General features: G+C 48.9%; 1 long non-coding RNA gene across 1 annotated transcript; it reads right to left on the bottom strand.

Annotated features, from left to right (window-relative positions):
* Positions 1 to 17,819: 17,819 nt before the first annotated feature.
* LOC140429509 (uncharacterized) lies at positions 17,820 to 54,469 on the bottom strand. The gene is made up of 3 exons (XR_011949104.1): positions 54,293 to 54,469; positions 51,768 to 51,930; positions 17,820 to 18,106 (listed from the first exon to the last, which is right to left on the bottom strand). It is a non-coding gene; the product is annotated as an uncharacterized lncRNA (long non-coding RNA).
* Between the last annotated feature and the right edge of the window lie 17,620 nt (positions 54,470 to 72,089).

The raw sequence follows: 72,089 nt of genomic DNA, 5'->3' as shown, positions 1-72,089 counted from the left end.
AGGACCTTCTCCGGAAGCGGGTCATACATCACCTTGCAAATGGTTGGCAAAAAGGGTAATGTCCCCAGTTCTTTAATGTTAAGGATGACCAAACAGTCGTCGAGGGGATCCTCCTCAAGATAGATCGTATCGTTATTCCTCGCAGCCTCCAGAGCCTAGTGCTCAAACAGATCCACGAGGGACACCTCGGTGTCGAGAAATGCAGGCGCAGGGCCCGGCAGGCTGACTATTGGCCTGGAATCAACCAGGACATATCCAACATGGTCCTCAATTGTGCGATCTGCCAGCGTTTCCAGCCTGCTCAGCCCAAAGAAACACTCCAGCAACACGAGATCGTGACATCTCCGTGGTCTAAGGTGGGAATGGACCTTTTGCACGCCAATGGGCGTGACTACGTGATTATAATTGACTATTTCTCGAGTTACCCCGAAGTGGTAAAACTGTCCAACCTCACATCAAGGACTCTCATTAAGGCCTGCAAGGGGACATTTGCCAGGCATGGTATTCTGCTCACGGTCATGAGCGATAATGGTCCCTGCTCTCACCGTCATGAATGACAATGGTCCCTGCTTCCACAGCCAACAGTGGTCCAACTTCGCAAATCTGTAACAGTTCAAGCACATCACCTCGAGCCCGCACTACCCGCAATCTAATGGGAAGGTCGAAAAAGGGGTTCATATCGTGAAGCAACTGTTCTGCAAGGCTGCGGACTCAGCTTCTGACTTTAACCTTGCGCTCCTGGCGTACAGGGCAACCCCTCTCTCCACCGGTATGTCTCCGGCACAACTCCTTATGATTCGTGACCTGCGGACGACTGTTCCGGCCATTCATGTACCTGACCTGGATCACCTCCCAGTGCTGCAAAAGGTGCAGCAACTCAGGAACCGGCAAAAGCTGACATACGATGCTCATGCTACTGATCTGCCCGTGCTCTCTCCGAAGGACGCTGTTCGCATCAAGTTGCCAGATGGAGGCTGGTCAGCTCCAGCTGTTGTTGTTTGACAGGCTGCTCCCAGGCTGTTTGTGGTTCGCATGGCTGATGGATCCATTGTCAGGCGCAACAGAATGGCACTACGCAAACCTGCCTGCCCACCACCGGATCTCACGTTCCCAGCTGTCGTTATGCCTTTTCCGGACACCTCGCTCCACGAGGCTACCAATCTGGCTGCAATCCCGCCTGTCAAGGCGCCGTTGTCCCCACCTCCACCTCTCAGGCTATCGACGAGGATCCGACGCCAGCCCCAGACATTGGACTGAGAAATATTTCCTTTGTACATATTGTTCTGTATCTGCACGTTAGTCGCCTTACATGTACATAAGCATTCACTCGCCATTTGCTGTAAATAGTCCTATCTGTATTTATGTCGTACATGCTCTAAGCAACTGACAAATTTTTAAAAAAAGGGGGAATGTCATAATATGCACCCATGCACATCATGAGGTAAAGACAGGCAGTGACAGACACCCAGGTTAGCCAATCAACACACAGGACAGAACACAACCAATCACCAGACAGTTCACGAGAGGGGGGCTTCCTACTTTCAAACACACGAGGCATCAGCACTCCGCCTCTTTCCACTGGTGACAACTGTAGTAACAGTCAGGGTGTATATATCAGTCAGCACCTTCTACAGGTGGATCAGAGCTAATCTGGTCTAGTTAGTTAGAGTTAGTACACTTAGATTAGTAGAGTGTCAACCCACAGCCAGCTGTGTGCATTGTTACAGAAGTTCAATAAAACGTATTAACCAACGCCTAAGTTTGGTGTCTGCTTTACAGTCCAACTGCATCCTGTTGCAGTCCGTGTTACCCTAGGGTGAATAACACGACAATAGTGAGCATATCATTGACCCCAAATTGCATCAGTTTCCATCTCATTAGCGAGATTGAAGTTGAATGTAATGGCCTCCCAAGAATGAACTGACTCCCCACGTGAAATCACACAGGTGCCGTTTAGTACTCCATTTTAAAAATGTGAAGCTGGTGAAATGGCTGCTGAGGAGAACTGAGGAGGTAAGTAACCATTTCCATTTTCTGGCATGTAACTCAAGGGCACTGATCAAGGGTCGCCAAAGTCTGACTCTGCCTTTCTGCTGACAGCGTGCTCACACCCATCCTCTACACGGGGTCTGCATGGGGGGTGTTTGATCTTGGACCACTGTGCCTGAGGGGTGGGGTGGGGGAGAGGAGGGCACCTGCATCAGCTCTGGGATAATCTTGTCCAGATGCTCGGCATCTGACTTGCAGTCAGCTGAGTCCTGGGATCCAGCACACCTCTGACTGCTGACTCCACGGACGTTCCTGCCTCCACGTGATGTGCATCAGTAACTGTGTGGTGCTTACCACATTGTGCCCCAGAGGCCTTTCCACAATTGTCACCCACCGAAGTGTGTGACTCTATGCTGGTGGGAGGTGGGGGTGATAGCTGTGACACCTCAATGGTGGTCTCTTCGGAGCTCTCCTCTTGGTGGTCTCTTGGATAGCGGGGGTGGGGGGTGGATGGATAACTGCAGATGGCCCCGTCCCATCAGATACATACTTAGATACATAGACAATTGGACCAGGAAGAGGCCTTTTGGCCCTTGGAGCCTGTTCCGCCATTCATCACGATCATGGCTGATCATCCAACTCAATAGCCTAATCCTGCTTTCTCCCCATAGACTTTGATCCCATTCTCTCCAAGTGCTATATCCAGCCGCCTCTTGAATATATTCAAAGTTTTAGCATCAACTACTTCCTGTGGTAATGAATTCCACAGGCTCCTCGGTCAATCCTACGATCTCCAGGGTCCATTTCTCATTGGGGGTAAGGAAGCAGATCTCTGGTACACCTTTACCTGTCTTGGTCCTTTCCTGCTTATTAAGGGCTATCTTCTACTGCAGGGACAAAGAGAGGGGTTTGTGAGCTGTCCACTTGTTGGATCACGGGGGAACTTTGGCAGGTGGCATGTGTGGGCTCCGCAACTGGACATGAAGGGGTTGTGTTTGTGGGTACCAGAGGGTTCTGAAGAACAAGCATGAAGATCGGATTTAGGGAGAGTGAATTGTGTCACCCAGTGATTTGTGGGGGATGGGAGCAGGTTGGGATTTTGAGGGATAGCAGGCGGAACTGATGCCAGGAGAGAGGTGGTAACTTTCCTTACAGCTCGGTGGAGGTTGTTGGACTTCCTTCATTGTACACCAGTCCTCATTGTCATGCTCCCCACACTGACAGTGGCTGCCACTGCCTCCCAGGCGATATTGGCGACACTGCTGTTTGTCCTCTGGCCCCCTCGAGGGAACAGGATGCCTATCCTCCCACCACAGCATCCAGAAGCCTGGCCAGATCGGCATCACCAAACCGAGGTGCAGGCCTCTGCGCTGCCATGCCTGTGTGTTGACTTGAAGTGAGTCCGTGTTGGTGGATCAAGAGATTGAGCAGCATTTAATAATGGTGCCCCGATCTCTTCCTGGACTGAGCAGAGCTCCTCAGTGCAGGAAATTAAGCTAAGTGCGGCCTCAGCGGGGAAGGCCCCGCCAAGGCCTGAAAAAAATAACCGAGTTCCATTCGATAGTGGGGTCGCAACCCCGGGAAATACCCTGCTAAACCCGCCCACAATGGGACTCTTTTGCTTTTTTTTGTTAAATTGCTCCCACCGACTTCCTCAGCATTTGCATCTCCCTCTCGGCTTTAAGGACTGAATCTGGAGGTAAGGGGTGAGCTCTCTTATATGAAAGTCAGCTCGCCATGGCGCAACGTGACTCATAAAAGCCAGGACACCCCGCTCCTCAGATCTACCCAGCTCACAACGCTTCACGAGATCTAACGCAATCTCGCAAGAGTTTGCGATGTAAATCCGTCCACTGTGGGCGGGATCATTATTTGGCAATTTAGCATAATAGAGCGGGACAACTAGTCTCACTTTAATGTGCAGATTCCTGTGGCACCTGAGGCTTTGGGATCTATCTCCTTTGTCTCGGAGACCTTGGTTGAGTGCTGTTTGGTACTGGCCTCCACAAACAGAACAGCATTCATGGGGGTCCCCTAGGGGATCGGGGACCCCAAGCTGCATGCCCTTTGGGCAGAGTGGGGCCCTGGTGCTGCTGGTGCCATCTGGAATCCTGGCAGTGCCATCTGGGTGACAGCCTGGCAATGCCAAGGTGGCTGTGTGGCACTGCCAGATGGGCAGTGCCAGGTTGGCACTACCAAGCTGACATTTTGTGCATGCGCGTGATTGGGCTGGAGGTGCCCTGTCCGGGTGTTGAGGGGGTGGGGGGACCTTCTAAATGTGCTTTCTGGCTGGGGGATCAGAGGTCACTTCGGGGGTCTTGGAGATCGTGGCGCCATTTAAAAATGGAGTCCTGATCACTTGCTACACTAGGGAGTTCCGCCAAGCAGAGCTCCTCAGTGTACAAAATGGGGCTATGTGTGGCCTCGGTCACACGTTCCCCGCCAAGGCTCCTTATAGAATGCGGATTGCAGTGTATGGCCATGTGTTTCTCGGTGCTGCAAACGCTGGGAAACACGCAGCTCAACACGCTCGCTATGACACATTGTTCTCAATTATTTGAATTGCGCCTCTCATGTCTGGAGCTCACTCAGTTGCAAGGTTTACTGGAAGGTGATGTTTAAAGGGATCACCGGTTGCTTATAGGATTCTGTTCCAGTACTATTGGCGCTCCTCAGCCAGACCCACAAGGCAGTGGATACAATTTGACCCAAAGCAGGGAGCTGGTTGATGGGCATCAGGATGTGTCCATCAGCTGGTGGGTCTGCACATTACAGCTCTGGGGCCAAGGTTCTTTCTACGGCTGCAGCGTGCCTAATTAACTTTTGTTGCCACGAGGATGCACTGCAGCGGTTTTTGTGATGCAGGGGCTGTGTACTGGCAGGAGAAACATAAGCATCAGCTTCATAGTAATCAAGCAGCCAAAAGCAGTGGATGGTGCAACTACACTTGACACACAACATCACCCTGTGGCAAGCCACTGAAATACATTTTTTTAAATGTATGAAGATGCAGAAACACATTGGCATTGAAAACAGTAGTATAGAGGGGGAGAGTTGCCGAATAATAGTCTGAGTTTAGTGTAAGATTTTACTTTTACAGCTGAATTCTGAAAAACACACAGCTTGCTTGCCAAGAAGTTACATTTGGCTCCAAATTCTGTTTGGATCAGGATTACCCTTGGATCTGAATTTCCAGATGAAACATAAAAGTATCCAAGTTGCAGATCATGGTACCACACTGCCTAACAATCAGCAATCCAACGTAAATGAAAACAGGGACACTCAGAAGAATGAGTGACTGCAAACCTGTTTTGGAACAAAATAAAGACAATAAATGCCCCAAAAGACTTTAGCAACTTGTTCCAGTTGGCTTGCTGCCAAAACCAATCAATCTGAAACTACCTCGTGGCATGCATGGACCCTCGAAGGTTACTGCCCAAAGTGCAAAATAGCGCCGGATTCTGGAAACTTGAAATAAAAAGAGAAAATACTGGAATATCCTCCGAAGGTCAGGCAGCATTGTTAGTGAGCAGAATATTTCAGGTTACAGCTCCTTATGGCAGTACTTTTTAATTCTCTTTTCTCTTTGTGGTAAATTCCTGCAGGAATTATACATAAAAATCCATTGGCTGTTATTGCAGATTAAACTTATTGGTGTTCCAATCATTGCATCACCTCAAAAGGAAAACCTTACCGACATTCTAAAATTAGTCACAACTGGAAAATACATGTTCATAGTTTTTGGTCTATGTTTGTAATAAAAGCAGGCAAATTAGGCTGCCCACTAATCAAACACATGGATTACAGATTGCACACTAGTTTGTGATAGTTCGTCCACATTTTGCCTCATTATTCAGCTCCTGCTGTGACCCTGGGCTCCGCCAAATCTTTCTGAAGACCGTCACACGAAATGACAACTCTAAACTTGTCCAATTCATGCAATTTAACTGTACACAAAAACAACCGATACCTTCATAGCTCGGCACTGACTCATTCCATAGATCTCCTAGGCTCAAGGAATCCAAAATCATGCCTCACAAAACTCTTCTCCAATTAAAGGCTTTTTGACTGAGGAGGGGATATATTCGAAACAGCTGTGTGCAATTTTTCCCATGTAGAAAAGGAACAAAGTTTTGTTTGATGAGAATTGCACTACTGTATCATTGTGTGCAGCAAATACCAGGAAAGAGGATTGCCAAACTATTTTCTACGAAGGTCTTGGCCCTTTATTCCATGCTAATGTAATTATTTTAACATTAACTTATGTACCTACAAAGACATCTGGCTTATCCTTCCTCCATAATCCATTAAGAAACACTGAGACGTCTTTGTAACATTGTAACCATTTACAAAAGAGGCAGGATTTAGTGGTGTTGACGTGTGTCCCGCCCAGCAGTTGGAGAACTATTGCCTTTCTGCTGGAGGTCCAACACTTATCCAAGGTAATCAAGGCATTGACCTGGACAGCGTCAGGCCTCCCATTGAATTCAGCAGCAACACGAGGAGTAGTTGTGGTAGTATGTATTGGGGGTCATGTGGGACTGGAAGCCCTAATGTCATTGGCTGACAGATCCCGGGTCCTGGTTGGCCGTTGACCTCAAGCTCCGCCCTGAAGGCGAAGTATAAGAAGCCGGTGTCTTCCCCCGCAGGCCAGTTTACTATCGAGCTGCTGGGGAACAGACACGCTTAATAAAGCCTCATCGACTTCACTATATTCGTCTCATGGAGTCTTTGTGCGCTACAATTTATTAAGCGTGCCTAAAAAGGACTATGGAGCTCAGGATCATTCCAGAATGCCTGAGGATCAGCCCCCACGCAGTGAATGCGGCAGCAGCCTTCAAACACTGGCAGACTTGCTTCGAGGCCTACATCAGAACGACCACCGGCCGAGTCTCAGACGAACAAAAACTGCAGGTCCTGCCCTCGAGGGTGAGCACAGAGATTTTCACCCTCATTGAAGACACCGACGATTACCAGACGGCGTTCACAGCACTCAGAAGTCTCTACGTTCGCCCAGTTAACCAAATCTACGCTCCCGACAAGACGGCAAGCTCCCGGAGAATCGATGGACGTGTTCTACGCCGCGCTGCTGATTTTGGGACGAGCCTGCAGTTGCCCGTCGGTGAATGCAAACGAACACACGGACATGTTAATGCGCGACGCTTTTGTGGCAGGTATGCAATCCTCCCAAATCCGCCAAAGACTTCTCGAAAAAGAGTCGCTAGGACTCTCAGAGGCACGGGCCCTAGCAGCCTCCCTAGACGTGGCCGTGCGTAATACCCGCGCCTACGGCCCCGACCGCGCGGCAGGCCATTGGGCCCCGTACGTACCCGTCGCGGCAAACCCCCTACCCCCCCCCCCGGACACCCCACAGGCTTGCGCAGTCCAAACGCCGAGTCGCACCTGGCCGCTCTTATTTCTGCGGCCAGGCGAAACACCCCCGACAGTGCTGTCCGGCCCGCGCAGCCATCTACAAAAGCTGCGGGAAAAAGGGCCATTATGCGGTGGTGTGCCGATCCCGCGAGGTCGCCGCCGTCCCGGGGCCACAGGGAGCCCTACAAGCAGTCTAGGCGTCCCAACCCCCCCAGCACGCCATGTGCGACCCGCAGGCGCAGCCGCTCTGGATCCCGACCACCGCGGTCCCGGGAGAACTGGGAGCCCTGCACGCCGCCTACGCTCCCCAACCCCCCTCCCCGCAGCCCATGTACGACCCGGCGCCGGCGCTACCGCTTTGGGTCCTGGCCAACACTCTCCACCGAGAGGAGGGGGTTTTTCGCGTCCCTAACGCCACCCTCACCCCCGTCCCGCGCCCCACGCCTGACCCGCCGGCGCCGCCGACTTGGGCCCCGACCACCGCTGTCCCCGGTGAAGGAGCTCCGCGCGGTCCTAGCGCTCGCGGTCCTAGCGCTCGCGGTGAGGGAGCTCCGCGCGGTCCTAGCGCTCGCGGTCCTAGCGCTCCTCAGACCCCCCAGCACACCATGTGCGACCCGCAGACGCCGCCATTTTGGGTCCCGACCACCACGAGGGGAGGAGGGGCGCCGCCATCTTGGACCGCCCCAGACCTGTACGACGCATGGGGGCGGCCATTTTGTCCACCCCCGCCGCCATCTTGTGACCCCCCAGCCACGTGCGATGTATGGGAGTGGCCATTTTGTCCATCCCCGACGCCATCTTGGACGGCAACAACGGACCCCACCCCACTACTACAACCACGGCTCGCTTCGGTTACGCTCGATCAGGCTCGGCCCCGGACACTCCAGACGACGACGATAATTAACGGCCACGAGACGCCATGCCTAGTCGACTCCGGGAGCACGGAAAGCTTTATACACCCCGACACGGTAAGACGCTGTTCCTTGACCACCTATCCCAGTGCACAAAAGATTTGCCTAGCTGCAGGATCCCACTCCGTACAGATCCAGGGATTCTGCATAGTTACCCTAACGGTGCAGGGGAGGGAGTTCAAAAACTACAAACTTAACGTCCTTCCCCAACTCTGTGCCCTCACCTTGCTGGGATTAGATTTCCAATGTAATCTACAGAGCCTTACGTTTAAATTTGGCGGCCCCATACCCCCACTCACTATCTGCGGCCTTGCTACCCTCAAGGTGCAACCCCCGTCCTTGTTTGCGAACCTCACCCCGGATTGCAAACCCGTCGCCACTAGGAGCAGACGGTACAGCGCCCAGGACCGGACCTTCATTCGGTCCGAAGTCCAGCGGCTACTAAAGGAGGGCATAATCCAGGCCAGCAATAGTCCCTGGAGAGCACAGGCGGTAGTAGTGAAGACAGGGGAGAAACAAAGGATGGTCATTGACTATAGCCAGACCATCAATAAGTACACACAACTAGACGCGTACCCTCTCCCCCGCATATCCGACATGGTCAATCGGATTGCCCAGTATAAAGTCTTCTCCACCGTGGACCTCAAGTCCGCCTACCATCAGCTCCCCATCCGCCCAAGTGACCGCAAGTACACAGCCTTCGAGGCAGACGGGCGATTATACCATTTCCTACGGGTCCCTTTTGGCGTCACAAACGGGGTCTCGGTCTTCCAACGGGTGATGGACCGGATGGTTGATCAACATGGGTTACGGGCCACGTTCCCGTATCTCGACAATGTAACCATCTGTGGCCACGATCAGCAGGACCACGACGCCAACCTCCAAAAATTCCTCCAGACCGCCAAAGCCTTGAACCTCACGTACAACGAGGACAAGTGCGTTTTTAGCACCGACCGGCTAGCCATTCTGGGCTACATAGTACGCAATGGGATAATAGGCCCCGACCCCGAACATATGCGCGCACTCATGGAATTTCCCCTCCCGCACTGCCCAAAAGCCCTGAAACGCTGCCTGGGGTTCTTTTCGTACTACGCCCAGTGGGTCCCCCAGTACGCAGACAAGGCCCGCCCCCTAATACAGACCACGACCTTCCCTCTGCCGACAGAGGCTTGCCAGGCCTTCAGCCGCATCAAAGCGGACATCGCAAAGGCCACGATGCGCGCCATCGACGAGTCCCTCCCCTTCCAGGTCGAGAGCGACGCCTCCGACGTAGCTCTAGCGGCCACCCTTAACCAAGCGGGCAGACCCGTGGCCTTTTTCTCCCGAACCCTCCACGCCTCAGAAATCCGCCACTCCTCAGTGGAAAAGGAAGCCCAAGCCATAGTGGAAGCTGTGCGACATTGGAGGCATTACCTGGCCAGCAGGAGATTCACTCTCCTCACTGACCAACGGTCGGTAGCTTTCATGTTCGATAATGCACAGCGGGGCAAAATTAAAAATGACAAGATCTTAAGGTGGAGGATCGAGCTCTCCACCTTCAACTATGAGAGCTTGTACCGGCCCGGAAAGCTGAACGAGCCGTCCGATGCCCTATCCCGCGGCACATGTGCCAACGCACAAATTGACCGCCTCCAAACCCTCCACGAGGACCTCTGCCACCCGGGGGTCACTCGGTTTTACCACTTCATCAAGTCCCACAATCTCCCATACTCTTTAGAAGAGGTCCGTACAGTCACAAGGGACTGCCACATCTGCGCGGAATGCAAGCCGCATTTTTTCAGGCCAGATGGAGCGCACCTGATTAAGGCTTCCCGCCCCTTTGAACGCCTCAGTCTCGATTTCAAAGGGTCCCTCCCCTCCACCAACCGCAACGCATATTTTCTTAATGTAGTGGACGAATACTCCCGCTTCCCTTTTGCCATTCCCTGCTCCGACATGACCGCGGCCACAGTCATTAAAGCCTTGAACAGCATCTTCACACTGTTCGGTTACCCCGCATACGTCCACAGCGACAGGGGGTCCTCTTTCATGAGTGACGAGCTGCGCCAGTTCCTGCTCAGCAAGGGCATAGCCTCAAGCAGGACGACCAGCTACAACCCCCGGGGGAATGGGCAAGTAGAAAGGGAGAACGGCACGGTCTGGAAGGCCGTCCTACTGGCCCTACGGTCCAGGGATCTCCCAGTTTCACGGTGGCAGGAGGTCCTCCCGGACGCTCTCCATTCCATCCGGTCGTTATTATGTACAAGCACTAATCAAACGCCCCACGAGCGTCTCCTTGTCTTCCCTAGGAGGTCCTCCTCTGGAACGTCGCTGCCGACCTGGCTGGCGGCCCCAGGACCCATCCTGCTCCGAAAGCATGTGCGGGCACATAAGGCGGACCCGTTGGTCGAAAGGGTTCACCTCCTCCACGCAAACCCCCAGCACGCCTACGTGGAGTACCCCGACGGCCGACAGGACACGGTCTCCCTACGGGATCTGGCGCCCGCCGGCACCACGCACACCCCCCCGACACCATCAACCCAACCGCCCCCCTTCCTGCCACCGCCGCACCCCGCGACCGCCCCCTTCCCAGGAGGATCAGTCCCCCTCCCTTTTGCACTGACAGCTGAAACCGTATGGCTCCTGGAGGCGACAACACTGGTACAAGCACCACCACCACCGTCGGGGCCGAGGCGATCGACACGGACGACCAGACCGCCCGACCGACTCGTGGCGTCGATGTAAAACAAAGATGGACTTTTCAAAGAACATTTTGTTTTTTTCCTATACCCTCTGTAAATAGTTGCAACAGGACGAAACTGTCCAATACTGTACTACCATGTGAATGTTCTATCCTCCCAGGACCAGCCCTGTAAACCCTTACCACCATACGAAGCATCACCCCGCCGGGTTCATTTTTGACAAGGGGTGAATGTGGTAGTATGTATTGGGAGTCATGTGGGACTGGAAGCCCTAATGTCATTGGCTGACAGATCCTGTGTCCTGGTTGGCCGTTGACCTCAAGCTCCGCCCTGAAGGCAGAGTATAAGAAGCCGGTGTCTTCCCCCGCAGGCCAGTTTACTATCGAGCTGCTGGGGAACAGACACGCTTAATAAAGCCTCATCGACTTCACTATATTCGTCTCATGGAGTCTTTGTGCGCTACAATAGTCACTGTCTGTTTTGTGCTGGTGCTACATCGGAAGGGTGCAGGTATGGTGTGGACACCATTCGACACCAAGATGTTTCACACAATTGATATTTGGGGAGGGGGTGGGAGAGTGTGGGGTTATCTTATGAGGAAAGGTTGGACAGGCTGGGCCTGTATCCATTGGAGTTTCGAAGAATGGGAGGTTATCCAATTGAAAAAGATAAGATCCTGAGACAGCTTGGATGCTGAAACTATATTTCCCCTTGTGGGAGAGACGTGAACTAGGGGGCATGGTTTAAAAATGGAGTCTTCCAGAGAAGACTAAGATGAGAAGAAATTTATTCGCTTAGAGAGGATGGCACTTTGGAGCCTGGAGTGTGGAGGAGGTAGAGCCAATGAATATTTTTAAGGCTGATTTTGACAGATTATTGACCAACAAGGGAGTCAAAGGTTATTGGCAGTAGGCAGAATGTGGAGTTGAGGTTACGATCAGGTCATTCATGATCTCATTGAATAGTGGAGCAGGCTCAAGGGGCAGAATGGCCTACTCGTGTTTCTAATTCGTATGTACATCCAAAATGGTACCAGTACCCCGAAAATGGAAGCTTTACAGGGCCGTATTTTGTGAGGATACAATTGATTTGAGCGTAGTAAATGCTGAGGAGTTGGAAGATCCAAAGTCATGAGTAATAGTTGGGTATAATTACATCTTATGTGGAATTTTCCAGACCCCCCCCCCCCCCACCCCTCCCCCACCACTGGAATGTTTTTTGGTGGCGGAGGAAGCTCATGAAGCAAGGTTTTATAGATATTGTACAACAACCTATATTGGGAAACTGATTTTTAATTCCTATCTTCCTCCTCAAAGATCAGTTGTTCAGATGTTGTATTAATAATAATTGCAGATAATACTGTTCACCATTGAACCAAAACTCCAGGCATCCACATGTATGCATTTAGCCATGGAAACTGGAAGTTGGTGTTGCCCTGCTCTGAAGGGGTGTACTGTGATGGTCCTCGCAAATAGATTTGACGTTGAAACACGGGCAATGGCATCTACTTGGGACAATTATCCACTCAGAGCATTATGAAAATTTAGTGCTGGTGCATTGAGGAGTAAGTGAACATTTAACAGTGTGATAATTGATAATTATAGCCATGCAAATTCTCTGGCCCTGAAAATTAAAGTTTACAAATGTATATTGCATGTTTTCAGAAGTTAATTAGCATCAGATTTTTTAAAAAATCCTTTGTCTGTTGCTTGTATCTCTTTCTCTCTTAATCTAATCTCTTCCAATTCCTGGAAATGGATTGGCTCCCTTATTGGTCCGCCTCTGTTAATCCCAGAAGTTAGTGGGTTCGGGTCAAGTTTGCTAATTTTTATGTTTTAACATGACAGCCAACCCCAGCCCTCCTGTTTTTGGATTCTGTTCAATGTGTCTCAGTGAGGATCGTGCAATCACTATGCCTTGTCCTGCTTAAAGGTGTAAAGTCCATTTTATTATAGCAAACAAAAATAATAATGATGGACACAGTTTTGGTTTCGTTTTTAATGCCTCATTGACATGACAAAGGAAAGGGAAACCCTGCATTATCTATGCACTTTTTCTAATGGAGAATGTAGAATTTCATCCAAAGCGGATTCACCCTAGTTATTAGTTTTTCTTCACCTTCCTCATCTGAGGGCTGGTTTAGCACAGGGCTAAATAGCTGGCTTTTAAAGCAGACCAAGGCAGGCCAGCAGTGCGGGTTCAATTCACGTACCAGCCTCTCCGAATAGGTGCCGGAATGTGGCGACTAGAGGCTTTTCACAATAATGTCATTTGAAGCCTACTTGTGACAATAAGTGATTTTCATTGTCTTTTGGATGATAAACCACCATTATGTTATCAATCAGGATACATTATTATGCTACAGTTTTTGGACGTGCAATATATCTCGGGCTGGATTCTCCGCCTCCAGAATCCAGTTTCATGCATGAAATGGGGACTGGCGCCAGTTCCGCGATTCTCGTGCCCCCGAAAAGCGGCGTACTTGGGGAGTACGCTGCGCCGCGCTCCTATCACCTGTGGCCATTGCTTGAGGCCGCCCCACTATTCTCTGCCCCCGACCGGCCAAAGTCCCAACGGCGTATTTCTAATCTGGTCCTGCCGTTCCGGATACTCACGAGGCGGCTGCGGTCCAGGTCCGCGGTCTGAGTCTGTCCGTGGTCGCCATAGTCGGGGGCGGGCCGATCGAAAGGCAGGGGGAGGCCTCGTACAGGACTGGCCTTTATTGTGCGGGCGGTCCAGGTCGGGCGAGCAGCCGATTGGGAGCACTCTTTCCGCGGTCCAGGTCCGTGGGCTGAATCAGCCATGGAGCACGGAGCAGCCGCTGCAGGCCACCGCCGTCCACATGCGCGGCCTCTGACCCGGAAATGCGGGAGGCCATATCGGCTGCTGGAACTGCGAACTCCACGATGGCTCCCTGCTAGCCCCCTGCAGGGCTGTGAATCTGTGGCCTTTTGATGTCCGTTTTTCTGGCGTAAAAGACCACTGTTTTTACGACAGCGTGGGGACATAGACCCCGAAATGGAGAATCCAGCCCCATGTAAACTATTTTCAGAAATATTGGGCAGAATATTCCGATATTTTTGCATAGTGTCACTTTCAGTGAGAAAACCAGTGTGTAGCTCTCCAGCTGCACAGCTGAGTTTTCTCTCCAGATTCACTAGCATTCTGTGCACAGGGATTTTGGGGACCTGGGGCGGGATTCTCCGTTAGCCAACACCAAAATTGGGAAAGGCGAATGGGTGGAGAATCTGTTCCCACACCGAATTCGCGGCAGGTGCGGAGTTGACGCCAAATCGCAATGTTCCAGCATCTCGACAGCGACATCAATGCGTTCCGGAACAGTATGCACCGTTTGCATGTCATTAGCGGGCCCGACCTGGTATCCCCAGGCACTTCTGCGATTCTCCGACACTGATGGGCCAAGTTCCCGACGGTGTGGTTCACTTGTGCTTTTACAAATCGTGAAACCAGTGTGGTGGATGCTGAGGGACAGAAAGGGGGTTTGCTGACAGTTGTGCCGCTGGTCATGGGGCTTCTGCCAGTGCCAGGGGGAGTATTGGATGGTGGCCAGGAGGTGGGCTGTGGGGTCGGTGTGGGCAGAAACGGAACGCCATTGCCGCAGTCGGCAAGGCAGCCATGTAGCTGCACACACCACTAACAGCCCATTTTGAACTTCGTGTCATGGTCGTATAGGTGTCACCGCGGGCCACCCCCCTGGGTGCTCTCTGAGCCCAGCCGACCTATCAGCTGTATGGGCACACTCCAGAACAACCAGTGCCATCTTGTTGGCTGGAATGAATGTGTGCGTGGGGAGTGTAATGTGTATGTGCAGCTGCAGCTTGTCAGCCTCCCGAGTGTCGATCGTGGACCCGGTGAATCCCGCACCATTTTTCATTGATGTTGATTGTGTTCCACGCAGCACCGGTGCCAGCCTCTCAACTGGAGCAGATTCGGTCCAGGTGCGGCACCAGTTTTTCTATCGTAAAAGTCCACGGATTCTGCGTTGGCGTCAACACTCAGTTTCAGAAACAGAAAATCCTGCCCCTGGTTTTTGCAGTCATTCTGGCGGGGCAGGGCCTGATAAATCAGCAATGGCTGGCTCCACAGAAATTGAGGTGCCATCTTTAAAGGGCTTCCCAAACTACATTTGAAATAAACAACCCCCCCGACAGGATTCGGGGTGATGCCCACCACACAGGCAAAGGAGCAGCCTGCTCCCCCCACAAACCTCAAGGTACAATCCCCAAAAGGCACTGAGCAACCCGCGCCCCCCACCACAAGCATCTGGGCAACCCCCCCGCACAATCATTGGGGTGCCCCCCTCCTCCACAAGGCATCGGGAGAACCACCTCCCACAAGAATCAGGGCGATCTCCCTCCACATAAAAATCAGGGCATCCCCCAAATAGCGCTCCCAGCGTGCCTGTCCCTGGCACAGCCACGCTGCCACTTCCATGTTGATATTGCCAGGGTAGTGCCAGGGGTCAGTCCATGGCACAGCTTGGACATGTCTCCCTCCAACCAGGAGCCATACTTACCTTTGTGCTCCCGCCGGATTCCCCTCGACTGCTTCAAGTTTTTAAAAAGTTGTTGTAAACCTTGCCAACGTGATGTCGGCAAGCTATGAATATTCAGTGAGGGGGGGGAACATATTGTAGGAAAGTCCAATAATTATATTAAAATTTATTCAAATGTAATGAAATGAGATTCCCGCCCATACGTTACTTCATGGGGTGTGGAAAATCAGGAAATGAGATTTTGCCGCCGAGAATCTCGTTTCCCGGCTCTCACAGGAATTTGGGCCCACTTTGCCGTTTATGCTGATGGCTAATGTGGGCTCAAATTGCTCCCAGCATCTATGATTGGACCGCTAGCCTGAACACCTTTTCCTGTTTTCTGACTCTAAAAACAAAATGCCGTCTTGGTAATAACGGAACTAAAGGAAACCATGTTTGTTGAAAATTGGGAAATTAAACGCATCAGATGTTTCACGTATCAGTATTTTTCTGGAGACAGCAAAAGTCAGGCATAGTTTTATATAAATTATACATTGAAAACACTGGATGCAGATAATGGAAATTTCCATAAAACATCCAATTCCTTTTACAATGCATTCTTTTCTTGAAGTCTCATGTTGATGTCACATTGTTATATTTGAATAATGTATTGATTTTCATGTTTGCTTCAGCTTTCTTTCTGGCCTTCCGGCGATGCTATTAACTTGTCAACTGTTTGAACGAGGAATACTGTCCTGAGTGAGTGTGTCGCATATGAACCACATAAGGCAACCACGTTTTAGTGATGCTTCAAAGTAGCCTATTAGTAGCATTTTGATCTGAACGTTGGTGTCAGTTGGCTGCCATTAGCTCAGTTGGTTGGACAGTTGGTTTGTGATGCAGAGTAAGGCCAACAGTGTAGGTTCAATTCCTACACCGGCTGAGGTTGTTCATGAAGGCCCTACCTTATCAAACACACCTGAAGTGTGGTGATCCTCAGGTTAAATCTCCACCAGTCAGCTCTCCCCCTCAAAGGGGAAAGGAGCCTATGGTCATCAGGGACTATGGCGACTTTACTTTTTTAAGTCAAACTGCCCAAGTCTCTCACTAGAACAATTCAACGAGATGTGCTTAAATCTAAGCAATACTTCTAGTAGTGGGAGAAGTCAGTGCTTCATATCCTCTTCCAGGCTCAAAAAGGCTGTGGTCTTCTCAGCCAGCTCATTTCCTTGGTGGCTGCAGCAGTGTGATAAGGCTGGGTAGCCATTGGCATTTCCAGCATGGAGCATCAGCAAAGGTGTCATCAAGCTGTGAAAGCAGCCAATCACATTAAAGGGTTATCACAACACTCAGGAAATGAAAAGCGTGAAATTAGATCATTAAAAAAACTTTTCATGGAGCAAATTAAAGATTGGGGCCGGAATTCTCTGACCTCTGGGATCCTATTTTCCAGCTGGGGGTGCAACCTCGCCCTCAATTTTCCCGGCAGCGTGGGATGGAAAAGCAGCGGTAAGATAGGATCTCGCCGCCAGCGAATGGCTTGCCGCCGCGAAGCAAGCTGCTGAGGGACTGGAGAATCCTGCCCAGGAACATACGAACGGAATGAAGGTAGAAGATAAATTATTTAGATTTTTTTAATTATTAAAAAATAAGTTCAGAAAAATTAATTAATCATTTAAGAGAACGCCACATTTCTAAAAGTTTTTTTACCAGGGTAGTTCTGTTGTTCATCAAATTTTAAAATATCCATTGCTATTAAAAAGCCATTCACACCCGATTGAACAATTATAGGGTTTCCAATGGTGATGTCGGAGCTGAAAAGTTGAAGTTGTCACTGATTTAATGATTGCTGGTTCTGTGGGGTTACACGCCGCATCCGTGTTGCCGTCCTGAGTGACAGACTGATAGTCCAGCATTTCCGCGCTATCTGCGTACGCCTGAGATGCTGAAGTTGCGGTTAGTTTCAGAGGGGTAACGATAGTGGGCACTGACAGTGCACCAGGGGCTGGTTTAGCCCAGTGGGCTCAACAGCTGGCTTGTAATGTAGAACAATGCCAGCGGCGCAGATTCAATTCCCGTGCCGGCCTCCACGAACAGGCGCCGGAATGTGGCGACTAGGGGCTTTTCACAGTAACTTCATTGAAGCCTACGTGTGACAATAAGTGATTATTATTATTACCATCATTAGACCACCTCACTCACGACCGCCGCCATCCCCCCTCCCCTTCCCCCTCCACAACACCCCAAACCAACCCCTGTAACAATGCAGGCCAACACTGAAATCTCACTGATTGTGTATCTGAACATTTTATTAATCAGAGAGCCAATAAACAATGCAAACCAAGGAAATGCTTTATCACAGAGATTTAGAATGTAGAATTGCTAATTGTAACATCATGTGTGACTTCATTTAGGTTTGATGCACAGATTGTACCACAGATTCCAACCAGTTCAGCACCATTGAAGACATTTCCTTTCAAAAAGAAAATGGTTAAGGGTGAATAAAATAAGTTTGAGCCTTTCTGCTTTTGTTTGACCTTTCAACTATTTAACATCTGAACCAGCAATCCATTGGTTACCCAGCCAAGACACAACAAACAAAACATCAAAGCGATTTCTGAAGACTTGCCTTGTTATAATGGATGTCTTCTTCAAACCTGAAATGACATGAATACATTTGTCAGTGATAACGTGAACACTTAGACATAAGGCTCTCGCAGTGGGAAATGTTTTTGTATTCAAGATAGATCTTGATGTAGTATTGCATATGTTGACTTAATTCTGAATGCATTTATGCTCACCCCAGTTTTGTGGCAATGTGATTCTAATAAAGCAGCATTCTGTCTGAATGGACATTGTACATTTTGCTTCCTTGGTTCCTGATCAAATCATTCAACAGTTGAAACATTTCCTTAATTTTTACCTGGTGAACAATGGTGCCTTTTCTTTAAGTAGTGTCAAGGACCGTATCCAGAAGGAATCCTCTTTCTCAGCTGAAGAACTATGATGAAAGGGTCTCAGATGCTTAGTAAATAATCTCATTATGTAAGGAATTCAGTCATTTCTAAAGAAGATGAATGTGCATGTTGTTTCTCCTTACTGTGATTTTATACAGATATAGTGCTGAGGGCACTAAAGATTAAAGCTTTTGGGTCCTGTGTCTGCATTGCTGGTTTGTATCAAGCCAAAAAGTTATCCATAGCAAAATTAGGGTAAAGAAGGTATTCATTCCTGAAATTGCTTCCTATTTCCCTGATCTTATACGTGATATTAGATTATTCTGAATGTTCATCAGTTGACTAGCTGACATGCATAGTTCAGTGGGTGACATTTTAATCTACATTTTACAAGTGATGTTTGTAATCTTCATACGCCAGAGAAAAGATCTGGGTCTTGCCAAAAACTGCACAGAAAACAATCTGTGCTGTACTGTAAATAAATGGTTAAGTTAAAATAACAACAGAAATGGATGGTTCAAGATCTTTTCGTCGGTCTTTTTAAAATAAATCTTGCCAGCCTTTCTATTTTTGTTGAATTATTTGGGGTGGATGCATTTTTATGGGTCACACCAATTTTAAAATTGAAACATGACGACTTGGCTTCCTTTTGTTAATGACCTAAAGGTTGTTGTAATAAAATGTTATTTGAATGCAGAAAAAAGCTGGAAATATTCGACTGGTCTGGCAGCATCTGTAGAGAGAGAAACAGTTGTTTCTGATTGAAGATCTTTCATCAGAGCTGTTGAAAGGATGATAAACGTTTGGAGCTCATCCACAAAAGGCAGCTGAGTCTTGTTCAATTGTTAATTTCAAACCTGAGACCTGTTGTTAATAAAAGGTATTAAAGGGATTTGAGGCAAAGGTGGGTATATGGAGTTATAACTTAGATCAGCCATGATCACTTTGAAAGGCGGAACAGACTTGAAGGAATCAATGGCCTACGACTGTTCCTATACATGTTCCTATGCCAAGAAGTATCTTAGAACAATTGACTAATAAAACCCAATCGTTTTCCTCTTCTATCCTGGAACAAGGGCCTGATTATGTGTGGCTTTATAATAAAAATACAAGGTCTTATTACTTTAAAGTTTTAAAAATCAATGTTTCTTAATCCTTTTCCCTTCCCTGGTTCATTTGACTTCCATCTTTTTACAATCCCAAAATTCTCAAACCCTAAAGATTCATTATTCTTTCATCTTGACAGAGTCCTTTCCCTCTTCTATCATCTGCCAAAGGTTACTGCAATTAAAATTTGCTCTAGGACATGTTTGGCTCTTGTTACTAAACATTTTGTTCATTGTTCATTATGATTCCAATAAATGTTCAATATCATGAAGGGGCTCAAATATAAATGGACACGCATTTTAAAATTATGATGTTGGGAGTAAGAAGGCCAGTTGGACAAAACCTCCCTGTCAAATGACAATAGATATGTAGAAGAAATTACTGACATAATGGGTTGGATTCACAGCAACCCTGCGCCGAACTCACGTTTGGCGCGGGGGCAGAGAATCAACATTTACTCGAGATCCGGCCCGGCGCCGCTCATGCGATTCTCCGGTCCCCGGAGAATTGTTCACCCGCGTATTACACGGCGCGGCTGGGGGGCCATTGCCAGAGGTCCTCCCAGCGACCGGCCAAATTCCCGACAGCGTGGTTCTAACTACATCTAGCCGGTCAGGACTCACACAGGGTGGCTGAGGACTCAGTCCGCGGCCGCCTTGGTGGGGGGCGGGGGATCAAGCTCTGGGGGGGTGTGGGGTGGGCCTTATGGGCGGCCAGGCCAGCGTTCGGGCAGGTCATATGGAGCGGCATGGGACAGATCGGTGGGACCTTGTTTGTTGGTCCAGGTCCGCCGGCTGAGTCCGCCATCGCGTTCAGCGCAGCCGCTGGATGCCGCCGCCGTGCGCCTGCGCGGACTCGGAACCGGAAGTGCGGGGGCCCGTAGCCGCAGCCAAAGCTGCGTGAAGCTCCCGGGTCCCTGCATGCCCCCTGCAGGTAGGTGAATTGGTCTTTATTTTTTTAAGGAAAGTTTGGAGTGAAATGCCAGCGTTTTTACGCTGGCGTGGGGATATAGCCCCATTTTTTGGAAAACCAGCCCAAGATCATTAAAGCCAATGTTATAAGCAGCTCCCAGAGATCTTTTGGAAGTGTTTTCTGTTGAAAAGAGAAATAAAAGGTAATGGGGAGGTGATGGTGTAGTGGTGTTGCCACTGGACCAGTAATCTAGAGATGCAGGGTAATGCACTGCGCAACGGAATCCCACCATTGCAGGTGGTGAAATTTGAATTCAATGAAAAATTTGGAATTAAAAGTCTAATGATGAACCTGACACCATTGCTGACTGTCGTAAAAACCTATCTGGTTCACTACTGTGCGTTGGGGAAGGAAATCTGCTGCCCTTGCCTGGTCTGGCTTACAGATTCATAGCAATGCGGCTGACTCTTAAATGTCCTCTGAAATGGTCGAGCAAGCCACTCAGTCCAAGGGCAATTAGGTTGGGCAATAAATGCTGGCTCAATCAACGATGTCCATATCTCAAAAAAATAAATCTGATCTATCAAGAGGCTTATTGAGTCCATTTCTATTTCCTGTTTCTCTGAATGTTTGCTTTGTATTTATTTGTCCTGTAATTATTTCCTATGATATTACTCAAATTACTTCAAATGTTTTTCAGAACATTTTCAAGTTTTTACCTATCATGCAAAACCTGATGCCGGTCTGGTGTTGAATTTGTGCCACCTATGTCAACGGGACATGTGATGGGTTAGTAAATGACAAAAAGGGTGTTTGCATCCATCTGAAATATTCCATAAAGAAATAGGGGGAGGGATTCTCTGATCGCCGACACCGGAATTGCGTTGGGCGACCAGCAGGAGAATTAACATTCGCGAAGAATTGGGGGCGGCGCTGCTTTCGCAATGCTCCGCCCCCTCCAAAGTGGCATACTCGGAGTGCACTGCATGCTGTATCGCCTCAGGACGTTACCTGAGGCTCCCCCCCCCCCCCCCCCGATGCTCCACCCCTGACCGGCTGGGTTCCCGACGGCGTGGGTCTTTCATGCTATTTTTTGTCGGGAAGTTGACGTGGCGGTTGTGGACTCAGTCCAACGCCGCCATAGTCGGGGGAGAACCGATTCGTGGGCCACTGTTGGGAGGGTGGTCTGGGGGTCAGGAATCGGCCAAAGGGGGGGCACTATTTGGCAGGCCGGGTCTGTGCGCGGCCGGCGCCATGTTGCACAGCGCGGCAGGCCGCCATCGTGCGCATGCACGGCCACGGACCCGGCAATTCTCCGGCCGTATCGGCAGCGGGAGCCAGGTGCTCTATGCTGCCTTCCTGCTAGCACCCCACCAAACGGAGGATCGGTGTGCGTTTTGCGCCGAATGTTCGGTCGTAAAACGCCACCGTTCCCACGCCGGCGTCAGGACATAGCCGGAAAATCGGAGAATCCAGCTCAGGATGTTTCATCACGGGCAGAGCTCAAAAGATTGGTTTGGGTATGTTGAGCATATAACATTCCAAGTGCTCAGAAGGTAACTCAATGATGTACACAGAAACCAGTCTGTGTCAGGATTACACAGAATTGTGAGTTTTCACCCCAGATGCTGATTATTTATATGGCGCAAATCTCATAAATCTACTGTTATTCTGATGAGATAGAAAAGCATGGAGTTAATGGGAAGATTTATCATCCAATTAATACGCTTACAAATAATCATGGGAGCTGCTACCAGGGCAAAAGGCTTATCTTTATTATGATCCATGCGTTTTCTGAAGATATGAATGACTTTGTCCCTCGGTATTTTTTGTAAAACTTGGAAATACTGATAAACCCCACTGTGAAATGGTGCATAAACATCAGTCAGTTTCAGAAGGTATTTTTCAGAAAGTATTGTCAATAAGGAGCCCCGAAAAGATGAGTCAAATGTTGTTTATTTCCTACTCACAGCTTGGAAATACAGCAACTAAGCAACAGCCCAAGTCCCAGCATGGGAGCATCCTGAGATGCTGGCTACTTTCTGTGCCGGCATTTATCTTGAGGAATTAAAAAGCCCATTATCGGGCCTCCGTCCCCCAGCGGGAGAGCTCGTGCTCCACGAGTCCCAAGGGGAGACCAATCGAGTCGTCCACGTGAGTCTCGTAGGGTTATAACATCCTTCCTCCCCAAAGTGCATTCGTCCCTCTGTTGTAAGGGGTGGTGGAGGTTGTCTTCTCCGATTTGCCAAAGGTAGTGCTTCCAGCTGTTGTGGGGCTCGGTCGGGGAGTGTGTAGTGTGTCGGGGAACTGTGGGCGGGATTCTCCATTGCCCGATGCTGAAATCGTATCCGGTGATCGGGCGGAGAATCCCTTTTGACGCCAACGGCGCCTATTTTCGGATGATCTGCCCCCTCCAAAACGGCGTCATCGGTGAGTACGCTGCACGCTATTGGGATGACCTCAGGGCATCACCTGAAGGTCCTCCCCCGATGCTCCTCCCCTGATGGGCCGACTTCCCGACGGCGTTGGTTGCGGTGGTCAGGGTTTTCATCAACCCCGTGTGGCGGCTGCGGACTGTGTCGGGTGGAGGCTATTCCGCTGGCCGGAGGGGCTTCAGCGGGGGATGGGGGGACTGGTGAGGAGTGGTCCGGGCGTGGTGAGGTGGGGTACCGTGGCACTATCTGGCAGGCCATGTCCATACGCGGCACGGCCACAAACCAGGTAATTATCCAACTGTTTATGTTGGGAATGCCGGAGATTTTCATGGCGCGGCTGCTAGCCCCCCACCGGGCAGAGCATCGGTGCGGGGGCGCCGCCGACTTCTTCATCTTAAAACTAGACACTTCCTCTGGACAGAGCCTCAAAATCGGAGAATCCAGACCATCGGTTTTGGGTCGATGATCTTGGTGCAGCTTAGGTGGATTGGCCATGCTAAATTGCTCCTTTGTATCCAAATGGTTAGGAGAGTCTATGAGGCTCGCTAGTGAACGGGTTGGCGTTGTCTGTGACTGATACCTCTGGGATGCCATGGGTACCGTAGTTTTTCAATGGTGGCCTTTGAAGTGGTGACGGCATTCAATGGATTTCCAACCATTTGGAATGGGTGCCTGCTATCAGCAAGAACATTGAACCTAGAAAAGGGTCTGGCGAAATCTGCATGTAGGCGCACCCAAGGCCACCAAGACCATTCCCATGGGTGGAGTGGTGTGGCTGGCAGAAGCTTCTGATGTTCCTGGCATGTGGTGCATTGCTGGGCTAGTTGCTTGATATTACCATCCAGGCCTTGCCACCATACCTAGCTCCTGGCTCGCATTTTCATCTATGTCACCCTTGGGTGTCCATCTTGGAGTAAGGCCTGTCTGCCCTGGTTTCACGCTGAATTGCAATTCTCCAGTGCCACGACAGCTGAGTCAAAGCATTCCACTCTGCACATACAGTAAACCGTTGGCATATCATTAACGGGCCCAACCAGGTATTCTACGAGGCTTCTGCAATTCTCCCCTCTACCAGGGTGAATTCACAATGGCGAGGTTCACTTGCGCTTTCAAACATTGTGAAACAGGCGCCATGGCTGAGGAGGGAGAGAGAGGAGGTAGGACATGGAGAGGTGCGACCGTGGGCTGCCGGTCCTGACACTGGCCAGGCTGGCTGGGGGGGGGGGGGGGGGGGGGGGGGGGGGTGAAGGTGGTCGGGTGTGGGACCGGGGTGACCCCAATGGGACTGGGACGGTGTCCAGGCACGGACCTCCATAACCGCGGCCTGCAAGGCAGCCATCTTGCTGGGCGCCCCCCTAATCACCCACCTTGGCCTTGGTTCTGCAGATTGCCACCAGCAGTGTGGGTACCCCCATCCCACCAGCCCTGCACCCACCCTCCATCACATCACACCCCACCCCAACCGGCAGCCAAGCGCCGTTGTGGCATTAGCGGCCCACCCAAGGGCAATGCCCACAATAGCCCCTACAGGGGGCGCCAGACGGGGGCTGCGGAGCGTACCGCTGGCATGGGCAGTGCCAGTCAGTGATATCCTTGGCAGCAGGGACAGGTGCCAGGGCCACAGGCCCCCACAGTGCCGGGCACCACCAAGGGTGCTGGGATGGGGGGGGTAGGGGGGCGACATGAGGGGCAGAGCCCGCAATGCCAAATAGGGCCAAGGTGTAGCCTGCTGGACCTTGTTGGGCACGGGATACGCACCATGCTAACATGTTGGCCTTTCACCCCCTGCAGACAATGGATATAGGAATACAACCAGCAATGTTGACCATCCTCCTAGTAGGTGCAGCCCTGGGGGATGCACTGTGGCTGTATGAGCTGGAGCTGCTCGAGGAGGAGGAGGAAACTGCAGCAGCAGAGCCTGCCCCGGAGAAACAGGAGGCAGTCGCTGAAGGTGGAGAGACGGCCGCCCATCAGGCTGAGGAAGAGGAGGAAGACGGGATTCAAAGGCTTAGTGTGAACCGGCAGCATCTGTCATTTGAGGAGCTGCCGGACTGGGTATGCCGCCGAAGACTCTGGCTGAGCAGGGGGACAGTGCGACATATCTGCCAGATCACGGTGCACCTGGCATCATGGGGGAATAGGGGAGGATGCTCGCTCCCAATCCCAGTGAAGATCACCCTGAACGTTTACACAAGGGGGTCCTTCAAGTCGCCGAGTGGGAATCTGTCAGGATCTCACAGAGTTCGGTGCACAGATCCATCCATGCCCTCACGGAGGCCCAAAATGACCAGTCGGCACAATACATCCATTTCAATGGACAATAGACCAAGCCCACCAAGATGCCCGGGCAGTGGGGTTCGCAACTAACAGATGACAGGCCGCTCTACACCAACTGAAAGAGGTTCCGCCTCGATGAGTGTGCAGATGGTGTGTGACCATCAGATGCGCATCATGCGCCCATTACCCAGGCAGTGTGCACGACGCCTTCATCCTGGCACTCAACGATGTCTGGCCTCTTCGAGGCATACCCCTGGCGCCTGGGTGACAGAGGTTATCCACTGCAGTTGTGCTGATGACACCTATCCGTAGGCCACAGACCGACGTGTAGACCTCCTACAACGATGACAAAGCAGCGACCAGGGGCGTGATCGAGCAGTGCTTTGGCCTCCTGAAGATACGGTTTGGGACCACTTTGGAGGGGCCCTCCAGAAAAGCGCTGGGAAGGTCGCCCGCACCATTGCAGCCTGCTGCATCCTCCACAACATCGCGCAGCAGAGGGGCGATGTGCTGGAGGAGGAGGATGAACGCCAGTCCTCGGCCGACGAAGAGGATGCGGGGGAGGGCGAGGTTGGGAAGGACATGGGGCAGGCACGAGAGGCCGCACAACGTCTGCGCCAGGGCCAACACGCAGGGGTTGCTCTGATCGCATTCAGGTTCACCAACTTGGGGGGGTACTGGCTAGGGTAATGGACACTTCATCCCACCCCACAATCCCCACCACCATGGCCAACCAGCCCCCTGCCTGCAACCCACTCCGTGATATGTTTCTGGACTAGGGGTTATGGGCCCTGGGCTGGCAGTAACAGTGGGTATGATCCATTAGATAGAGGATGATAACGACCCGCTCTGCGATGAGCTCTGATGCCCCACATTGGTAGACACCGCCTGATGCCTGCTCACGGTAGCACTTTCCACTGTCCACCTGGGTGATCCCTGCATGCGAGCTGGACATTCCATCACATGGTCTCATCGATTCCCTGGGGTGGCGGAGGTGGGGATGGTTGGGGGAGGGAGCGGGGTGGGGGGACGTGGGGTGGGACACCGGAGCTGTGAACGCTGGTTGAAACGCGGGCCCAAGTCAAACCCACCCCAACATCCGTCCATTCCACCCCCCCCCCCCGCAGCACCCCCGCACCCCTCTGCGGCCAGACCAGACCAGTCCACCCCTCACACCCATCTGACAGAGCACCGAGACAGGTTGTAACAGTGTGCATGGGTGTTCAATACGAAGATATATAAGCAGCTACGTGCCTTAGCCCCATCACTAAACTGTGCCCTGCACCAGTGCCAACTCTCAACTGGTGTCTAACTTTCTGGCCTTACAGGCCCTAATGCTACGTCGAGGTGGATTCCCAGATGGTACATCAAGAGTTGAGGTGGCCTGCTGTGATTCCCACCCTGCGACCTGGATCCCCTTTGTCTGGAGCCTTCTCGGGCTACCTGGCTTGGATCGGCGCAGCTGCTGCTCGAGTGTCTCAGGTGGCATGGTGCCGCCCTGTTCTGCCCGCTGCCCACCAGATGCACCAGAGACAGGAGTGGGGGGGGGGTGAGTCTGAGATAAAGCGATGTTCTGGGACCTCCACTGCGGGATCACTGGCATGGGCACAAACTCCTCTTTCTCCCTCGGGGTGCCCAATGGCCCCCGGGCTACTCCATGGGACGGGCGTCGAGCGGAGTGAATCACTGAGGCTCCCACGCCACCTGCCGCTGCCAGTCCCGGAGGTCCATTGCCGTCTTGGCCAGGATCTGTATGCTCACAGCCATGGAGAACAAGGAGTGGACCACCTCCATATGGGACTGCACCACATCACCCATTGACTGTGCCATCACCTTTTGGGTCTGTGCCACATCAGCCAGTGACTGCGCCATCTCCCTCTGCGACTGGACCACCTCCCTCTGTGTCTGCGCCAACGCTTGGGCAATGCCACCGACGCTCTCAGCCATGATGTGCCCGCTGTGACTGAGCCGTGCTCAGGAGCGCCGCTGCAATATCTAGATAGCTCTGTCGCGTGGCTGCCTGTGAGTGAACAGCCCTGTCCCGGGCCTCGGCCACCGCCTGCACAGGATGCTCGAGGCCTTGAACATGCTGATCCATGGCCGAAACCATCGCTTCCAAGGCCTCCACCGTAGACTCCACCCGTGCGGTGTTGGCCTGAGTGGCACACATATCCGGCACCACCTCTTGCTCCTGCAAGTGGTTGGACTCCTCCACCTGCACCTGCAGTGCTGGATGCTCGCTGGCAGTCCCTCATGTAGTCCCAGGCTCTGCGACGGCATCTCCACGATCGATGGGACTATCCGTTCCAGAAGCCCGAAACCCGTCTTGATGGCAGCTAATCTCTGGGGTTGGCCCCACATTCTCACTGTCCATCACCTCGGGTGTTCCTTCCTCCACCTGCTGTACCCGACCATGTGTGTAGTGCACACCAGGCGCATCTCCACTAAAATGCTCAACTGAGGTGAGTGTCTCTGGGATGGCGGAGGGTGTTGGAGACAGCTGTGATGGGAAATCAGTGCCATCATCGGATCGAGGTCCAGGGTATCCTGGCTCTCGAGTCTATGGGCCGCAACCGCGTCGGTCTCCTCGTCACTGGTCGACACCTGGGACTCTGGCTGTGGCTGTGGCTGGGGGAAGGGATGGGGGATACCAGAAGGGCCCACCCAAATACCAGCAGGAAATCAATAGAGGAATTCCTCCAAGTTGCTTAGGTGCTCCTCTTCGGCGGCTCTGATAACCAGGTCTTATCCAAGCAGTCTGCCACTCACGGTAGTCCTTGGAGGATGTTCTCCATGACCCTCTGGAAAACAGCCCACCCAATGCCACTCCAAATGGCAACCTTGTATATTCATAAAGATCTGTGCAGGTATTAATCATCACAATTTCTCTGGAAACTGCATCTTGCTCCAATTGGAGATACGCATGACTCATATTCAATTTAGAAAAAGAATGTCTTCAGCCAACTATGTATCGCGGTCCTCTATTCGTGGCATTGGGTCCAGACAAGAGGGCTTGCTCATTGTTAGCTTGTAATCCCCACATAGATTGATGGTTTCATCCGGCTTCAGTACTGGGAATACAGGCGCTGCCCAATTTGCAAATTGTTCCACCCGGTTGATTCCTTGGCTTCCCAAGCGGTTGATTCATCTCTACATATGTCAGCAATGCGTAGGGAACTGGACAAGCATGAATGTACTTTGATTGGGTCTCAGGATCTACGTGTATATTGGCTGTGGCACCTTTGATTTTACCCAGGTCTTCCTGGAAAACTTCGGGGTACTTCCCCAGGACTTTGTATAATCCCCCGAACCCATCCTGAATATCCGCTACCAGTCCAAATAGAGCTTGTGCAGCCAATCAAGTCCAAGCCGACTAATGCCAGGGCCCTGCACTATTATCAAGGGCAAAGTGATAGACTGCTGTCCATAGGCAACTGGAATCATTGTTGTACCCGCGATGGCTAGTGATTCCCCCATCTATGTTGACAACCTTGCCTCGGTGTCCCTTAAATTCAAATGCTAGATTCCCATCCTGATCTTTTCAAGCATCTGCTGTCCAATCACTGAGACTGCAGCCCTCGTGTCCAGCTCCATTTCCACTGGACGACCATTCACCTGGATAGTGATTCAGATGGGGGAATACCTGCGACGTGGTGATGTAATTCAAATGCATGAACTCATCTCCATGGGCTGCTCTAGGCAGGCACCTTCCTCAACCAAGGTGACGGGCTTGTTGGCTGATCTGGTGTTGCCGGTCCCTGCAGTTTCTCAGGCCACAGGTGTCACACCTCTGTGACTCCTCCTCCAGTGGGGAGATGTCTCGTCTGGCTGCAGCGGCTCTCGGCCAAAGAGTCTTGCCCATAGTCAAGATGCACGTAGACCCGGAGATCGCGATAGCCCTTATTTGTTCCAACAATGGTTTGGCCAGCAACTTCTGCTGTATCGGCATGTTGTTTATATCGCATATAAGGCAGTCTCGTGGCATCTCGGGTAGGGATTGCCCATAGTTGCAGTGTTCCACCAATTTGAGTAATCATGCCAGAAACTCAGTAACGGACACCCCAGCTTCTCTCAGCCGTAATAAATCAGTATCTTAAAAAAATGACCAACGGCTTGGGGTCGTAGTGGTTTGTCATGAGCGCCACCAATTCTTCAAACATCTTGGAGTCTGGGTAGCTTAGGCTCTTTATGATGCTCAAAGTGGGGGCCCCACAGGCGGTCAAAAGAATCACCTTCTGGCGGTCTTTCCCAGTAATAGCGCTCACCCTGAAGCAATAGCGCATACGCTCCGCGTACTGAGCCCAGTCTTCCACATTCGCATCAAACAAGTCAAGTCTATCGAAGAGTGGCATTTTTGAAACAATGCAAACTTTGTTGAGAAGCAGCCATCGGCTGAGTGGCCACCCGTGCCATCTGTGGTTCGGTTTTTATCCTCATCGCCAATATTCTGCCAATGAGGAATTCTGAAAAGGTGAATCAAAAGTTGTTCATTTCTGACTCACAATTAGGAAATACCGCAACTAAGCAACAGTCCAAGTCCAAGCTGGGACCATCCTGAGATGCCAGCCACTTCCTGGACCAGGTTTTATCTCGGGGAACTAACAAGCCAGCAGGTGGGCTTCCACCCCCTCAGTGGAGGAGATGGTACTGCATGAGCCCCATGGGAAGATCAATCGGGTCAATTAACCGCCACATTTTGTTGGTGGGGAGACATTTAATCAAGTGTACGGGTGGCAAGTGGGGGCCCTGCCAGATTCCCGCCTCCACCCGATAATGTCCATGGTGGAAAGGCCTGTGGATGGCCTTCCCACTCTACCACCAATTGAGGTCCTTAAGAGGGCAATTAAGCTGGTATTAACCCAGTGGTGAGCAGTGGGTTCAACATTCAGGGAACACCACAAGCAAATCCGTGCGGGGTTGCTTGAGGGCCTCCTGGATGATCCCTCATCACCCAGTGCCTGTTTGAAGGACCTGGCATCGGGAAGGGGGTCCCGATAAGAGCCACTCGCCTTGCCCTTGCTGCTGAAAACCCCCCGCTTCTCAACCATGATCCCCACCCCACAATCCCCTCCTGCCACCATCAATCATCTCTAGTAAGGATCCAGTGATAATCCTAAGCCTCTGACGGGTGTTGTAAAGGCAGCAGCCACCACCTCACCAGTGAGGCTGCCGGCCAATAGAGCTGCTGGCCTCTGATTGGTTGAGACAAGATTCTAGCCAGTGTTCCTCCTGCTCTTGACACAGTCCCGAGCATTGCGGAAATAATTAATTGTTGGCCTTCTAGTAGTAATGAATCACCCAGCCCATATTTCTATCTGCATGTAACCATATCTGACTGTATATGACCAACGGTTGCAGTATATTGCTTGATGAAGCTTTAGACTGCTGTAGAAATTCACTCTGTGTTAAATCTGAAGACAATCTGGTATTCCTTATTTTAAAAGTATCATATAGGAAGCTAAGATTACCATGGTACGGCTAAACAAGTCGCACGTATGAGTTTAACCAGTTAATCAGCATGCTTCACAGTGCATTCCCACCACAGACACTAATTTATAAACGGTCTTTAATGTAGAAATACATCCCATAGATACTTCACAATCTTGGGGATGAAATTGATTTTGTGAGGAAGTGAGCTTTAGATAATGAAATGCATTTTAAAGGGAAAGAGCTGGCGAGATTTAAGGAGACAACTCTCAAGGCTGAGGGTGAGTCAGTTGAAGGCAATGGTGGGACACGAGAGAGAGATGCACAAGAGATTAGGGTTGAGGAACAAGGAGTTCTTTTGGGGAGGAATGGATGGCTGTAACACTGCGGGAGAGGCCTCTAGAGATAAAGGGGTCTGAGGCCCCAGAGATGATGCATTGAAGAAACTGGAAACCAATGTAGGGCAGTGATGATGGTAGGCCAGCGGGATTCTGTGTGGGATAGTCAGGTCCAAATGTTCCAGAGGCATACATAAAGGTTCTGCCGATAGTTAGACTGAGGTAGACATGGGGGGGGGGATATAGAGATCAAAGTTTACAATCATTGGTGTGGAGCGTATATGGGTTAGAACCACAGCTTGGGTCAAATAAGACAACAAGATTGCAAACAGCCTTATTTTGGGCTGGAGACATTGGCTGGAAGGGGGATAGAGTCAGTGATGCGGAGACCACCATTTTCCAGTAAAATATACAATCCTGGTGATAAGAGCCAAATTCAGAACAAAAACGCAATTTACATTTGTCCGATTTTCTGCTGATAGTTTGATATCATTTGGTCCAATTCTCTTTGTGGTGCAAAAATTAACTGAAGTTAATCAGAAAAGACAGTATCAGGAAAGCCTTATTTTCATTGGATTGGATTGGACTGGATTTGTTTATTGTCACGTGTACCGAGGTACAGTGAAAAGTATTTTTCTGCGACCAGCTCAACAGATCATTAAGTACATGGGAAGAAAAGGGAATAAAAGAAAATACATAATAGGGAAACACAACTTATACAATGTAACTACATAAGCACTGGCATCGGATGAAGCATACAGGGTGTAGTGTTAATGAGGTCAGTCCATAAGAGGGTAATTTAGGAGTCTGGTGACAGTGGGGAAGAAGCTGTTTTTGAGTCTGTTTTTTTCGTGCGTGTTCTCAGACTTCTGTATCTCCTGCCCGATGGAAGAAGTTGGAAGAGTGAGTAAGCCAGGTGGGAGGGATTTTTGATTATGCTGCCCGCTTTCCCCAGGCAGCGGGAGGTGTAGATGGAGTCAATGGATGGGAGGCAGGTTCGTGTGATGGACTGAGTGGTGTTCACGACTCTCTGAAGTTTCTTGCGGAGGGCTTGTTGTCACTACACCACTCCACTAGGTTCTCTAGCTCCCACCTGTATTCTGACTCGTCGTTATTCGAGATCCGGCCCACTATGGTCGTATCATCATCAAACTTGTAGATGGAGTTGGGATCAAGTTTTGCCACGCAGTCGTGTGAGTACAGGGAGTAGAGTAGGAGGCTAAGTACGCAGCCTTGCAGGGCGCCGGTGTTGAGGACTATTGTGGAGGAGGTGTTGTTGTTCATTCTTACTGATTGTGGTCTGTTGGTCAGAAAATCGAGGATCCAGTTGCAGAGTGTGGAGCCAAGTCCTAGGTTTTGGAGCTTTGATATGAGCTTGGCTGGGATTATGGTGTTGAAGGCGGAGCTGTAGTCAATAAATAGGAGTCTGATGTAGGAGTCCTTGTTTTTGAGATGCTCTAGGGATGAGTGTAGAGCCAGGGAAATGACGTCTGATGTGGACCGGTTGCAGCGGTATGCGAATTGCAGTGGATCAAGGCGTTCTGGGAGTATGGAGGTGATGCGCTTCATGATCAACCTCTCGAAGCACTTCATTACGACTGAAGTCAGGGCCACTGGACGGTAGTCATTGAGGCACCCTGTCATTTACTAGAAGATGAAAGTTCCATCCATTTCTGCTGGTTTTCCAGAGGACAAAATAAAAACAGGAAACATTTTGCTGCCAAGTATGACTTCCTTCGTGTTTGGTGGAAATGAGTTTGTTTCTTTTGAGCTGCTTTCCAGTAATGCGTAAATAAAATGCTGAATAAACAATCAGTGCTGTGTTTCAACTTCAAAAGCTTGTTCATATGAAAGTGTGCCTAATGGTTAAACATGTTGATCGGATTTATTGACAAGAACTGGCTGGGTCTGTACACATGGTGTCAACAAGGTTGAAGACTTTTCCCTTCATTGCACAGGCCCAGCTGGACCAGTCCATCCCACAGTGCAAATTATTGAACTTCTTCACCTTTACTAAGCAGTGCACGTTACAATGAATGTGGAGTTGTGCCACATGCTCCCCAGGATACGAGAAATTACTTTATAGATTTTATTGACTGGGAGTTTTCACAACACATTTACATGATGTTGACTTGATTTCCATGCAAGCTGTCAATAAGGTCCCTAGTTCCTGGCTGAACATCTGATCCCAGATCACTTGTAAAAAAACAGAATCCTCAAAATCATATGTGCTTTTATGATAGATTCGACAGTACATGTTGTAGCAGTTCAAACCATTCTATCAGCAAGCCAATTCTTGGAGACCTGCTATTTCAATCAGGTACTGGACTGATGAAAATATCATGAATTAAAGTTTTAGCAGCACATATTAACAACTAAACTACATCTGTTCCTGATTATCGAACAAAAATACAATCCATCCATGCCAAGATAAATAAAAATAATAGTGTCCATCCAATGAAAGGTTTCCAGTTATTCTATAAACTGGGTTAACTTAATTGTTTTCGAGAACCACAATCCCAACCAGCAAGAACCGATTACTTTGAATGGCATTCCCTCCCCTGCTCTCATTGGACAGCAAGAAAAATAGAGTCCAACATGCAGTTAACTTTGCCCAATAGAGCAGCACGGTGGCGCAGTGGTTAGCATTGCTGCTTCACGGCGCCGAGGTCCCGGTTCAATCCCGGCTCTGGGTCACTGTCCGTGTGGAGTTTGCACATTCACCCCATGTTTGCGTGGGTTTCACCCCCCCCCCCCACCCCCCCTCCCCTCCCACAACCCAAAGATGTGCAGGTTAGGTGGATTGGCCACGCTAAATTGATCCTTAATTGGAAAAAATGAATTGGGTACTCTAAATTTAAAAACAAAAACTTTGCCCAATATCTGTAGTCATGGGGAAGGAAAGTGGGCTGCAAGGTCCCTCAGGCCATTTTCTGGACTGATTATAATCTTGGTTGATGAATGTCCTCTGAAGTCCAGGGTGAATTGGAGACTTGAATTACCCAACACTTGCTATTTCACATCATATAGTAGATACTTTTTCGAAAAATTAAAATAGTTGAAATGTTTAATATAGCTCTTGTGTCATAGAACTGATGCCATCCATAGCTTGATAGAATCATAGATTCGTAGAATCATAGAATCATAGAGCTTACAGGGCAGAAGGAGGCCATTCGGCCCGTCGAGTTTTAAAGGGCTGGTGGACAAGGATAAGAGTGGTCCTAGGGTGAATGTGCTAAATTGGGGGAAGGCTAATTATAACAATATTAGGCGGGAACTGAAGAACCTAGATTGGGGCGGATGTTTGAGGGTAAATCAACATGAAATGAAAATCGCTTATTGTCACGAGTAGGCTTCAATGAAGTTACTGTGAAAAGCCCCTAGTCGCCACATTCCGGCGCCTGTTCGGGGAGGCTGGTACGGGAATCAAACCGTGCTGCTGGCCTGCCTTGGTCTGCTTTCAAAGCCAGCGATTTAGCCCAGTGTGCTAAACCAGCCACATCTGACATGTGGGAAGTTTTCAAGTGTCAGTTGAAAGGAATTCAGGACCGGCATGTTCCTTTGAGGAAGAAGGATAAATATGGCAAATTTTGGGAATCTTGGATAACGAGAGATATTGTAGGCCTCGTCAAAAAGAAAAAGGAGGCATTTGTCAGGGCGAGAAGGCTGGGAACAGACAAAGCCTGTGTGGAATATAAGGAAAATAGCAAGGAGTCAGGAGGGCTAGAAGGGGCCACAAAAAGTAATTGGCAAATAGGGTTAAGGAAAATCCCAAGGCTTTTTACACGTACATATAAAGCAAGAGAGCAGCCAGGGAAAGGGTTGACCCACTGAGGGATAGGCAAGGGAATCTATGTGTGGAACCAAAGGAAATGGGCGAGGTACAAAATGAATACTTTGCATCAGTATTCACCAAAGAGAAGGAATTAGTGGATGTTGAGTCTGGAGAAGGGTGTGTAGATAGCTTGGGTCACATTGAAATCCAAAAAGACGAGGTGTTGGGTATCTTGAAAAATATTAAGGTAGATAAGTCCCCAGGGCCTGATAGGATCTACCCCAGAATACTGAAGGAGGCTAGAGAGGAAATTGCTGAAGCCTTGACAAAAATCTTTGGATCCTCACTGTGTTCAGGTGATGTCCCGGAGGACTGGAGAATAGCCAATGTTGTTCCTTTGTTTAAGAAGGATAGCAAGGATAATCCAGGGAACTACAGGCTGGTCAGCCTTACGTCAGTGGTAGGGAAATTACTGGAGAGAATTCTTCGAGACAGGATCTACTCCCATTTGGAAGAAAATGGACATATTAGTGAGAGGCAGCATGGTTTTGTGAAGGGGAGGTCGTGTCTCACTAACTTGATAGAGTTTTTCGAGGAGGTCACAAAGATGATTGATTCAGGTAGGGCAAAGGATGTTGTCTATATGGACTTCAGTAAGGTCCCTCAGACAAGGTCCCTCATGGTAGACTGGGACAAAAGGTGAAGTCACACGGGATCAGGGGTGAGCTGGCAAGGTGGATACAGAACTGGCTAGGTCACAGAAGGCAGAGAGTAGCAATGGAAGGGTGCTTTTCTAATTGGAGGGCTGTGACTAGTGGTGTTCCGCAGGGATCAGTGCTGGGACCTTTGCTGTTCGGAGTATATATAGATGATTTGGAGGAAAATGTAACTGGTCTGATAAGTAAGTTTGCAGACGACACAATGGTTGGTGGAATTGCGGATAGCGATGAGGACTGTCAGAGGATGCAACAGGATTTAGGTCGTTTGGAGACTTGGGCGGAGAGATGACAGATGGTGTTTAATCCGGACAAATGTGAGGTAATGCATTTTGGAAGGTCTAATGCAGGTAGAGAATATACAGTGAATGGTACAACCCTCAAGAGTATTGAAAGTCAGAGAGATCTAGGTGTACAGGTCCACAGGTCACTGAAAGGGGCAACACAGGTGGGGAAGTTAGTCAAGAAGGCATACAGCATGCTTGCCTTCATTGGCCGGGGCATTGAGTATAAGAATTGGCAAGTCATGTTGCAGCTGTATAGAACCTTAGTTAGGCCACACTTGGAGTATAGTGTTCAATTCTGGTCGCCACACTACCAGAAGGATGTGGAGGCGTTAGAGAGGGTGCAGAAGAGATTTACCAGGATGTTGCCTGGCATGGAGTGCATTAGCTATGAGGAGCGGTTGAATAAACTCGGTTTGTTCTCACTGGAAAGACGGCGGTTGTGGGGCGACCTGATCGAGGTCTACAAAATTATGAGGGGCATAGACAGAGTGGATAGTCAGAGGCTTTTCCCCAGGGTAGAGGGGTCAATTACTAGGGGGCATAGCTTTAAGGTGCGAGGGCAAAGGTTTAGAGTAGATGTACGAGGCAAGTTTTGTTACACAGAGGGTAGTGGGAGCCTGGAACTCGCTGCCGGAGGAGGTGGTGGAAGCAGGAACGATAGTGACATTTAAGGGGCATCTTGACAAATACATAAATAGGATGGGAATAGAGGGATATTAGTGTTGGGTGGGGTTGCTGGGTTGTGGGGATAGGGTGGAGGTTTTGGGTGGGGTGCTCTTTCCAGGAGCCGGTGCAGACTCGATGGGCCGAGTGGCCTCCTTCTGCGCTGTAGATTCTATGATAATCTATGATAATCTATGATACGGACCCAGGAAGTGTAGAAGATTGTAGTTTAGTCGGGCAGCACGGCTTGGAGGGCCGAAGCGCCTGTTCCTGTGCTGTACTTTTCTTTGTTCTTTGTTCTTTGAGTCTGCACCGACCCTTACAAAGAGCACCCTACTCAAGCCCATGTCTCTACCCTATCCCCGTAACCCCCACTTAACCTTTTTGGACATGAAGGGCAGTTTAGCATGGCCAATTCAACTAACCCGCACATCTTTGGACAGTGGGAGGAAACCGGAGCACCCGGAGGAAACCCATGCAGACATGGGGAGAACGTGCAGACTTCGCCCAGACAGTGACCCAAGCCGGGAATCGAACCTGGGACTCTGGAGCTGTGAAGCAACTGTGCTAACCACAGTGCTGCCCCATAGAAACAACTAACTTGGTTATATGAGAAGTGAAACAAATAGAATATAATTATTATTCTCAGAAGATTGGTGAGTTCCTTATCTACGGGTGTGACCTAACCAAATTACAAGAGAGTACTGTGACGAGCGCGTTTAGCAGCGCGTTTCCCAGCACTCTCAGCGGGTTCTTGGTCCTCCCCACACCCTACCTCACAGAGGCAGGATATCCCCAGGCCCGAACCCCTCCCCAGGTGAGTTAGGACTTGGGGGAATTCAGGGGTTGTGTTGGAGTGGTCGAGAGATCAGGACACCATTTAAAAATGGTGTTCCAATCTCTTCCTGCACTGAGGCGTTCTGGAGAGCGGAGTTCCTCAGTGTAGGAAATGGGACTAAGTGCGGCCTCCGCGTGCGGGGCATTCCCAGTCTTTTTCCACAGGTTTGTTCATTTTTACGTCAAGTTTGCCTCCGGCTGGTTGATGAAGGACTGCCAAATCACAATATTAGATTCACATGAATGAGAAGAATACTGGAATATTACATGTTTGTTTTACATGATAAATGGCACTGTCACTAATCTAATCAGGATTAATGCTCATTTATCCATCCTTTTCCCAGATTTAGTCTCTCCTTGGCCTGATTAGGCTGGAAGAGTGGAAGAGCTGAGAAGAACGCTTCACGTATGCATGGCGCCGAGATATTCAGAAGTCTACAAACAATATTGCTTGGTGGACATGAACATCTGACAGGGAGTATGAATTCCAGCACCTATCTCTTGTTGAAGTACTTTCAATTATGGCCATATCTACAATTCAAGGCATTGAGATGGAGAATCAGCCATAATCACATTGAACGGAGGAGCATGCTCGATGGGCCGAATGGCCTATGCCTGCTTCTATTTTCTATGTTTCCAAATGCTATTTTGCCTCACTTGCAGATCGGTTGTGGCTTTACAATCAAAAACAAAATAGATTTACACCTCGGAGGAGAGCTCCGAGGATGCTACCATTATAGTTGCATCACAGCTGTCATCCCCACCCTCCACCCGCGCAGATACACACACCTCGGTGGGAAACTTTGTGGTCAGGCTTCTCGGGCACAATCTGGTGCGCACCGCACTGCTGCTGATGTACATCAGGTGGTGGCAGGAAGCCCCAGGCAAGACAGCAGTCGGAGGGCCGCGAGATCCCAGGACTTAGCTCGGTCCCAGCCTGATGTTGAGTCTCTGGAACAGAGTTGCCCGGAGCTGATGGAGGCGATAGTGAGCAGCCAGGCCATTCAGAGGGAGATGTCAGCGGCAGTCCAGCAGATCCACAGATGCTTGGCAGAGTCCCAGACGTTAAGGGTGCAGAAGATATCGCCGGTAATGAGTGGCACCGAGGCCAACACTGCCCAGGTAGCGACCACAGTGGAGAGCCTGGTGCACAACGTCAGCACCATTAGTGATGGTGTCCAAGGTGTTGCACAGTCAGTGATGACCATTGCTGAGGGTCTCGGCAGAATATCTGCCTCGCTGGGGGATGTCACCCAGTACCAGGCTGACCTTGATGAAGTTCTGCGGGATATGTCCTGCTCTCAGATGGGAATGGCTGAGGCACTGTGGTGCTAGTCCCAGTCACAGGTGAGCATTGTCGAGGCACTGCAGAGCATGTCCCAGTCACAGAGGAGCATTGCTGAGGGAGTTGACACTATGGTGCAGACTATGGGGAACCGCCAGGGCTGGCAAAGCCAAATGATGCAGGGGCAGCCGGGGCTTGAAGCAGCTGCCCCTCTGTCCCAAGGTGAACACTAGGACCCTATGGGCACCAACCAGGAGGCGGCGGTGCTGGGTGCCAACCCGGACCCGTCCCATGGAGTGGGGATGGTGGCCACCAGTTCCACCGAGTTCCACCCCTCTGATGAGGCGCATCTCGAATTCAGCACACGGGTCAGGGTGGCACTGCTCTGCATGTGCCACTGACTAGTGCGCCAGGGCCCTCAGGCCCCAGGGCACCCAGAGGATGCCCGCCAGGGATATCGAAGGCAACGGGATGTGGTAAGCAGCTGGCTGCCTCCACCTCAGATGTGCATCCTGGGGAGACACCTCGACGTACAGGTAAAGCTAGGAGGGCCAAGCATGTTGAGGATCACTGAGGGCATCGGGGGAGGGGTGAAGGAGTTGGGGGGGTCAGTGAGGAGTGGGGAGGGGGAGTGGGGGTTGGGGGGTGGGGTGGCAGCACCATTGGGAGAGTGGGGAATTGTAAAACACATTAAACACCTTTGTGCACAACCAGTATGACGCCTCTGTCACTTTCTTCCACAATGCGGGCTGACCATCTCTCCAGGCATCTCCGCTCCCCATGGCACCTACCCACTCTGACCCGTGGACATGTCCCCAGAGCTGTGTTCCATCAACTGAGTGTTCGGATGTTGGCATCTGCGTGTGTGGAGTTGCCTAACATAGTGTTCAAGCACAGTGTTCAGGCATCAAGGTATGATTGGGATGCTAGGCAATGGCTCCCACATGCTACATGGCCCGCCCACCCACGGGAATCCACTTGGGGTGTGTGAAGTGCTCACTTAACTATGATTGCCAATTCCCTATTAGTGATAGCCTTCAGTCGCATGGCCAGAGGCCTCGGCAGTCAGTGGGGTTTATGGGTGGTCATTGGCGCAGACGGGAAGGGACGTGTGTTGCCTCCGGAATGCGTAAATGATCCGAGGTAGGCATTGTGGTGCTGTGAGCGGTTGCCCCCCAGTTGCTCCCTCAGCACATCCCCCCATCATCCTTTGCTGACTCACCCCTGCGGAGGAACCCCCCCCCCCCCCCCCGCCCCTAGCCAAGGATCCCCAACCCCCACTGAGCACAGGGGAGCAATCCCAGCACCCCCAGGCTCTTTGCCTGTGACCAAAGAGGGCTACTCACCCCCTTGGCTCCCCAAGCAAGCCCCTTCCGCCAGATTCACATTTTTATAAAGAAGTACGACTCAACGCCAGTGTGAGCACTTGCTGGGGAGGCCGCTGAATCATAATAATCTTTATCATTGTCACAAGTAGGCTTACGTTAACACTGCAATGAAGTTACTGTGAAAATCCCCTAGTCGCTACACTCCGGTGCCTTTTCAGGTACATTAAGGGAGAATTCAGAATGTCCAATTCACCTAACAGCACGTCTTTCGGAACTTGTGCAAGGAAACCGGAGCACCCGGAGGAAACCCATGCAGACACGGGAAGAACGTGCAGACTCCACACAGACAGTGACTCAAGCCGGGAATCAATCCCGGGTCCTTGGTGCTGTGAAGCAACAGTGCTAAGCACTGTGCGACCGTGCCACCCGATGGATATGGGATGGCTCCCATTAATTATATGGAAATAAGGCTTAAGTGGTGACAATTGGTTTCTTGCCACGCTACGGCGAGATCCCGATTTCACCTACGGGAGCGGGCCGGTTGCATCGAAAACTAGCGTATGGCGCAATTCTCATTTTTGGCCTCTCCCGCCATTCACTTAAGCTTAAGCGAAATGAGACCACGCCTTCGTGAAAACTGTGGTCTTTTACTCCAGAAAAACTGGCGTCAAAAAGCCACGGATTCACTGTCTTGCAGGGAGCTAGCAGGCAGCTGTCGTGGAGCTCACAGCTCCAGTTGCCAATATGGTCCCCCGCCCTTCCGGGTCAGAGGCCGCACATGCCCACGGCAATGGCCTCCAGCGACCGCGTTGTGCTCCATGTCGGACTCAGCCTGCGGACCTGGACCGCCAAAATACTGCCCCCGATCGGCAGCTTGCCCGACCTGGACCGCCTGCACGAACACCCGCCCGATCCTGAATGAGGCCTACCCTGCCTGCCGATTGGCCCTCCACCGCCTGTGGCGGCCCCGGACTGAGTCCGTAGCTGCCACGCGGGTATCGCGGACGGTAGGACCGTGAGTGGTCCACGCCGTTGGGAATTCAGCTGGTCGGGGGTGGAGAATAGCGGGGCGGGCCTCGGGCAGTGGCCTCCCGTGGTGGATAATCGGCGCATTACGCCGCTCCCGATTTCACGTGGGAAACTGGATTCTCCGTCCCGTCGCCAAATGCGATTTCGGCATCGGGGTATGGAGAATCCAGCCCCACGTCTCTGAAACGGGGAATCTTGCCCAGGGTCTGAAAGCTGAGTTTCATACTTGGCATTTCTCAATGGAGAGAGTAAAAAGGCCACAATTTTCTTTATTGCATAACTGATATTGCCAACTCCAGACAAAAGCTAGAAATTTTGTGGATTTGAAATGCAGTTTTTCAATTCTCGTGATGGCCTATGTAAATGAATATTCAAAGCAATAAGTAAATCCGCATTTCAATGCGTCTTTCCTACCCGGATTTAACATGTACCCCTTTTTAAAAAGAAGTCCATCTGCCTTTCATCTTCTTGTTCATAATGAATATAAAGAACTTATTTAAGATAAATAGCTCGAGCTGGCCCCAGCTGGTCCTGTTTGATTTCAAGATGTTATGATGATCAAAACCTATTGTGGGGAATCAAAAATTGTGCTCACAACCACTTGTTCCTGTTGCATTCTGTTAGAAGCTCCCAGTTGCCAAATCGAGCTCCAATGCTTTCTCCTTTGAAATCTTTTAATAGAAACAAAAAACTATGAACACTAAAAACCCTTTGCTATTATTTGGCTTTTTTGGGAAGCACAGTCTTGGAGAAACTCACTCCCCAAGTAAATACAGTGAAACATGTGAGGAATACTTTGCATTGAATGTAGGTGCTCATGACAAAAGTAGGCTTGGTGAGATTGAATGCGAAGAAAAACAGCTGACGTAATTCTCCCCTCTGGGATAAGGCCCATGGCAGGAATGAGGACGAGGAGTCTTTCCTGCTGCGGAGGCTGTTGGGAAGCCACTCCATATCCTCTGGTCCTGACATAATTAATTATGCAACCATGATGGGGTGGGCTTGATGGTGTCGAATATTCACAATGTCAGACCAAAAACGGAGAGATGTCTGAAAGGTCATCCTCCGACTTATTTCTGAAACTCAATCGCGCCTCTCCGTGCATCCTCCTGGATGTGTAGGTGTGCTCTACCCACCTGAGGAGAGGAGTGCAAGCGGGGAAACTGATACTACATGGGGCAGGTGGCCAATGCCATCAGTGCCCAGGGGATGCACAAGATGGGGGTATGCACTGCTGGAAGAAGATGAATGGCCTTGTTCCCTCTGCCAGGGTAAGTGTCATCAGATAGTTATACAAACCACAAAGACTGCACTATTTCAAGGTCCAAGGCCCAGTGGAAATGCATGTCCTGGCTCACAGCCCCATTTCAGTACATCCACTCTGCAATAGAGTGCCTCCTTCACCCTTCAGCAAACATTTATTTTTTTCTTTATTCATTCAAGGGATTTGTCACCCTTGGTCACTCCTTGAACTGAGTGGCTTGCTAGGGCATTTCATACGGCATTTAAAAGTCAACTACATTGCTGTGTGTCTGGAGTCACATGTAGGCCACACCAGGTGAGATTCAGCCAGACTCACGGCTCTCCGAGGACAGTTGGGAAAAGGCATCTGTGAGGTCCCGGTCTAATGACGAGCCTCTGGAATCGGCCTTCCAACTCATGGTGGAGAGTCAGTAAGATGTGGGGCAACATTAGGCAGAGCTGTTAGAAGCCTGCGACAGAGCGACACATGAGTTGGAGGAGTCCGTCTGCTAGCTCGCAAATGAAATGTTGCCAGCATGTATGTGAATCAAGGTCTCCATCGGAAAGGTGGTGAATGCCATGGAGACCCTGGTCCAGGAGGATGCTCCCTTTCTGCCAGAGATATGCATAGACCTACATTCCATCACTGTTGCCGTGGATGGGTACATGCAGTGACAATGCAGGAGGGGAATGAGACCCCTCGACGTCCCTCCAGGTGTCCCTTCCCATCAAGGGGTCAGGCTGGGCTCCTTGGGCACTGGAAGTGGGAAGAAACAGCAGCTGAGAACCCTGGGTCGTTCACTCAAGACCCTCAGAGGTTGTCTGCTCCTTTTGAATCCCCTCGACCTTAGCTGTCATGATAGGCAGACATGCAGATATTGATATACAGACAGGCACAGATAGGCAGCTAATGAACACAGAGAACAGGACATGACCAATGATCAGTAAGGACACTCAAGGTTGGTATCTCACTATAAAAGGCACGAGACACTCACACTCCGCCTCTTTCGACTGATGAACATCTACAGAGTGAGTCAGGGTGGATGTACAGTATCACACCTCCAGCACGTGGCTAAGAGCTGGTCAGGTTCAGTCAGACAGAGTAACCACACTTAGGTTAGCAGAGAGTCAAACTCATAGAGAACTGTGCTAACTGTGCTACTGGTTCAATAAATCAGATTGAACTAACTTCAAGGTCTGCAGTATCTTTTGGTTAAAACTGCATCCAGTTGCAGCCTGTGTTATCCCAGAGTACATAACACATCATGCTACCAGGAGGCTGCTTGATCCAGGTGGTTTACCTCAGTCCGTTCTGTGACGACCAGCGAATGTATCCTGGCACCATGGAGAAGATTCAGGCTCCTCACCAGCTCAGGACCTCCGGCAATCTCAGTGCCAACTGGCGGACATTCAAGCAAAAGTTTCTGCTGTACATCGAAGCTTCAGACCTCGTGGGTGCGTCTGATGCAAGGAAGATCGCGCTTCTCCTCTCAACAGCGGGTGATCAAGCCATCGAACTCTTCAACTCTTTTCACTTCACCGAAGGCCAGGACAAGACAAAGTTTCAGACCATCCTGGACAAGTTTGACAATCACCGTGAAGTGGACCCCAATGAAATCTTCGAGCGCTACATATTCACACAGCGTTTACAAGGTAAAAATGAATCTTTCAACTCCTTCTTAACTAACCTCCGCCTGCTGGCGCTGTCCTGCAACTTTGGTGATATTGCTGACTCCATGATTAGAGACCAAATCGTTTTTGGAGTTCACTCTGATCCTCTGAGAGAGCAGTTATTGAAAATCAAGCATATGACCTTGCCAGTCGCGATTGAAACATGCACAGTGCATGAGCACGGCAAAAATCGTTATGCCCAGTACATATCAGCTGAAAATGAGAAACTTGCCTCCCACGAGGCAGAGAATATGCAGGCCATCTCCTGGATGCAGCGCCTCAGCATTGATGAAAGCGGCCATTTTGCACGCTTTTCCCGGGGTCCCACGCATGCGCGATGCGAACGGGATAACGAAGCGGCCGACACCCGCACTGTGCATGTGCAATGACACTCGGAGCATCAGGACGCCGACGTCATGACGTGTTGGAACTGCGGTAACGCCCACTTAAAGAAACACTGCCTTGCAAGAGGCAGGCGATGTTTAAACTGCGGACACTATGCAGCCTTGTGCAGGTCTGCACCACCAGTCAGGGGCCAGCACTCCCAATTCCGACGATGGCGCGTTCAGGGTGTGCAACACCGATTAGAGGATTCTGATCCTGGCAGCACAACGGATCCAAAGGAAGAATGCCTGGACTCTGCCTACTGTGTGGGCATCATTACCAAATGTGAATATGCCACACCCAACTCATCACAAATTCAATCCATCCTCGTGCGGTGATGCAGGTCAACCACTGCTCCATCCAGGAGACAGGTGCTTCTGCCAACCTCCTCTCACAGGCAGATTTCAAACGCATCAAGAAGCCCTCCAAGGTCCTTCCAGCAGCCTGCAGGCTCCTGGACTACAATGGAAATGCCATCACGGCACTGGGATCCTGCCATATACTCGTCTCCAACCGGAGCACCCATGCACGGTTACGTTTTGAAATTGCCAAGCCAGACAGGGCATCCCTACTTGGCGCGCATGCCTGCAAGCAGCTGAACATCGTGCAGCGGGGTAACACAACGACATCCTCCAATGTGGATCTTTAGGCCGGCATTGACGATATCTTCGCTCAGTTTCCGGATGTGTTCGACAGGATGGGCACGCTGCCACATCGATACAAGATTCTGCTACGACCTGATGCAAAGCCAATGGTCCACGCACCACACCGGGTCCCGGCTCCGCTGAGGGAGCGCCTGAAGGCACAGCTCAAGGATCTTCAGCAACAGGGCATCATTTCCAAGGTAACCGAACCGACTGACTGGGTCAGCTCGATGGGATGTGTCAGAAAGCCTTCGGGAGACCTGCGCATCTGCATTGATCCCAAGGATCTCAACAAGAATATAATGCGTGACCACTACCCCATCCCGAAGCGGGAGGAACTCACCAGTGAGATGGCACACGCATGTTTTTTCACCAAGTTAGATGCGTCACATGGATTTTGGCAAATCCAGCTGAATGAGCCCAGCCGAAAGTTCTGCACCTTCAACACACCGTTTGGCAGTTACTGGTATAATCGCATGCCGTTTGACATTGTCTCGGCATCGGAGATCTTCCATCGCATCATGGAGCAGATGATGGAGGGTATTGAAGGGGTTTGTGTGTATGTGGACGACATTATTATATGGTCCACGACCCCTGAAGAGCATGTATTCCGCCGTGTCCATGCTAATGGCCTGAAGCTGAACAGGTCCAAATGTTGCTTTGGCATGTCGACACTCAAGCTCCTAGGTGACCAGATCTCTCAGCAGGGCATGCGCCCGAACACAGACAAGGTCAAGGCCATCAAAGCCATGAAGGTCCCTGAAGACAAGAAGGCGATGTTGCGCTTCCTGGGCGTGGTCAATTTTCTGGGCAAGTTCATCCCAAACCTGGCCTCAAACACCACGGCCCTACGAAACCTGGTGAAAAAGTCCACTGCCTTCGAGTGGAAGGCAGCACATCAGGCAGAGTGGTTGGAGCTGAAAGCCAAGCTCACCACTACACCCGTCTTGGCATTTTTCGACCCAGGCAGGGAGACGAAGATCTCGACAGATGCGAGCCAGGATGGCATCGGTGCAGTGCTGCTTCACCGCGATGACACTTCATCCTGGGCACCGGCAGCCTACGCACCGAGGGCCATGATGCCCACTGAAACAAGGTATGCACAAATAGAGAAGGAATGCCTGGGTCTTCTCACTGGCATTCTCAAGTTTCACGACTATGTCTACGGCCTGCCGACATTCACTGTCGAGATGGATCATAGGCCTTTGGTCCACATTATCCACAAGGACCTGAATGACATGAAGCCTCGGTTGCAGCTCATCCTCCTCAAACTCAGAAGGTACGACTTTGACTTAGCGTACACACCTAGCAAGGAGCTCATCATCGCTGATGCATTGTCCCGCTCCATCACATTGCCTAGTGAACCGTTGTAAATCATCCGGCAGATTGAATCATAGGTGCAGCTATGTGCTAGCACCCTCCTGCCGTCTGATGAGAAGGTGGTTCGTATCCGCGAGGAGACAGCCAAAGACCCCCTCTTGCAGCGTGTCATGCACCACCTCGCCAATGGCTGGCAGAAAGGGCAGTGCCCTTAATTTTACAATGTAAAGGACAACCTGATGGTGATTGATGGTATCCTAAAAAGCTGGACCGGATTGACATTCCACTCAGTCTCCAGAGCTTGGTGCTCCGCCAAATCCACGAGGGACACCTGGGCGTCAAGAAGCGCAGACGCAGAGCCAGGCAGGCTGTCTACTGGCCCAGCATCAGCCAGGACATCTCAAACATGGTCCTCAACTGTGCAACCTGTCAATGCTTCCAGCGCAGAGCAAGGAGACGCTCCAGCAGCATGAAATCGAGACCACCCCGTGGTCCAAGGTTGGCATTGACCTCTTTCGTGCGAATGGTTGTGACTACGTGTTGATGATTGACTATTTCTCCAATTATCCTTAAGTCGTGAAGCTCTCGGACCTCACATCTCAGACCGTCATTAAGGCCTGTAAGGAGACGTTCTCCAGGTATGGTATCCCACTCACTGTCATGAGTGACAATGGCCCGTGCTTCAACAGCCACGAGTGGTCTATGTTTGCCAAGTCATACCATTTCAAACATGTCACTTCCAGCCCACACTATCCGCAGTCCAATGGGAAGGTTGAAAAAGGGGTGCACATTGTGAAACAGCTCATCTGCAAGGCCGCGGATTCTGCTTTTGACATCTACCTCGTGCTGCTTGCGTACAGTGTGACCCCACTGTCCACTGGCATGTCACCGGCTCAACTCTTGATGAACAGGGACCCGCAGACGACACTTCCAGTCATACACTTGCCCAACCTGGATCACCTCCCAGTGCTGCTGAAGGTGCAGCAGCTCCAAAACCAGCAAAAGCAGGGCTATGATGCTCATGCCACCGATTTGCCCGTGTTATCCCTGACAGACATTGTCAGGATCAAGATACCGGATACTGGCTGGTCTGCTCCAGCTGTCGTTGTTCGACAGGCTGCGCCCCGCTCGTATGTTGTACGTATGGTTGATGGTTCTGTTGTGCAACGAAACAGACGGGCACTACGCAAATTTGCCTGCCCGCAACCACTTTCTTCTCCGTTTCCGTCCGTTGTTTTGCCACCTCCTGATACCTCAAACTACGAGGCCACCAGTCAGGCTTCCATCCCGCCTGTCAAGGCACCGTCGTCCCCACCACCACCTCTCCAGTGGTCGACAAGGATCTTACGCAAGCCCCACAGACTGGACTTATGAACATTTGTTTTGTTTGCTATGTTCTGTTTTCCACATTAGACAGCTGTCTTCACCTGTAAATACGTTCACATATGCGACCGCTTGTAAATATGTTAATATATGCCACCACATCGAAGTACATTCCCATGTGCCAACAAAACATTTTTTAAAAAGGGAGATGTCATGATATGGAGACATGCAGATAATGATATACAGACAGGCAGCTAATGAACACAGAGAACAGGACATGACCAATGAGCAGGCAGGACACTCGGGGGTGATATCTCACTATAAAAGGCACGAGGCACTCACACTCCGCCTCTTTCTACTGATGAACATCGACAGAGTGAGTCAGGATGGGTATGTGCCGTGGAAATCATAATAAAGACAAATTCCTTGAGGTTTGATTTAAAGAAATTTATTTACACAAATATATTTGCAGAGAGAGAGTGTTCCAGCTGCAAAAGCCAGTGCACTGCACTCTGAGATTCGATTAAAGGCAGCATGTTTTATAGTCTGAAATAACAGCTTGAAGTAAACAGGCATGTTTATATTAAATAGACCTTGGAAAGTACGTAAGATGAAATACGTAGTACGTATGTTCTTGCCCTTGGCTAAAAACAACTCGAGTACACATTTTGTTATCTTTCAGAGGACAATGTGTTTTCATAATAAGGCCGAAACCAGAATATTTCAGCAGTATTTCATTTATGTTACCTGACCTACTTATTTTCATTCAAAAGCAGTGTTGAATCATAGTCAAGCATTTCCCAGCATGCTTCGAAGTTGGTTTATGTTAATTTCCCTTCCACCATATGTACAGTATCCACACTTAGGTTAGCCGGGAGTTGAACTCATAGAGAACTGTGCTACTGGTTCAATAAATCAGATTGAACTAACTTCAAGGTCTGGAGTATCTTTTGGTTAAAGCTGCATCCAGTTGCAGCCTGTGTTATCCCAGAGTACATAACACAACATTAGCCTCATTCTCTGTCGCTGCAGAGGGTAGCGGCCTATGGGGGGGGAAAGCCAAAGACAGCTGGGGTCTTCCAGGCTTTGGCTGTCCAATGAGCGGTTGCCGAAGTCATAGAACATAGAACATAGAAAAATACAGCACAGAACAGGCCCTTCGGCCCACGATATTGTGCCAAACCTTTGTCCTAGATTAATCATAGATTATCATAGAATTTACAGTGCAGAAGGAGGCCATTCGGCCAAAGGCAACAGGGCAGACAACTCCACAGACTGCCTCCACCCTTGCTGCGGGTGTGAGAGCAGCACCTAGAAGAAGTGACAGGCCGGGTAAAACCAAGAATGACTCTCCCCCTACCACCCGCCCCTGTCCCCAACAACCCCCCAGTCCGATGTCTGGACCACATCCTACACTTACCTTTGAAATTTACCTTCTCCCTTTTAATACTCATTTTAAATGGTAGCTAGTGCTGTAAAAAGAGGGTACGTCCCCCTTCACTGAACTGCATTTCCCCACACTGAAGTAGCCGGGGAGCGTGCTTCGCTGTTCCTGTCTCACCCAGAATGAATGAGGAAGGTGGGGCTCGGCAGGGGCTTTGCAACTCCAGTGAAGGCAAGTCCCTCTGGGGTGGCAATTATGGCAGGTATGAGCCAATATTATTTTTTAAACAAAAGCATAAACGCTCAACAGATTAAGCAGTGAGTCAAATCATTCCTAATACTAATGTATCATTGTAATAATGTAAACTATACTAACATCTCATTAAAATTATTCTGTGGTATGAAAGATTATAACTGGGCTGTAATTTTCTAGCTAACCCATTTTCGTTTTACTGAGAAGCAATACAATATTTGTCAACAATCCGAGGCATAATTCCCACGCTCAAAATATTTTGGAAAGTGCATATAATTTTTTGTAAAACATTGGATTAGTTTTTGTTATCTATTGAATATTATCATATGCATACCACCTATGCCTGGTGACATTGGGTGCGATCGAACGGCCTCGTTGCACCCGGCTCAGTGACGCAATGAGGCCACCTGGCGAGATTTGCGACACTCGGAACACCTCGTAAGATCTAACGTGATCCCGTGAGACATCACAATATGGATCTCGCCCTCGCTGGGCAAGACCCAGATTAACTTCTTTAAGGTCACTTAAATATGTCTGTGCCGGATTATCTCAGAGCCTGGGAACTAACAGCCTCCACAGCGGGCCCTAGACCGGGCGCCGTTTGGCACTGTTCCACGCAAACGTGGACCAGGTGTAATGGCACCAGGTGCTAGCCTGGCACCAAGGTGCGCAGATACCAGGTTGCCCATGCCAGGGATTGGGCCTGGTGGTGCCCTGCTCTTAAGTGGTGGGGTGAGGAAGGGGCTCAAGAACCCCCTCAGACGTAAATTGGGGGGGCAGGTTCAGAGGCCGCGGTGGGCTGACTGAGTGGTTTATGAAATTGGAGCGGCATTTCAAAATGGGGCCCGATCTCTTCCTGCACTGACGAGCTGAACCTGACCGAGGGCAAAAAAAAAAACAAAGTCCCATTTAATAGAGTGGTTGTTCTCGGCTACGAGAAATACCCCACTGTTCACACCCAAGGTGGGACTCTTTTCTTTGCCACATCGCGCCTTTTATCTCTCTTATTTGATGATAACATTAATTGGATAACATTCTCCCTTGTGACTAACGCAGACACAATTTAACAGTTGGCTGGGCAGGCCTCGTGGGAGGGGGGGGGGGGACCCACCGTTTCACCTATTAAGACCCTTAAGTGCCCACTTAAGGGCCTTTTACTGCCCAGTCTCAATTTCTAGGCTGGTGGGAATGAGTGTGATTGGGGTGGGAAACAGAGAAATAAACTTTTCTCTGTTTCTCACAGAGGGAAGGGGGGGGGGGGGGGGTGGGGGTCTTCAATCTGAATGTCGCTGCAGGGTTGGGGTGTCCTTCCCTCTGGGACATTGGAGCTCTAGCCATCACGGTAGCATTGTGGATAGCACAATTGCTTCACAGCTCCAGGGTCCCAGGTTCGATTCCGGCTTTGGTCACGGTCTGTGCGGAATCTGCACATCCTCCCCGTGTGTGCGTGGGTTTCTTCCGGGTGCTCCGGCTTCCTCCCACAGTCCAAAGATGTGCAGGTTAGGTGGATTGGCCATGATAAATTGCCCTTCGTGTCCAAAATTGCCCTTAATGTTGGGTGGGGTTACTGGGTTATGGGGATAGGGTGGAGGTGTTGACCTTGGGTAGGGTGTGCTTTCCAAGAGCCGGTGCAGACTCAATGGGCCGAATGGCCTCCTTCTGCACTGTAAATTCTATGATAGTCTATGATACCCCCCAGCCTACCCCTGACACTGTGATCACCTCCTGGCTCTGGATCCCTGGACGTTAACTTCACGATGGACCCAGGACTCAGTCCCAGACAAAACGCTGTTGAACTACTTATGGCTACTGCAGCGCTGTGCCTGGCTGGATTGGAGAGCCGATGGCTAATCTAATTGGCCGACAGCTCTCATGGCAGGACTTCCTTCCCAAGGGTGGATGTAAGTCCTGTCCACTGCCAATCAATGCTGAAGTGAGCGCGAAATGGCAGCGGACTTCTGAGATTTGACTCTCAGGATAGCATTGGTCGACCGCTCAACATTCCTAAAGTTGTACCCCATATCTTTTTTGGGCGCACCTCTCTCATCTTATCCTATAAAAACTGAGGCAAATATTCATGTCTGCTGTTTTCTCACTGTCCAGTGCAGATTAGCTATTTCTGTTTGTCCTACTTGTTAACTGGGTTTTTAATTATGTTATTATTAAAAATTCTTTCCCTTTTTACATTAACTGTGCATGTTTACATTTCCTCTTAGCCTTCCAAAAATGGGAAATAAAAGTTAAATTTTCACAGCACTTTTCATGTCCTCAGGGCACCCTATGTGCTCTGCCAACAGTGAATTGCCTCTGATGCGTAGTCCCTGTTAAAGCTGGCAAGCGTAGTCACTACTTTTGCACAGGAAGAGTCCCACAGACGGAAAGTTAGATGAATTGCCAGTCAATGGATATTAGGGTTAATTGTTGAGCAATAGGTGTTGGGCATGGCACTGGGAGAACTGCAAGCTTCTTTGAATGCCATCGTTGGATATTTCACATCAACCTGGTCAGGCAGACAGAGGCTCGGTTAAACATCTCTGAAAGACGCATTTACACCTCTTCTACATTTAAAAAAATATCTATCACTGTCACCGTCTGGATTTGCTCTTTATAACATAGCACCAGTCAATTGAATAGAAAACCTACACTAATCAACAGACAGCCTGGAGCTTGAGGAAGCTGAAAATTGCACAAAAGAGGTGAGGTTTTGTGAAATTGTGGGCCCTACCTTACACTTGAAAGCGAGGAATGGCAATGGTGAGTATTTTCCCTCCACCTGAGTGGTAATTGGCTGAAGTTGTGCATCACAAATGTGACCAGAGGAAATTGGCGCTGTCACTCTGCTCATTGGTCGATGTAACTTACCCAAACAGTGAAGAAAATGATTTTTCCTAAAAACAAAATATACCCATATTAAGGGGAGATTATGGCAGAGTGGTAATGTCAGTGGATTAGTCATCCAGAGGTCCAGGCGAGTGCTCTGGGGACACGGGTTCAAATCTATCCACAGCAGCTGGCGGAATTTAAATCCCGTTAATAAATCTGGAATATAAAGCTCGTCTCAGTCATGGTGACCATGACAACTATGCTCAATTATTGTAAAAAACACCTGGGCCGGGATTCTCCCCTACCCAGCGGGGCGGGGGGGTCCCGGCGGGATGGAGTGGCGTGAACCACTCCGGCGTCGGGCCGCTCCAAAGGTGCGGATTTCTCCACACATTTAGGGGCCAAGCCCTCACCGTGAGGGGCTAGGCCCACGCTGGAGTGGTTTCCGCTCCACCGGCTGGCGTGGAAGGCCTTTGGCGCCACACCAGCTGGGGCCGAAAGGACTTCGCTGACCGGCGGAAGTCCGCGCATGCGCGGGAGCGTCAGCGGCTGCTGACATCATCCCCGCGCATGTGCAGGGTGGGGGTGTCTCTTATGCGTCGGCCATGGTGAAGGCTGTGGCCGAGGTGGAGGAAAAAGAATGCCCCCATGGTACTGTCCCGCCCGCAGATTGGTGGGCCCCGATCGCGGGCCAGGCCACCGTGGGGGCACCCCCTGGAGCCCGATCACCACACGCCCTCCCCAGGACCCCAGAGCCCACCCGCGCCGCCTAGTCCCGCCGGTAAGAGAGGTGGTTTGATTCTCGCCGGCGGGTCAGGCATTCCAGCAGCGGGACTTCAGCCCATCGCGGGCCGGAGAATCGCCGGCGGAGGGTGGGGGGGGGGGGGGGCTGCCGACCAGTGCGGCGCGATTCCCGTGCCCGCCAAATATCCGGTGCCGGAGAATTCGGCAACCGGCGGGGGCGGGACTCACGCCAGCTCCCGCCAATTCTCCGACCCGGCGGGGGGTCGGAAAATCCCGCCCCTGGTTACAAAATGGCCTTTCGGGAAGGAAATCTGCCAACCTTACCTGGTCTGGCCTACATGTGACTCCAGACCCACAGTAATGTGGTTGACTCTGAAATTGCCTCATAAGTTGCCCAGTTTTAGGACAATTAGAGATGGGAAACACATACAGTCATTGCCAGCAAAGCCCACATCCCATGAAGAATTAAAAAAATAAGCAGTGGATTAGAATGTAGAACTCATTTGGTTCCAAGTGGAAGTAGAAGGCAAAAAAAAACTGCTTTGTGAAGGCAGTCTGCACGGTGTTTACTGATAGTATGCCCAATTTGATCGTAATCACTTGTTTTTTGAGAGACCACTGAGACTGTAGTTCGAGACTGTCAAAAATAAATGCGAGTAGAGCCTTGAATATAACAAGGTGATGGTATACATAATAAAGATAGCACCATGAGTCATCATTTACTTACCAGACAATATATCATTTCGAACAGCAGTTTATTTGAAGAATACACTTTTTACAAGCAAAAATAAATCACCTTGCTGATAAAAGTGCGTTTTATCCAGTTATTCTTTTTCATTTATTTTCTCTTTCTTCATGTCTCTGCTTCTCTGTCCATTTATTTAACTCTCAGTAATGTTTCCTTTGAGACACCTATATGTTTTAAATAACCCATGCAAGTGAGCCCTTTACAAAAGCAAGCTGTGAGTACGATAATGTCAAGATATTTCCACAGCAATGATTTCAAGGGCATGATATTTTGCATTGGACTATTGGACTCAGACTCACCATTCACAAGAAGAAAAAATAAATAATGCAGTTATCTCTGATAAATTTCAGTCTTTGATCTCGTTCTCGTTTCTGTGCTGATTTATACAGCAGCAAACTCTGAGCCCCTTGTCCTATCACTGATGAATTGGCAATTCTTGTCCTCTCGAATCTGGGGTTTGTCTCCATCGAAGCCACATTCTTGCAGTTGTGAGTAGTTTGTGGAGACAACGAGATGAAGGATGAAGGAACAATCACCTTATGCATTTGTGAACTGTATGAAGTAAATATAGGCAGTCTCTAAACAAAGAATCTGCCTGTAATTTTTATCAGCAGACTTGAATGAAAGCATAAGGTTATTGAGATGAAAATGCATTTTCTCCAAATTTATTTTAGTGTGATAACCTTTTGCCTTCATTTACACACTGTTGAAAATTCTGACCTCCGTTTTAAAAGATTCTGCCGTGCTTATTGGGCAAGAGCTTACTGGAAATTTTGATGAGCTGACTCTGACTTGACAGCTCTATTAATTAGCACATTTGAAAGTGATGCTCAGTCCCTATCAATACCTATGCACATGATGGTCACTCCCGCTGAAAAATGCTAGCGCTGAAAGAAGACATTGTCAGCAATGATCTTACAAAATCCAGCACCTACCATTTTGTCGGGTTCTGCAGGAGATTAATGTCAACTGAAATGCTCATCGCAGCTGTGGTCAAAAATGAATCACTTTCATCTCGCCATTTATTTTTCTTTTAGACTCTCATTCAAAGTGCTCTGCATAATTCCTCATTGCCGACAAACATTACAAATCATGTCTGTCTTTGATAGGGTAACTAGTGCGCTCAAATGGTATGCCCCTGCAGTTGTGGTACATATGCTGTTGTCACATGACATCCTGTCTGCTTTTCTCTGTTAAAAACTGTTACATTGCGCCATCTAGTTGCTGTCGCACTTCAGCTGTATTCTGTTGAGAACCTACACATTGCCAGGGGTTAAAGAAAATGGCAATTCAAAGATTTTGATCTGTGCTGAATTGCTGACAATTATAAAGTTTATTCTATATCTCCTGGCTAAAATGTCATTCAAGTCATTCAAAATACTCCGGCCCATATTCGCACTTTCACTAAACTCTGCATCTTTATCATCCTTATCCATGGCAGGCTCCACTGACTGCCCCGAGCTCTGTGTTCACTTGGACATATTTGTTCTCCTCTTATAAATCTCTCTCTACCTTTTATTCACACTAGCTCTAAATCCCTCAGTCCTCCATCACTGGGCTCCCTGTTCTCTGCTATTAGAATCATAGAATTTACAGTGCAGAAGGAGGCCATTCGGCCCATCGAGCCTGCACCGGCTCTTGGAAAGAGCACCTACTTCCCACACTTCCATCCTATCCCTGTAACCCAGTAGCCCGACCTAACCTAAGGGCAATTTAGCATGGCCAATCCACCTAGCATGCACATCTTTGGACTGTGGGAGGAAACCGGAGCACCCGGAGGAAACCCACGCAGACACGGGGAGAACGTACAGACTCCGAACATACAGTGACACAAGCCGGGAATGGAACCTGGGACCCTGGAGCCGTGAAGCAACTGTACTAACCATTGTGCTACCATGCCGCCCACGTGCTAGCATGCTGCCCACTATTGCCTTCGCTCCCATAGTCACCATTGCCCCAGCATCTGGGCAGGTAAATGGGATATCGGAAAGTGGCAGTCAGTTGTTGGACTGTAGTTTAGAAAATTGGAATCTGGGAATTACAACCGAGCAATTGTTATGTGAGATCCATCTGGTTTATCTTCTATCATCCAAGTAATCTCCTGCAAAAACAATAATATAGATGTTGACTAATCATCTCAATCAGCCTCTGTTGATTAGTTTACTACAGGCCCAAGCATGAGGTGAGGAAAATCACAGCGGTGAAAGCTTTATGAAACAATTGGTCAGAAATTATCTGTTCCTCACAAGCATACACTTACTGTATATCATGTGACTTAAGGAAGGCACCATGGCCTTTACAAGAGGAAGGAAGAAAGTAAAATTGATGTGAATATTGTTACGAATGCAAAATTTTATAAAATCGTTATGTTTTAAACTATCTCTTCTTAAGGTAAAATAGAACAATGAAGAGAGTCATGTTGATCTGCTATTTGTTTTACATAATGTAAAGCTTGTGTTGTATAGTTGCCATGGAGAATGGGACCAAGGTCCAGTCCTGTTGAAATCCATGTACCAGGTTTAAATAGTATATAGTTTTATTCAGCTATTTTCATTTTCTACATAATACAAAGACACAACAACACAACCACTCAGAATAACAACACCCCAACCCCACCTACCAGCCACCCAAACCATAGCCCCGCCGCTTCAAAAACACCTAACCCCTTACCCTCCACCTCCCTCACCCTTCAGCAACTAACAGTAACCAGCTCTTTGAAATACAAAATAAACAGTTGCCATCTTCAGTAAAATCCTTCACCTGCTTCCCTCATGGTGCAGTTGACTTTCTTGAGTTATAGAAGCTCCATCAGATCTCCCAGCCACACTGAGGCACTGGGTGGAGAAGCTGACCTCCACCCGATCAGCACACGCATCTGAGCAATCAGCGAAGTGAAGGCCATGACATCGTTCCCGTGGGCGTCTGCAGCCTCATTGAGCCCAACGCCCCAAATGTGGCCAGCAAGGGACAGGGCTCCAGCTCAATTTTCAGAATCGGTGACATGGTGTTAAAGAAGGAGATGCAGAATCCCACCAGCTCGGGACATGACCAGAACATATGCTCATGATTAGTCCGACTCCCTTCACAGTGTTTGCACTTGTCCTCCACTCTGGCAAAGAATCAACACATCTTGGACCTAGTCAGATTAACATATACACCACTTAAACCAAGTCTCGTACATAATGATGCAGAATTTATCTTCCATAGGGCCTAACTCTACACCTCATCATCCAACACCTGCCCCAACTCCTCCTCCCGGTAGGCCTTATCCCCCTCCAGCGATCCTGAATCCTCCAACATAATCCGTCAATAGATACCAGAAGTGCTCCCTTCCTCCAGCCCTATGAGCAAAGGAACCCTCTCCATTAGCGAGGCTAGCAGCACCATGGGAAATGTGGGGAAGATCTGTTACTGGTCAAGGAGACAGAAACTGCAGAAATTTATGGACACTGGTAGATTTGCACTGGCCAGAAGAAGGAATCACAGAAATGTGCCATACTGCCGATGCCAGTCCAAGATTTCTCAGAAGACTGAGGGAAAGAATGTTCAATGGTCATTTATGACTTGGCAAAATGGAGAGAAGCGAGCCCATGGAAGCTGGGAATAACTTTAACTGGTTCTGTAAAGACTGTAATCCCATGGAGCATGTATAAATACAGTGTTAAGAAACTAATTAGAGGTATATTTTTAAAAGTTTAGTGTATTATTTGCCCACTTGGTAATCTTTCGTGGATGTTGCTTTATGTTTGTTTGTTATAGTAGTCTTGAAACCACGTTTTGTGACTCCTTTAAGTCGGAAATTGAGAATGCAAGTGTCTTTTGGCTATTGGTTTCTATGGAGATCATGACAATGCATTTCAAACATTGCTCTTTGTTTGCATTTGAAAGAATGAGAAAATACATTCCATTTGAAATACATATTCACCACTGGTCATATGCAGTGAGCAAAATATTCCAACTATATATCCCATGCAAACTATGGGAACACAAAGTGACAGTAAGGTTTTATACCAAAGCATATAGTCCAGAGCAAAGGGTGTTCCTTATCATCATTTTTATCAATAATAATACTCTTAAAACTATAGCCCGAAAGACAAAGAGCTGGATTCTCCCAAAATGAAACTATGTCCCCACACCGGTGTAAAGACAGTGGAGTTTTACTCCACATATTCCTGTAAAAAAGTTGAGCTAATTCAATGCCCTGCAGGGGGCTAGCAGGGACCCGGAGTAAATCTCACAGCTTTCGCTGCAGATACGGGCCCCCACATTTCCGGTTCGGAGTCCATGCATGCACACGGCGGCGGCCTCCAGCGGCCACACTGAGCCCTATGGCGGACTTGGACCGCTGAGGCAGACAGAAAAATGAGACCCCACCAATCGGCCGGGCACCCGAGCATTTAACCTCGCAGATCTAATCCCCAGCCGCCTATCAGGGCCTCCACCACGGTCTCCGTTCCCCCCTCCCCGACCAGGGCAGCATCCCGACCGGCAATAAGTGGTTAGTTCCACGCCGTCGAGAACACAGCCAGTCGGGAGCGGAGGATTTCTGGGCGGGCCTCTGGCAATGGCCCCCCGGCGGCGCGGTGTATTCCGTAGTCACGCTGATTCTCGGGTCCCGGAGAATCACCGAACCGGTGCAGGCCCGATTACGACGTGAAAATGGATTCTCTGCCCCCGCCAAACCGCAATTCATTTTGAATGAAGTGCTTCAAGCATTTTCAAATAAAAGTCACTCCCTCACATTTAAGAATGGGCCCTGAAGGCTGAATTCCACATCTGAAACAATTAATTAATGTTTAACTTGGGTATGGTGAGTTCTCATGGAACAGCAGGAATTTGCATTCATTTTATGCTTTTTATTTCCAACCTTGGGTGACTGTATGGAGTTTAGACATTCTTCCCGTGTCTGCATGGGTTTCCTCCGGTGCTCTGGTTTCTTCCCATAGTCCAAAGATGTGCAGACTAGGTGGATTGGCCATGCTACATTTCCCCTTATGTCCAAAGATGTGCAGATTAGGTGGGTTACGGGGATAGGGCGGGCATTGGGCCTAGGTGGGGTGCTCTTTCAGAGGATTGGTGCAGACCTGATGGACCGATTGGCCTCCTTCTGCACTGTAGGGATTCTATGAAGTTCTATTCTACGAAGGATGTCAAATTTGATGTATTGGGGGACAGGAAGCCAGAGAGGCTAAGAGTGATGGGTAAATAGAGCTGAGTGTGGGACAGGAAATGAAGAGTGGAGCATTGGCGATTTTGGAACGTATACAGCATTGATATTTGGAGGTTGGCAAGAAGATTCGCAGAGTAATTGTGACAAAGGCATCAAAAAGTTTTCGGAAGAAGTCATAAATGGCTATATTGTAAATGTAAGCAGTCTTGTATGTTAAAAGACACTGTGGGCGGGATTCTCCCTTCTGGCGACTAAGTTCCCACGCCGGCGGGAAAACCGGCGGCAACCACTCTGGCGTCAACAGCCCCCGAAAGTGAGGAATTCTCCAAATTTTCGGGGGCTAGGTTGCCGCCGGAGTCGTTGGCGCCGCTCCAGCTGGCGGCGAACGGCCGGCGCAAGTTCGCACATGCGCAGAATGGCCGGCGTGATCTCGCGCATGCGCGGACTGGCCGGAGTATTTTCACGCATGCGCAGACCGGCCGCCGTATTTCCACGCAGGCGCGGGGGTTCTCTTCTCCGCGCCGGCCCCTGGGCAATATGGCGGAGCCCTACAGGGGCCCCGTGGGGAGGAATGGAGGCCTCCATTGAAACAGCCCGCCCGCAGGATCGATAGGCCCCGATCGTGGGCCAGGCCACCGTGGGGGCCCCCCCCGGGGTCGGATCCCCCTGCGTCCCCGCAGGACCACCCCCGCACACTTGCCTGCCAGGTCCCGCCATGTGTGAGGTGAGTAATTCACGCCAGCGGGACTGGCCAAAACTGGATGGCCACTCGGCCCATCAGGGCCCGGAGAATCGCTGGGGGGGGGCCACTGTCAACGGCCCCTGACCGGTGTGGCGGGAATCCTGCCGGCCCCCAAAAAATGTCGCCGGAGACTAGGGCAGCCGGCGTCGAGGCGGCGGGGTGGTATTCACACCTCCCCCGGGGATTCTCCGACCCAGCAGGGGGTCGGAGAATCCCGGCCACCGAAATGGTGGAGGAGTAGGAGTCTTTTCTGAATGGATCCAAAGAGTTCCAGCTTTGTAGCTGGCTGCAGGGGTGGTGTTAGCAGAGGGGTGCAGTATTGGAATGAGACAGAAATATATTTATGGTTTAAATGTACATTTTCTTCTCGGTTTTAAATGATGAGACTTCCTATCAGCCGTGACAAGTTATCAGCGTTTATTGTTTTGTTGTTCCAGCCAGCAAAGGGAAATATCTGAGAAGGTTACCTCACAGTTTAAGGATTATCCTTTGTCAACCTTTCCACACTAGACCACTGGTCCAATGCCAAAATTCACCTGAATATTGCCTCTGGACAGTTTGGATATGAAGCGTATATACTGGGTCGTTTTTGTTTCTATTACCCCGTTATATACATATATTTCCTATTGTTCTCTTTATCATCTATATACCCAACAATGTGTTGAGAGCAGAACCAATGTCGAATTGGATTTAAAGACAGACTTCCATCCAAGGTGCTTGTGTTTCCAGGAGGCTGAGCTGTCAAGATTCCCCACCAATTTCATGCTTATCCATTGCCAGATCCTATCTAGGATTTCCACTTTACATTTGAAAGAACTCTTTTGTATATGGTTAACATGTGGGCCAAATGGTTAATTGTTCTGTATAACATTTTGAAATTTGTTTGTTGCTGTCTTATCCCTTTCAGAGTGCATTTCCTTATCTTCTTGTATCCCTATCTTACCTTTATCATTTTTATCATACCTGTGGAAGCATATGCCCTCTTCTTCAAATGTAATTTATTTCTAACCTATTTATCCACAGAATTCTGAAACTTCAAACAGTCTCATTTTCTGAATGTTCTTGAGAGACTCCTCGCCTTTATTGTTGATGCATTGTGGTTTTGTACTTTATATGAGTGTGCCGTTATTCGCTTTCATGCCATTATTTTTTTTGTCTCCTTTATGTTGTTTTACATCTGAAGGAGAGCTATATGATGAGAACTTGTGATTTTGAAGTAACCATTCTATAAGCATAAACGTCAAGTACATAATTTGAGGATGTGGAATAAAACAATTTTGTTTTCAATATGTACCTTCAGGTTTTTTACTGCTTCTTCCTGATACACATTTTGAGAGATTTTTCTTGGTTTCCATTCATCTATTTTTATTTCTTCAATTGTGCATTTTTACACAATTAGCTCCTGGCTGCCAGGTCCATCCAGGCGCAGTTTGGTTCTGCGTTGTTCTGCTTTGATGACAAGTTGTCATCTACGTAACAACAATGGTGACACCGCAGAAGTACTTTATTGGCTGTAATGCTTTGAGGTTCCCATAGTCACAAAAGGTGAGACTTAAATGTGAGTCTTTCTCTTTTATTGTAATTTTACTTTTTATTTTTCTTGAGCACTCTTTTAATTTTTCTAATTACTTGTGTATGTGGTTTTTCTGTTCCATGTTTTTTCAATATAAAACTTTCCAGATGTATCTGTCACATTTCGGGTATCATGTTGTTTCACAGGCAAATTTCTCTGTCGCGTTGCTTGAAATATTTGAAACAAAACGTCAGTCTAATTGGTCTGAGTATTTGCAGAGCAAGCAGCCGCTAATTGTTCCAGAAATTCTCTGGCCTCCCCGCGTGTGGCGTGTTTCTCGGCGGTGGGAGGTGGCATACCGTTGGCAGGTGGTGGGATCGTCTGCTGTCACTGCTGTCAATGAGATTTCCCGTGGGGGTGCACCATCTACGGGACCGGAAGATCCTGTCAGTGCGAACAGACGGAAGATCTCACCCACAGGTCCTAAAAAGGCAGAAATACGTTTTATTTAGCAGCAAAATATTACACCACACAGCACTTTGTACAATGCTACCTACCAACTAAAACAATGTTTTTGTTGTCTAATATTATTGCTGGATACTTACAAAAACATGGAGGATCCATTCTGTTGCAGCCTTGGCCCCAGTCCCCATTTGTAAATGCCTGAAGTAAACCATGCCCATGTGAGCTCTGTCTGAGAGGGGCGGAGTATCGCGAAGGCCTCCGTTAGAGCATATTCAGCGGGATTCTCCGAACCCCCGCTGGGTCGGAGAATCCCCGGGGGGTGGCGCGAATCCTGCCCCTCCGCCCCGACGCTGGCTGCCATATTCTCCGGCGCCGGTCAGGGGCTGTTGGCAACGCCCCCCCCCCCCCCGGCAATTCTCCGGGCCCCGATGGACCGAGCGTCCGTCTGTTTTTGGAGAGTCCCGCCGGCGTGGGTTAGACATGTCATATATAGCACACATTAAATGTTGGCTAAAGCTATCTCTAACTTATAAAATCATATCTTGTCCACAACACCAATGGAACATTTGCAGTCCCTACGCCAATTGTCCTTATGACTTTTCCTGAGAGACTACTATGTTGGTATAGTTCACTGCTAGCAATTGAGCCACCTTTAACAGATTAATTTGGTCAGAGGATAGCGTACTATGAGCTGAACCAGTAGACAAAAGGTAAAGACAATCATGAAAATATTGGGCTGACTTCTCTGTTTCTGAGATGCAGTGCTAATGTCGGGGCAGGATTTGTGGACTTTAACGACAGCAAAACTGGCCCCAAACCTTGATTGATTCAGCAACTGTGGAGGGGCTAGCACCGGCGCCACGTGGAACACAATCAATTCCAATGAAAAATGGTGCAGGATTCGCCGGGTCCATGATTGACACTCGGGAGGCTGACAAGCACATACACATTACAATCCCCACACACACTCATCCCAGACAACAAGATGGGACTGGTTAAGCTGGAGCATACCCATAGAACTGATGAAAAATGAAATGAAATGAAAATGAAATGAAATGAAAATCACTTATTGTCACAAGTAGGCTTCAAATGAAGTTACTGTGAAAAGCCCCTAGTCACCACATTCCGGTGCCTGTTCGCGGAGGCTGGTACGGGAATTGAACCGTGCTGCTGGCCTGCCTTGGTCTGCTTTAAAAGCCAACGATTTAGCCCAGTGTGCTATACCAGCCCCTATAGGTCGGCTGGGGCCCGAGGGTACCTAGGGGGTGGCCTGCGTGTACACCCATAGGACCCATGGCCCTAAGTCCACAGTGGGCAGTCAGTGGCATGTGCAGCTGCATGGCTGCCTTTCCGGCTGCGGCAATGGCGTTCCACACCAATCCAGCCCGACCCCACAGCCCACCTCCTGGCCACCCCCTGCCAAATCAAAACCAAAATTGATAGGTTAACCATTTAAAAAGAAAAGTACAAATTACACCCTGACACTGCTAGAAGCCCCCTGGCCAGCGACACAACTGTCAGCAAGCTATGGCCATGTTGGACACTTTCCGTTCCCCCTCTCTCTCCCTCAGCAGCCACAAGTCCGGTTTCATGATTTTAAAAATGTCATGTGAGAGTACCTTTAAGAAATGGGTGTTTAAGGACTGTACCTTTAAGAAATGGGTGCTTATCAGTGATGTCAGAGTTTGGTGGAGCTGGGCTGTCTGTCAGCTTTTTACTTATGTTTTAGGCTGTTTGCTGCAGGGTGTGATTTAGTTTCGTTTTCAGTGTTGGAGCTGAAGCCAGACCAAGCACGTGTACTGCTGTTCTCTCTGCCATGAAAAGACTATCTCTTGATCATTTGGTGAATTCAGAATTATAAATGTTTTCAGTGGTGAATGTAAACCTGATGTGCTTCTGTTAAAAGTGTTTCTGTTGTCTTCTGGATGTTGTTTGGGAAGTTATTAAGGATTACTTAGTATTGTATTCTTTGGGAGTTGGATTTGAATTGATGGTTGCTAAGATGTTCACTGTATGTTTTAAAAATGTTAACTTGAGTTCATAGAATAAACATTGTTTTGCTTTGAAAAATACTTTTCCATTTCTGCTGTTCCACACCTGTAGAGTGGGCTGTGTGCTCCCCATACCACAATCTAGTAAAATTTGTGGGTCAGGTGAACTCCATGATACACTTTGGGGTTCTCTAAACCCTGGCCCATCAGAGGCAGAGAATCGCGGAGGCCCCGGAGATTACTGGGTCAGGCCCGCTAATGATATGCAAACAGTGTTTACTGTACGTGCACTCTGGACCGCATTGACTCCCCTGTCGAGTTGACGGGGAATTGCAATTTGGAGTCAAAATGGTGCCCTCCACAATTTTGACATCGGAACTTATTCACCGTCCAATCCCGTTTCCCGAATTCTGCATCAGCTAATGGACAATCCCTCCCATTGTTTTTACATTTGAAAACTCCAAGGAACAAAACCAAAATTAATGCCTTAACCAATTGAAAATGAAAAGGCACGTTTTTATATTTGTGTACAAATTAATCAAATACCACTTTAATTATACGACACTTCTAAAATCTTAAATAGACTGACACTATTAAGCTTTAAATGTAGCTTGCAGCTCTTTTAGCAGTGTCATATAACATCACCTTCTTCTTGCATGTGTAAGTGGTTTTCCATAACTTGTTTTGAGGCCAACATGACATGTAAAATATGCTGAGGTTTGAAAACTGGTTTTGAAATGTACTGTATCATATTGACATTACGACAATTTAGAATATTATAAGTTGCCTCATCAAGGTCGGATATTGGCTGGAGCACAATAATTATCAAACAATCAAACAAAGATTAAAACTTGCATCCATGTACTTGTTGTATAACTGCATTCAATAGAACATAGAACAGGCAGTGCAGAAGGAGGCCATTCGGCCCATCAAGTCTGCACCAACCCACTTAAGCCCTCATTTCCATCCTATCGCCGTAACTCAATAACCCCTCCTAATCTTTTTGGTCACTGAGGGCAATTTATCATGGCCATTCCATTTAACTTGCACATCTTTGGATTGTGGGAGGAAACCGGAGCACCCGGAGGAAACCCACGCAGACACGGGGAGAACGTGCAGACTCCGCACAGACAGTGACCCAGGGGGGAGTCGAACCTGGGATCCTGGAGCTGTGAAGCCACAGTGCTATCCACTTGTGCAACCGTGCTGCCCTGTAGCCTGAGTTATGTTTTGCAAATATTGGCAGCATAGCACAAAGTTTTCAAGACAGAGAATTTGCTGGAACAATTAAATAAAGTTATTTTCCCTTGTACATGTCCCCTGTTTGTCTGTCTCTCTCTCCTTTTCCAAAGTACATTCAAATTCCAACATGTTCGCCATTGCGTTAATTAGAAAAGATACTGGGTGGGTTTTTATAGCCATGCCTGCCGGTGAGATCTTCCAGTCCCACCGAAGGTGACCCCCCCTCCCCCCCGCCATGAGGCAGCTTCCTTGAACATGGGGCAGGCGAGGCACACAAAGTGTCGTTGACATCGGCGGGACCGGAAGGCAGCCAACGGCGACTCACCTCTTCTGACAGAAAACACGTCACAGCGGGGCCCGAAAATCATAGAAACGTAGAAAATAGGAGCAGTAGAAGGCCATTTGGCCCTTCGAGCCTGCTCCGCCATTCATTATGATCATGGCTGATCATCCAACTCAGTAGCTGACTCCCACCTTTCCCCCATATCCTTTGTTTCATGTACTAAATGATCTGTTTGAGCTGCTCAAAGAAAAATACTTTTTTCTGTATCTCGGTGACAATAAATAAACAAATCCAAATCCAACAAAAATCCCACTCATTATATTTCTAGTATTTACATTTGTGATATATTTTCAATACATTTTCAGGCAGTAAATTGGCAATCGTAAGAGTTCTGGGGAGCAACTTCTGATCATATAATTCAAGGAAAGTGTAATATTATTTTAATTTGGTCTAATGTTATCTATAATAATAATAATCTTCATTGTCACAAGTAGGCTTACATTGCAATCAGGTTACTGTGAAAAGCCCCTAGACGCCACATTCCGGCACCTGTTCGGGTACACAGAGGGAGAATTCAGAATGTCCAAATTACCTAACAGCACGCCCTTCGGGACTAGTGGGAGGAAACCGGAGCACCCGGAGGAAACCCACGCAGACACAGGGAGAACGTGCATACTCCACACAGATGGTGACCCAGCTGGGAATTGAACCTGGGACCCTGGTGCTGTGAAGCCACTGTGCTAACCACTGTGCTACCGTGCTGCCCGTGCTGCTATGCATATATATATTTATATAGACTTTGTTGCACTTTACATACAAGAAAAATATGTTCACATCTTAGTGTAATGCACCTAATAGAAGAGGTTTATATTGAAATGAATGAGGATTTTATTTGAAGAAAATTATACATTAAATAGCTAAGATTAACAGTTGCACACTTGAATCAGGAAGGGTGAACTGAATATTAAAACACAAAACTAGATAAATGCCCCGGACCAGTCTGAGTAAGGGCAATTGGCAAGAGAATCATAATTTAACACATTGCTCAAGGGTGCCTTCCAGTGGCTTCTTGAAGCAGCAGGATTATCAGCGAGATGTGCACATGATCTCTTTGGCTAAACAGGAAAGCATTACTTCAGCAGAGATAGAAGTGTTTTTTTTAAGAAAAAAGCACTTTCATAAAAAATCATTGACTGTAGATTTTGAATGAAATAAAATTTGGGTTTGATTATTGTAGAATGGATTTACTACCATAACCCTGAAGAATAAAAAGGTTTCACTTGAACGCTTACAGCTGCATCTGCTAATCAAAATTTGATGTCTTTGTCTGCACAGTTCTCCCCAACACTGCATCAAATTAATGGTACACAGTTGTGCACTCTGTACGTAATGAATAGTTGGGTGATACTGAAACATTTTCCATTCAACGTATTAGAATTAACAATCTGAAGATAAATTTTTCATCGGACGGAACTGAAAAGTAAAACTTTACCATGGAATACTACTTGTGATGTATGGCTTCCTTTCCCCTAAAGTGCTAAATACAGACCATTTCAAACTGCTCAAATTCAAGACGTTACATTTCAACAGCGTGTCTTTTATTCAGCAAAACCAGCCATATGCTAAGATCCTTGTGTCGTGACTCATCAGTTTCAGGAGCACAGCTGAATTTTATTTAGCGAAAATCTGTCAAACGTACTTTATGTAACACAAACAGGATCCATAAACTTAACTTGCTCCATGCCCCATCTGCTGGTACTACTTAAAATGACAAACATTGGCTGGAAGGCAGAATGGACTGTTCTTCATGGTATCATCTAACATGGGGTTACAACCCAAAAAGATATGCAAGGTAGGTGGATTGGCCACGCTAAATTGTCACTTAATTGGAAAAAAAGGATTGGGTAATCTCAATTTATTTTTAAAAAATCTAACATCGGGTTTACCTGTCTTCACACTGGAATTTCACTGAATGGGGCACCAAGTTCTGGCTGAAGTAAGCTGAAGAGTTATTTGCTATCCTTTATTTTCAAAGTCATTATTACTATCATTGCATTATTTCAACCTTGTGGTAACTGTACGCATGGTAAATAGATGCAATAAAGATTTGACTATGCTTTTGAATCAACGAGGATAGCCACTGCTTGTGTGGAGGATAAACACCAACACAATGGGATGCTTCTGTGTTTCAATGTAAAGGACAAAATGTTCCAAGCTGCATCCTGATACAGTTCAAAGCACCAGCACAAAGTGGAAGCCATTTTCAAACTCAGGGTCACAACCAGCAGGGTGGGTCGCTGGCAGGTGTCGGGGGGGGGGGGGGGGGGGGGTGTTGCGGAGCAATCGGTTGTGGCGTTCCCAATCACAGAAAGAAGTGCCCAACGACCCCAACCGGCTTTTAAATATGCCGGCCGCGACCAGCTTTCAGGAATGCTGGCCATCCCGCGCATGTGTGCCCCCTCAGCTGTATGTAGTAGTGCGCAGGCCCAGAGCTCAGTGGGGCAGACCGCCTCCTCAGTGCGCCAGCGCGCTCTTCCAGGAGCAGATTTTTTAAAAATTGATTAGTCTTTCCAACAGAAACAGCAGCAAGGAACAGATCACACGTCCGGTACCCTGGCATCACGTACTCTGGGCGCAAAATTACTGAGGAGGCCGTCTTCCGTTTTGTAGCCATCAGCAAGCAAGCAACAGGACTGCGTGAAGAACTGAAGATGGATCCTTTTGGACTAAGGAAGAGAGGGCCAGAGTCACAAACAGGCCAGGATCTCACAACTGAATATGCTGGAGAGAGTTTTGCAGAGAGCGCAGTGCTAGTGTGAGCTCCAGGACCTCTGATGAAGAACTTAAACAGAATTGTAACATGGAATGACAAAGCAAGTGAGATCGTGAGGACCAAGCAAGCTCAGCTGTCATATTCAAGGTAAGTGAAAATGGTGGGTCATGAAGTTTGGGTGGCGTGGGTTGTAAAGGTCGGCCGGCATAGATCGCGAAGGTCGGGCGGTTTTTAAAAATGAGCCTTTGGAAAAAAGTTTGAAAAACACTGGAGTAGTATAATAATCTAGGAATCAGTAAATGGATTAATCTTTGCACCTTGAGCAATTTTCCAAAATTTGGAATAAATCTTGCAAATATTCACCAGACACAGAGGTTACTCCCTCAGACCTTCATTGTGTGATGAATTGTCACCTTCCTTCTCTCATTTTGAGATTCATCCAAACGCTATTAAATTAAGTTTGGTTTGGGCCTGACACGTTCAGCCCTGTGTGACTCGTGCATGCCTGAACAGAGCGTCTCAGAATAGGTGCAAATTGGTCCTTGGGCTTCCACAGGTAGCTTGCCTGAAAAGATCAATGTGGAGAACCACGTGCCTTGCAGGAAGAGGCCCTCGGGTAAGTTCTGGGCAGGGAATGGGAGCGTACTAGGGGCACGCTGCTACTCCTCCAGGCTCGATCCACATCAAGAATGCTACTTTTCATAAAATGCAAAGAAAAAAAATGAACATACTTTGTGCGCTGCAGAATCCTCAATGGAGGAGAGCAATTTGCCTTGCTCATCATCCTGCTATTTTCTAAGGGTCCTTCAAAAAGCATTAAACCCCTGATTTACATAAAATGTTTGTTTAATAGTCTGCCCCAAGATACCTCAAATGGTAGCCCCGAGACTTTAACAGTAAAATCAGGTCTTCACAGATTTTGTGCAAGCTGCTCCATTGCTAAATTGGCTTTGCTTTGTGTCTGCTTAGCACACAGAACCAATGCATATCATTTCCTACCCCCACAAGTGGCTGCATTATATTTTGGAGATTAAATTCTTAACTGTTCAAACAGTAAAAGCAATGCATTTCCAAACTTTGGAAAGCATTGCTTTTCATTAAAGGTTGGACCTGTACAATGGTACAGTTTGGGAAAATGATGACAAAATTAAAGGGCGGGATTCTCCATCCTGTTGCACCAATTTTCCGGTGCGGCGCGCCCCTGCTAGCAGTGGGATCCTGCGTCCCACCAGCCAGCCAATGGGGTTTCCCATTGTGGGCACCCGCATGCCTTCGGGAAATTCGCTGCCGGCGAAACAGAGGATCCCGCCGGCGAAGAATCCAGCTCAAAAGCTTTGTCATGCAATTTTCCAAATGGGCCCAATCTATACAACACATATTTGATGACTCTTGAGGGATGCTCCACACCTTGCGTGTTCTTGTGGTTCTATAAAGAAGGAGTCACATTACAGACAAATAAAACAGTGACCAGTGGGGTAGCACAGGGATCTGTGCTAGGAACCCAACTGTTCACATTATACATTAATGATTTGGGCGAGAGAACTAAATGTATTATCTCCAAATTTGTAGATGATACAAAGTTGGGTGGGAGGGTGAATTATGAGGAGGATGCAGAGATGCTTCAGCGGGATTTCGACAGAGTGACTGAGTGGGTTTATGCATGGCAGGTGCAGTATAATGTGGATAAATGTGAGGTATCCACTTCAGTAGCAAAGATAGGAAGGCAGATTCTCATCGTATTGCGGGCCAGGGTTTAGAGAACCCCAAAGTGTATCATGGAGTTCACCTGACCCATAATTTTGAATTGATTTTGGTTATGGGGAGCACAAGGGCCCACTTTACAGCTGTGGTGCAACAGAGAGCTAAAGTATGTTGAAACAAAAACAATGTTTATTCTATGAATCCAGTTAACATTTTTAAACGCACACAGTAACATCTTAGCAACTATCAAGTAAAATACTCCCCCCAAAGAATAAAGTACTCTATAAGTAACCCTTAATTGTTCCTTGCAACATCCATAAGACAAAATACCCTTTTCACAGAAAGACAGCAGGTTTAAATTCTCTAATGAGAGCAGTTATCACTGTTAAATTAGCAAGTGATCTGAAGGCATTCTTTTCATACAGAGAGAGACCAGAATTATACCTTGTTTTTCTGGATGTAGCTCCCAATCTGCAAAACGAAACCAAACACACCCTGTAGCTGCCAGCCCAAAGTGAAAGTAAAGCAGACAGCCCAGCTCCACCCACACTCTGACATCACTGCAGCTATTTGATAAACCCCATTTCTTAAAGGTACATCCACTACAGCTATTTGATAAACACCCATTTCTTAAAGGTACTCTCACATGACAATCTGAATAGGTGTAAATTGAGAGAGATGGAGATTCAGCAAGACCTTAGTGTCCTCATGCATCAGTCGCTGAAAGTAAGCACGTAGGTACAGCAGGCAGTAAAGAAAGCAAATGGTATGTTGGCCTTCATAGTGAGACGGTTCATGTGTAGGATAGGGAAGCTTTACTGCAATTTTCCAGGGTGTCGGTAAGGCCACACCTGGCAAATCGTGTTCAGTTTTGGAGTCCTTATCTGAGGAATGATGTTCTTGCTATGCAGGGAATGCAGCGAGAGTTTACCAGGCTGCTTCCTGGGAAGGCGGGACTGTCATTTGAGGAGAGACGACATTGGTTAGGATTATATCCAAGATCTCATAGAAACATAAAATTCTAACAGGATATATTCTGAAAGAATGTTCCTGATGGTGGGGGAGTACAGAATTAAGGGTTATAGTTTGAGGATAAGGGGTAAACCTTTTAGGACTGAGGTGAGAAATTTCTTCACCCAGAGAGTAGTGTATCAGTGGAATTCATTACCACAGAACCTAGTTGCAGCCAAAACATTGTGTATTTCAAGAAATAATTAGATATAGCTCTTGCCACTAAAGGGATCAAGATATATTGGGAGAAAGGCAGGATCAGGTTATTGAATTTGATAATCAGCCATGATCATAATGAATGGTGGAGCAGGCTTGAAGGGCCAAATGGCCTACTCCTTTTTCTATTTTCCATGTATGTTTCTATGTATGTAAACAACCCCAATGGCCGTTCATGTCTCCTATACCAAGTTATGTATCTCCAAACAATCCCAATAGCCTCTCATGGACCTTATACCAAGATATGCCTCCCCAAACAAACCGAATAGCCCCCTCATGCCCCCTATGCCAATGTATGTGTCTTCAAACAGTACCAATGGCTCCTCATGCCCCCTATACCAAGATATGTGTAAAAGAGTATTATTATTATGCATCTTCTTATTTAAATCCATTACTGATGTCATCACTAAGTGATGTCATTCGTTGTTGTTGTTACCTGTGTGTATTCGTTTTAACTGCCGTTAGTTCTAATACTATTCTGTTACTGTTATTCCGATGATGTGGAGATGCTGGCTTTGGACAGGGGTGGGCACAGTAAGAGGTCTTACAACACCAGGTTAAAGTTCAACAGGTTTGTTTGGAGTCACTAGCTTTTGGAGCATAGGTCCTTCCTCAGGTGAGAATGCATAACTAAAAGTGATTTTTAGTATAGGGTGAGGATAGAATCAGGATTTTGGTAACACTGCACATAATGACTTCTGTTTTCAATGCATTAATCAGTAGACAAACATGGCAGTCAGTCTTAATTCAACATTGCAACATTTTACAAGTCATTTTACAAACAAATCTTTTTGTTTGCCTGAGTGCTGAATTTGGGTGCATTTGAGCGCAATAGTGAGAGTCTGGTGGACTGAGGGATTTAGGTGAGGAGGGAGTAAGGTGCTCCCTTCATTTCGTTTCCTACATTTCCTCAAAGAGCGTGAAGGGAGCTGGGAGTTTACAGAGAGTGCAGCTGACTGGAAGCAGAGTCGGAGGGCGGAGTTCCAGTTGGTCCACAGGGCAGCTATATTCTGTAAGGTAAGAGGGCATGGAGGCTAGGGCAGTTGCATGCTCCTCCTGTAGCATGTGGGTGGTGAGGGATACCACCAGTGTTCCCGCTGACTATACCTGCGGGAAGTGCACCCAACTCCAATTCCTCAGAGACTGTGTTAGGGAACTGGAGCTGGAGCTGGATGAACTTCGGATCATCCGGGCGGCAGAGGGGGTAATAGAGAAGAGTTACAGGGAGGTAGCCACACCCAAGGTACAGGACAAGAGTAGCTGGGTCACAGTCAGGGGAAAGAAAACGAACGGGCAGACAGTGCAGGGATCCCTCGTGGCCGTTCCCCTTCAAAACAAGTATACTGTTTTGGATGCTGTTGGGGGGGATGACCTACCGGGGGAAGGCCCTACGGCCAGGTTTCTGGCACTGAGTCTGGCTTTGTGGCTCAGAAGGGAAGGGGGAGAATAGAAAAGCAATAGTGACAGGAGACTCAATGGTTAGGGGAACAGATAGGAGATTCTGTGGTTGCAAGCAGACTCCCGGAAGGTATGTTGCCTCCCTGGTGCCTGGGCCAGGGATGTCTCGGATCGAGTCTACAGGATTCTTAAGGAGGAGGGGGAGCAACCAGAAGTTGTGGTGCACA

Source organism: Scyliorhinus torazame, chromosome 1 (assembly GCF_047496885.1).
Source record: "Scyliorhinus torazame isolate Kashiwa2021f chromosome 1, sScyTor2.1, whole genome shotgun sequence".
NCBI classification, from domain to species: domain Eukaryota; kingdom Metazoa; phylum Chordata; class Chondrichthyes; order Carcharhiniformes; family Scyliorhinidae; genus Scyliorhinus; species Scyliorhinus torazame.
This window is presented reverse-complemented; position numbering and strand designations above follow the sequence as displayed.